The sequence below is a fragment of the Solanum stenotomum genome, chromosome 12, assembly GCF_019186545.1.
Source record: "Solanum stenotomum isolate F172 chromosome 12, ASM1918654v1, whole genome shotgun sequence".
NCBI classification, from domain to species: Eukaryota; Viridiplantae; Streptophyta; class Magnoliopsida; order Solanales; family Solanaceae; genus Solanum; species Solanum stenotomum.
The window spans coordinates 19,496,281-19,568,369 of record NC_064293.1 but is presented as its reverse complement, the minus strand read 5'-3'; the positions used below and the strand labels follow the sequence as shown (position 1 = coordinate 19,568,369).

General features: G+C 32.2%; 6 protein-coding genes and 2 non-coding genes across 8 annotated transcripts in view; 3 read left to right on the top strand and 5 right to left on the bottom strand.

The window, feature by feature from the left end:
• Positions 1–6,545: 6,545 nt before the first annotated feature.
• LOC125848268 (pentatricopeptide repeat-containing protein DOT4, chloroplastic-like) lies at positions 6,546–8,750 on the bottom strand. Its single transcript, XM_049528107.1, has one exon. It carries the CDS (start codon positions 8,624–8,626, stop codon positions 6,707–6,709), a length of 1,920 nt encoding a protein of 639 aa, XP_049384064.1. The 5' UTR covers positions 8,627–8,750; the 3' UTR covers positions 6,546–6,706.
• A 4,785-nt stretch (positions 8,751–13,535) lies between these two features.
• Positions 13,536–19,067, bottom strand: LOC125847208 (uncharacterized). The gene is made up of 3 exons (XM_049526875.1): positions 19,032–19,067; positions 13,722–14,201; positions 13,536–13,598 (listed from the first exon to the last, which is right to left on the bottom strand). The coding sequence occupies exons 1-3, from the start codon at positions 19,065–19,067 to the stop codon at positions 13,536–13,538; spliced, it is 579 nt and encodes a 192-aa protein (XP_049382832.1).
• Positions 19,068–30,541: 11,474 nt separating this feature from the next.
• Positions 30,542–31,382, bottom strand: LOC125848303 (calmodulin-like protein 30). The gene has a single exon (XM_049528158.1). It carries the CDS (start codon positions 31,206–31,208, stop codon positions 30,639–30,641), a length of 570 nt encoding a protein of 189 aa, XP_049384115.1. The 5' UTR covers positions 31,209–31,382; the 3' UTR covers positions 30,542–30,638.
• A 1,556-nt stretch (positions 31,383–32,938) lies between these two features.
• TRNAN-GUU (transfer RNA asparagine (anticodon GUU)) lies at positions 32,939–33,012 on the bottom strand. The gene has a single exon. It is a non-coding gene; the product is annotated as a tRNA-Asn (tRNA).
• A 3,573-nt stretch (positions 33,013–36,585) lies between these two features.
• Positions 36,586–40,373, top strand: LOC125848284 (uncharacterized). The gene is made up of 5 exons (XM_049528127.1): positions 36,586–36,875; positions 37,552–38,150; positions 39,006–39,324; positions 39,624–39,705; positions 40,029–40,373. Exons 2-5 carry the CDS (start codon positions 37,583–37,585, stop codon positions 40,221–40,223), a joined length of 1,164 nt encoding a protein of 387 aa, XP_049384084.1. The 5' UTR covers positions 36,586–36,875; positions 37,552–37,582; the 3' UTR covers positions 40,224–40,373.
• A 1,000-nt stretch (positions 40,374–41,373) lies between these two features.
• Positions 41,374–41,446, top strand: TRNAR-UCU (transfer RNA arginine (anticodon UCU)). The gene has a single exon. It is a non-coding gene; the product is annotated as a tRNA-Arg (tRNA).
• Positions 41,447–50,596: 9,150 nt separating this feature from the next.
• Positions 50,597–51,941, top strand: LOC125848285 (mitogen-activated protein kinase kinase kinase 20-like). Its single transcript, XM_049528129.1, has one exon. The coding sequence runs from the start codon at positions 50,671–50,673 to the stop codon at positions 51,739–51,741; it is 1,071 nt and encodes a 356-aa protein (XP_049384086.1). The 5' UTR covers positions 50,597–50,670; the 3' UTR covers positions 51,742–51,941.
• Positions 51,942–71,533: 19,592 nt separating this feature from the next.
• The window catches only part of LOC125848290 (peroxidase 25), a 1,870-nt gene continuing 1,314 nt past the window's right edge, over positions 71,534–72,089 (bottom strand). Inside the window, exon 4 of the mRNA XM_049528136.1 lies at positions 71,534–72,022. Within this exon, the coding sequence (XP_049384093.1) occupies positions 71,592–72,022 (431 nt within the window). The 3' untranslated portion in view covers positions 71,534–71,591. The remainder of the gene's footprint in view (positions 72,023–72,089) is intronic.

Genomic DNA, 72,089 nt, shown 5'->3' with positions numbered 1-72,089 from the left:
TCAAGTTCTAATTCTAAGTTCAAGGTCAAGTTCAGGTTCAAGTTCAAGTTCAAAGTTCAATTTCAAATTCTAATTTCAAGTTCAAGTTCTAAGTTCAAGTTATAATTTCAAGTTCTAAGCTCAAGTTCAATTTATAATTTCAAGTTCTAATTCTAAGTTCAAGTTCTAATTTCAAGTTCTAAGTTCAAGTTCTAAGTTCAAGTTCAATTTCTAATTTGAATTTCAAGTTCTAATTCTAAGTTCAAGTTTTAATCTCAAGTTCTAAGTTCAAGTTCAATTTCTAATTTCAAGTTCAAGTTCTAATTTTAAGTTCAAGTTCAAATTCCAATTTCAAGTTCAAGTTCTAAGTTCAAGTTCAATTTCTAATTTCAAGTTCAAATTCTAATTCTAAGTTCAAGTTCTAATTTCAAATTTCAAGTTCAAGTTCTAATTCTAAGTTCAAGTTCTAATTTCAAGTTCTAAGTTCAAGTTCAATTTCTAATTTCAAGTTCAAGTTCTAATTCTACGTTCAAGTTTAAATTCTAATTTCAAGTTCAAGTTCTAATTCTATGTTCAAGTTCAAGTTCTAATTTCAACATCAAGTTCTAAGTTTAACTTCAAATTCTAAGTTCAAGTTCAAGTTCTAATTTCAAGTTCAAGTTCTAAGTTCAAGTTCAAATTCTAAGTTCAAGTTCTAAGTTCAAGTTCAAATTCTAATTTCAAGTTCAAGTTCTAATTTCAAGTTCTAAGTTCAATTTCTAATTTCAAGTTCAATTTCTAATTCTAAGTTTAAGTTCAAATTCTAATTTCAAGTTCAAGTTCAATTTCTAATTTCAAGTTCAAGTTCTAATTCTAAGTTCAAGTTCTAATTTCAAGTTCTAAGTTCAAGTTCAATTTCTAATTTCAAGTGCAAGTTCTAATTCTAAGTTCAAGTTCAAGTTCATGTTCTAAGTTCAAGTTATAATTTCACGTTCAAGTTCTAAGTTCAAGTTCAAGTTCAAGTTCAAGTTCTAAGTTCAAGTTCAAGTTCTAAATTCAAGTTCAAGTTCTAATTTCAAGTTCAAGTTCTAAGTTTAACTTCAAATTCTAAGTTCAAGTTCATGTTCAAATTCTAAGTTCAACGTCAATAATAATTCAAACTAGTCTTAAAATCACAAATTCAAACTAGCCTAAAATCCCAAAATCTAACTAGTGCTAAAATCCTAAATTCAAACAACTCCTTAAATACCCTAATTCAATCTAATCTTACAATTCCAAAATCAAACTAATTAACTCAAGAAATACCGAATTTCAAACAAACCCTAAGATACCCTAATTCAAACAAACCCCAACATTAAAATTTTCATTTCACAATCAACAAACACAAACTAACAATCAAATATTCCCTAATTCAAACTAACCATCACAAACCCCTAAATCATCTTACTAACTAACAATCAATAAAAAAACTAATTCAATACACTAATTAACAAATTCAATACTCAAATTTCAAGTTCTAAGTTCATGTTCAATTTCTAAGTTCAAGTTCAAGTTCTAATTCTAAGTTCAAGTTCAAGTTCAAGTTCTAATTTCAACATCAAGTTCTAAGTTTAACTTCGAATTCTAAGTTCAAGTTCAAGTTCAAGTTCAAGTTCTAATTTCAAGCTCAAGTTCTAAATTCAAGTTCAAATTCTAAGTTCAAGTTCTAAGTTCAAGTTCAAATTCTAATTCAAGTTCAAGTTCTAAGTTCAAATTCTAATTTCAAGTTCTAAGTTCAAGTCAATTTCTAATTTCAAGTTCAAGTTCTAATTTCAAGTTCTAAGTTCAAGTTCAATTTCTAATTTCAAGTTCAAGTTCTAATTCTAAGTTCAAGTTCAAGTTCAAGTTTAAGTTCTAAATTCAAGTTCAAGTTCTAATTTCAAGTTCAAGTTCAAGTTCTAAGTTTAAGTTCAAGTTCAAGTTCTAATTTCAAGTTCAAGTTCTAAGTTTAAGTTCAAGTTCAAGTTCTAATTTCAAGTTCAAATTCTAAGTTTAAGTTCAAGTTCTACGTTCAAGTTCTAATTTCAAGTTCAAGCTCTAAGTTTAACTTCAAATTCTAAATTCAAGTTCAAGTTCATATTCAAATTCTAAGTTCAACTTCAATAATAATTCAAACTAGTCCTAAATTCAAAATTCAAACTAGTCTTAAAATCACAAATTCAAACTAGTCCTAAAATCTTAAAATCTAACTAGTGCTAAAATCCTAAATTCAAACAACTCCTTAAATACCCTAATTCAATCTAATCTTACAATTCCAAAATCAAACTAATTAACTCAAGAAATACCGAATTTCAAACAAATCCTAAGATACCCTAATTCAAACAAACCCCAACATTAAAATTTTCATTTCACAATCAACAAACACAAACTAAAAATCAAATAATCCCTAATTCAACCTAACCATCAAAAACCCCTAAATCATTCACCTACTAACTAACAATCAATCAAACTAACAATCAATAAAAAAACTAATTCAATACACTAATTAACAAATTCAATACTCAAATTGAAAGAAATTAAAAATAATATTATGAAACCTTAACCTTCAATTAAAGGAGAAGGGCAGTGGATCGAGGTCGGGGTCAGTTGGCCGGAGATGCTGTTGCTCTCCTCGCCAGCTGTTGATGTTGATTGCTTGGAGCTCGCTGGCCGGAGCAGTTGAGGGAGAGACAGAGCAGCGAACTTTCGCTGATTGGAGAGAGGAGAAAGAGGTGGCGATTTGTCTCGCCATTCTCGCCGGTGAGAAGAGATGAGAAGAGGAGGGCGATGGGAGGAGGCCGCTGGGCTGCTTGAGAGAGAAGAAAAGAATGAGTTTTCAAAATTAGAGGGTTTGGTCTTTTTTTAGGTCAAAAATAGGAATGTTAGGTAGATTTAATTTGAGCCATTGGATTAGTTAAGATGAGCGGCTAGGATTTGATCTAGGATTCACTTAGTATTTCGTGTTAAAATGGAACATAAAAAATGGAGTTCAAGGGTTAAAATGGAACAAGGCTAAGATAAAGTATCAAAATGAAAAATGTGGACAAGTTAGAGGGGTTGTATATGTGTTTGGCCATATATATATATAATTTAACTACACATCAACAAAAGTTTAATTTAATAAATTTAATTTATCGATCAAGTTAATTTTATAAATTTAAATTATATACCTTCTAATTATATAAATTTAATTTTATTGATCAACAATAGTTTNACTCTGATGAAGTATCCTTTACATGTCATCATAATTAGGAGGTGATCACTACACTGACATCCATTCAAGATCGAACGTATATAATAAAACTATCTCGCATTTCATACTGGAATGGATTATATGTTAGCTCTTCACCTCTACTACATCATGACATGAGATATTAAGTTTATGATTAGACGACGGACTGATAGGATTTGTACATTACTCTATAAATATAAGTATAATTATCTCCTAATTCATATCAACGTAGTTTCATACTCTAAATATGGATTATAGATATTTATTTATTTATTTCACGAATTCTAACATTTTATTTGTAAAAGTATACAAAATTGCTACACTTTTTGAACAATTAATCGTAGGTGTAAAATGAAATTTTAATATTATGCACAATAGCAAAATTATGATTAATAGGAATATTTTAAACATACCGACCTCCGGATGTCGCTTTTATTAAAAGTAATTAGATATAATAAAAAATACCGACCTCATGAGGTCGGTATCACATTAAATTTTAAGATAAATAAAAAGTAATCATGTTAATTAAATAATATTGACATCGGGAGGTCGGTATTTTATATTAATTTATTTTTTAACTTATATAAAACCGTCATTCGGAGGACGATTTATTTAAAGTTAATTGAAAATATTAATTTATTACATACTATTTAATTTTACCAACATCTGGAAGTCGGTATTATAATTTTTTTGTGTTTTATTTCACACAAAACCATTCTCCGGAAGAAGATTTAAATAAAATTAAATCAAAATATTTCTCAATTTTGTTTTTTATATGGAGAAATGGGGAAAATTGCGTCTGCTAGTGCAAATATTTTTAAAAAAGTGACGGACAATGTCTCTATGTTCGTCGCTTTTTTAAAAAAATGTTTGACCAACATTTTGACCAAAAAGTGACAGACTAAGAGACATTGTCCGTCGCTTTCTTAAAATATTTGACCAGATATTTTGACCAAGAAGCGACGGACATAAAGATGTTGTCCGTCGCTAATTTAAAAAACAATTAAACAATTAAAATTAATAAAAAGCGACGGACGGCGTGACTTTTTTTAAAATAAATAATTATTTTTAGTAAAAAGCGACGGATTGCGTCACTATCTATATAAAATAATTAATTAGCAAAAATATGCAAAAAAAGCAACGGACTAAGTGATGCCGTCCGTCGCTTTTAAAAAAAATTTAAAAAAAAGTATTTTAATTAAAAAGCGACGGACTAAGAGACGCTGTCCGTCGCTTTTTTAAAATGTTTGACTAGATATTTTGACCAAAAAGCAACGGACTGAGAGATGACGTCCGTCGCTTTTTAAAAAAAATAATTAATAAAATAAAATAAATTAAAACGACGGACAACGTGATTATTGTTTAATTTATAAATAATTATTTTTAATAAAAAGCAACGGACGACGTCTCTATATATATGAAATAAATTATTGTTTGCTTATCCCTGTAATTTCCCCTAAAACAAATTAGCAAAAAATAATAATTTGACTCTCAAAATTTCAACTATGCCATAAAACTGAAACAAAAAAGGAATAATATATATACATAGTTTAAATTGAAAGTTGTGAATTCGGTTCAACCCGCAATCGAGGGCCAGCTCCACCCTGGCTTTTACCACATTTTGCATTCACGTTTTGTAAATAAATGGAAAAGTCAGTGGCGCAGCTTTTTTCTTATACATGTGAGAATCTCCAACTAGTGAGGATCCAATAACTCTTGTTTTGCCTTTTTTTTTTTCTTTTTCTTCTATAAATACTCTATAAAAGAAAGAGGTTAAGAGCATCCCATCAATTTCATTACTCCTATTTCTCTCATTTAATTCATCATTCAATATGTCTCAAACAAAGACTTTCCTTGCTATCTTTGTCCTTGCAATGATCTTCTCTAACATTATTGAGTCTATTGAGGGGAGAAACATCAAATTCGAGGACAAAAATTATTTGATGAAACCTAATGTTCATACAATTATGAAATCAAAAAGACAGAGTAGAAAGCTGACAGAATTCACTGTTCAAAACAATGAGTATCCACCTGCCTCACCATCTCCTGGATATGTAGATGGTCATAGTCCGGGGATCGGTCACTAGCTATTATTTTATTATTGTAAATATTATCTTTGTGCAGGAATCATGCTAATGTTCTGTATTATTCCAACTTTATTGGATGTCCGGCCTTGAAGGCGCATTATATTTTGTGTATGTACATATAAATGTAAGTTATGCATGTATTAATGTAAATTGTTTATGTTCAGGACCTTATTAGACAACAAAAAATGTTCAAAGGAGTAGTTTTCAATTTGTCCCGAGGTGTGACGGGCTTGTACATAGAAGACATAACTATGTTAATAAAAGTTTGGTTTTTTACTAATTATTTCAAGTTCTTAGACGAAATGGCAATACAATCCAACATGAATTTTGTGGTTTTTAACAAGTTATGTTTAATGTTGGAATTAGAGATCAATTACCTATTATAAGAAGAAATACTATATTTTTAAAACAGGCTAAATAGAAAAATACAATATTTAAACTGAAATGGAGAGATTAGTACATAAATCATAGTTACATATCATGCTCCTCTAACATGCCGATCAAACTTAATCCATCTGCAAAACTTTTCAGCACGGTTTCAGAATACAACAAATATATTTTCAGTAAACTAATGTCATCTTAGCTTGATTGTGCATCTCTTAGCTCTACTTTCATGTCACTTCCATGCAAACGAGGGTGGATCTAGGAGCACAAGGTACTTGAACCCTCTCAACAAAAAATTATAGTACTTTTTATATATAAGGGGATTTATTTTATTTATATATATTGATTTTGAATCTATTGAACACAATATTAAAAGTTAGTTCAGTGGTTTAGTGAGTTCAAAATTCATCTATGGTTCCAAGTTCAAATTTCAATCACTACATTAATTTTTATTTTCAAACCTTCTTAGTAAAAATCCTGCACCCTGGCAAATGGGACGGAGCGATTATGGGGCGAATTCCTATGAACCTGTGAAGACTTCAACCCCCGCCCCACATAATTGCACTTTTTTTTTGAAGATATGTGAGTGTTTTATGATTGGAAGTTACAATCTTTTCGAGAACTAGTTTCCCTAAAAATATAACGTTTTCTTGGGTTTAAACTATATATATATTAGAACTGGTGCCACAAACTATTAACCGAAGATATTTTGTTCAATCTCACGTAGTTCAAAGGTATTTTAGGTAAAGAAAAAGATGACATGGTGCAACTATTTATGCACAATGCAGAAGGCAGCAAGCTAAGCTTAGTCAAGTGTTCATGGTAAATATAGTAAACACTTATCAAGGATAGGCAAAATTTTAGCATATATAACTTACCTGAACCTTTAAAATATCAAGGACCTGAAGCAATTTCAACTAGTATGATATCAAAATCTTAAATTTAACTCAAAATGCTAAAACCTAAAATTAGAAATTTTGAATCTGGTGATGATTAAGGTAAAAGATTTACATCTCTTTTTCTCTTCTCAATTTCCATCCACTACCCAGCTACAACCAGAACCCTTTACCAACCCCTTGGTTTCCATTAGTTTTCGCACGGCTAGGGCATCACTTATTCTTCCAGCTTTAGTATACAAATTTGAAAGTGTTACATAGTGTCCTGTATTTTCAGGCTCCAATTCGACTAAATTCTCCGAAGCAAGAACTCCAATGCTCACTTTTTGGTGTGCTAAGGCAGCAGCAAGTAGAGAACCCCATATATGTTTGTTCGGCTGAACAGACATTTTTCCTATAAAATCTGTGGCATCTTCAAGCCGACCAGCTCGTGTTAGTAAATCAACAACACAAGTAAAGTGTTCCATTCTGGGGTTCAGTCCAAATTCCTCCACCATTCTGTGGAAAATATCTAACCCCTCATCAACAAGTCCTGAATGACTGCATGCTGAAAGCACTGAAGTGAATGTCAAAGCGTTTGGTTGAACGCCAGAATGGCTCATTTTTTCCAGGAGATGAAGGGCATCTTGGCCCAAACCATGCATTCCCAACCCACCAATTATTGTATTCCATGACACTATATCTTTATGAGCCAAATGAGAAAATATACATAAAGCGTTTCCAATGCACCCACATTTTGAATACATGTGAATAAGTGCATTCCAAATGGGCGTGACATCCCAAAAACTACTTCGTAATATATAAGCATGAATTTGTTTCCCATATTTGACGTCACCACAAACAGGCAAAACAATTGAAAGTGTGGTGTCGTTAATCTTGATTCCTATAATCAGCATTTCCTTGAAATACTCCACCGCCAAGTCTTTAATCCCTAGTTCAGCAAAACCATGAATCATGGAATTCCAAGAAACAACGTCCGTTCTATCCATCAACTCAAAAACATGTCTTGCATCTTGAATCCTCCCACATTTAGCATACAGAGTCAGTAATGCAGGTCCAGAAGATCTGTGAAAAGCAAAAGGTGATTCTAGTTTAATCCCGTGTGCATGAATCTCCTGGGCACTCCTTAAATCCCCAATAAGCTGGCACGACGCAAGTACACTAGAGAGACAATCTAGGTCAGGCCAAACTTCTCTTCTATATATCATTTCCCTAAAAATATTCAATGCACTACCATGATTTCCAATTCTTGAATAGCCTGATATCAAAGTCGTCCACGATATTATACTTGGTTCTTTGATTAGCGCAAATATTTTCCTTGCCTCATCACATTGACCCATCCGACAATAAGCATCCATTACCGTGTTCAAAGTGACTATATCTGGCTGACAACCTTCCTTACTCATATGCCTCAACATCTCAACAGCCAAATCAAGTAACTCATTACATACATATCCCGAAATAATCAAATTCCATGAAAGCAAATCTTTTTCTTGCATCAAATCAAATACCCGTTTAGCACTCCGAATATCACAACATTTAGAGTACATATCAATTAAAGAATGACTAACTTGGAGATTCCATTCTACACCACACACAATTATATCTCTGTGCACTTGTAACCCAATACCCGAGCTCAAAAACTTAGCACAAACCCTCAGTACTAGAGGAAACACATACCCATCGGGTAAAATGTTGTCCAGTTTCATCTCCTTATAAGTATTTACACATTCTTTAATTAGGCGGTTACGTGAAAAATACGATATCATGGCGGTCCAGGCATACACATTTCTTTGAGACAATTTGACAAACAGGTTCTGGGCAGATTTAATATCGTCGCGTTCCGTATATACTTGTATCAATTTGGTGATGATGAATGGATTGTGGCTTTGACCATGTACGATGATTTGTTGATGGGTTTGTTTGCCTTGGTCTACTGATTTGGAATTGCTGCAGATTTGAAGCAAATTGTTTATTTCGAATGTCAAGAATGGTGTTCCGGTGAATGCTGGCACAGACGAAAAATTCTTGTAGAAGCTCCATACTTTCATCTATATTTGCAAAACAGACCTCGAACAGCTACTGAATTCCTAATATATAGAGAGGAAAAATTTCATAAGTTCATGGAGTTTTTGAAGAAGCTGACTCAGTCGTGATACCAATTATAAAGCAAATAATTAGGCTTGTTTGGTCATTCGATATGGTATCATGATACAAAATCTTATCAAATAAACAAAAATTATAAAAATTATTTCAAAGTTATTTGTTTTCCACTTAAATAATTGTTTCATCTAACTTTAATTTAATTAAAAACAAATTGAACATAAATTATTGTGTACTAGTCTTTAATATAATCCTCCCACATAATACAGACAATTTTCTCAAGTTGAACTTGCACTTCTCGATCATGTGACCGAGAAGACGAACCAACATTGTTACTTTGAGCCATTTGTTGGTAAATATCATCCGCAACTATATTTTCATGCTCATAGACCATAAATATTTCATCACTTTAATAATCGGTTGGTGTGAGTTAAAGTGATTATATGTTGGTGAGAATAATAAATTTTATGTCGGTGAGAATAATAAATTTTAAAAAGTAATGATGTAATTATAAATTTTATTTACATATGAAATAAATGGTTAGTAGATATAAATGTAGGATTGTTTTAACAAAATATAAATTTGTGGATCAATTTTTGTATTAAAAATACCTCAAATCATGATATGGAATTACCATATAATTCCATATCATGTTTTTGGAGAATATGGAATCACATCTCATGATATGAAATCATGAGATGGAATCATAAAATCACATGTCCAATGATTTCATCTCACGATATCATATTGTGATATGGTATCGCATTGCCAAACGTCTACTTAGTGCCTGGATGCACGATTCGACACTTAAACTACTGCTCTAAAGTTTAATAAGCAGACACGCATATTTTTCATGATAAATCTCACACGATTTAACATGAATCCAAACGTCTACTTATGTGATATATGGTATTTGTCAAATAGCATTGAGGCTACTTCTGAATATGTTGTTTTTGTAAGGAAAACATTTCACCATTGTCCATGAAGATGAAATTGGGCTAGGCGTATTTTGCCTTAATGGGCTCAAACTTGAGCACAACTTATCTCCTTTTATATTGGGAAATCCAATTCTCTTGTACACATGGTATGTGCACACGTATAGCCAATTTTAGGAAACTCCTTTAAGATATAGTCAAACTTACAAATTTTGTTGCTTTAAAATCAATTCCACACACATGTGTTTGTTTGGCTTGCGAAGCCCAATTTTTTATTTTAGAATAAAATAAAATAAAATGTGGGGTCACGATTTGAAGCTTATAGGTTCTGAATTCTTATCATTTTAAGTTATTGAGTTCCAAATTGATAATTTGTAAATATACAAAAAAGAAAATAAAAATTGAAGACAAATATAAAGTTAACCAAAACAATTGAATACAATCAAACTTGTAGCAACACTCTCCCTCCGTCCCTACAATCCAATGAATTAGCATCCAAGAGTGTGGCTTAGAGTTGATTTCGTTCCATCTTTCTAAATCTGGACGGATAGAGTTATCCGATACATGTGTTGTCCTGAATACCACAATTAAAAGATATACTTAACAAAATAGAGGGACAAATGAATTAGGTTGGATTTTGAGATGTTCAAACAAGATGACTAAAATATATATGGTCCGTAATATTAGTGATGAAAATGAAAAGAATACACAATGGCAATGGAGAAACATAAAATACTAGTGTGATGAAATTAAAGTAAATTTGTTTATTGCAAAAGGATAAGCAGTTAACCACCGAATAAAAGGAGTCAATGTACAAAGACAAAAGCAGTGGGAGGGGTTTGACCGGCCGCTCCACGCCATGGATATAGGTGTTACTCTAATATTAAATACCATTAATTTCACTTTTGTCCAAAATAGTTCAGATTGGTAAACACTTAACTCCCTCTTTTCATTTTAATTTTACGACACTTCACATATCTATTTAAAATAAATATTTATTAAATGAACTCTATTTATTATGTTATAGAAATTTAAATTTGACAACTACTAATACTTTAGTTATGTAGTTTTGAACACGAGGCAATATAGTTGTGGAAATCTAGTGAGTACAAGAAACCATTAAAATTATGAACATTTATTAGGTCCAGTTTGACTATAGATTTTAAAGTTGAATATTAAAATTGTGAATTTTGGAAATTGTATTTGGACACTCATTTTATAACTTTAGTTTTTTTAAAAAAAAAAAAAAAATTGTGAGTGAAAGAAAAATTTCTCTGTAAAATTGACTCATTGAAAATCCATTTTTCAAAATCATATCAAATTTGTTCCTGATCAAATAAATACTTAGAGAAAAAAAATTCAAAATTTATGTTCAAACGCTAGCTTTGTTGGGTATTTGCCCTAATTTCTTATCATAATTAGATTATTCTTTTCTTAAATGGAAATCACAAAGTTTCCATATTTGGCTAATCTTTTACTCTGTCCGTCCCATTTTATATGTCATCCCTTTCTATAAACAGCTAGACCACAATACTTGTCATTTTATAAAATTTATGCATAAATTACCATATTTTGCCTATTATACCCTTGATAGAATAGTTAATTAATCTTGTCATTAGTAATGGATCCGGCTCCCCTCCATTACCCATTCCTTCCATTTTGTCAAGTGCATGTCTAGATGAGAGACATGCGTCTTATTCAAAGTTTAAAGGTTAAAATTATATTATATTAACAAATATCATAAGTCATAACCATAATTAAGTCAACTAATTTTAGAAAACTACTCTCAAATTTGATAAGAATTACTACATGTTCCATTCAAAATTTGATATTTATTAATATCATTAATTTCATCTTATATTTTACATTTAAATATTAAATTGTATGATATTTAAGGTCAGAATCAACTAAACAATTTTCTATACTAGTAAACTTTGTTCTTGAAATATTATGCTTTGTTGAGAAACAAAAAAAAAAGTGAAGAATTATCAATATTGAAAAAAAATCATAAAATAAAAGAACATGAAATTAAAAAAAAAATAGACAGAAAGATTTTTAGAAATAAACGTGAAATACCAAAATTATTCTAAGGAGAAAATGTGACTATTGTGTTTGAAGGGGAAAAATATATGTTTTTTAAAAAAATATACTTTTATCTTTTTTTTAAAAAAAAAAGTGTTTAATGCAAATGTTTTTGAAGATTATTATTTATCACATTAAATATAAATGTTTCATGTTCTACAATTTTAATATTTAAATATAAAAATATAAGATGAAATTGATGATATTAATAAATATCAAATTTTGTATGGAATATAGTGTAGTTCTTACCAAATTTGAAGAGTAGTTTTCTAAAATTAGTTGACTTAACGATGGTTGTGATATTAGTTAATATAATATAATCTTAACATTTAAACTTTAAATAAGACACATGTCTCTCATCTAGACATGGACTTGACGAAATGGAGGGAAAGGGTAATGGAGGGGAGCCGGATCCTTTATTAATAAAGTTGACTTAAGAAAACATTAAATAAGGGTAAAGTTACATCATTTCTTAATGCAAGTGTAAAGTAAAAATGTGACATATAAAATGGGACGGAGGGAGTATCTTGTAAGAAAATGTTTATGACTTTATAAATAGAGATTTATTCCTTCTAACTTGGTAGCATTCACAATGTAGTCCTATAGACTTTGAGAGTTTTGTGCAAGTAAAGAATTTGTGAGACTAACACTTGTGTAAACCTCTTTTTATTTCAAGTGAATTGTGTGAGATTATTTCTCTCGATAATGTGTACTCTCTTTTATATATAGTAAATAAATTACTCATCTCCTCTTGTGAACATAAATCGATTGACCAAACCACATTAAATATTTATTTAATATATTTCTCATTTGACTTCTTACTTATGCTCTTTTGAAATTTACTTTATTAGTTTCCATATGATACCTAATTATTTTGATCCAAACAAACTTAACCCTTGTTTGTTGAGAGGGATGGGGGAGAGGAATGTTGGAGAATTTGAGATGCTTTGATCCAAAGTATCAGTTTCGTAGCTAGTTCCTTTTTTGCATTAAAAGTAGTGCAATAAATTTGGTTCGCTTTCGTGGTCGTTATGAATTTGCTTCTCCCAATTAATAAATGTGTGTCTGTCAGTGTACAATTCAATCTACCAACGGAGTTTATGTTTTTGGTTCCCCAATGCACCAACTACTCTCTTATCTCTATCTACTCATAAATAAATACTAGTAACTAAGATATTCAATTCATTCTTCACCTAAGCTTTTCACAAACTTTATCAGTTAATGTCTCCACGCTTAAATTTGAAATTATACTACTACTTAAATGGACAATTTGACCTCTTTACAAGAACAACCCTCCTCTGACCAGAGTGAAATTCTTAATAAAAAACTAAGAAAAATGTTAAAAATATCCCTAAACTTTGCGAGAAGTTAAGGATGTATTTCACTCATTTTGCATGATCGTAAGTGTATTTAAGTTGATCAGTTACTCAAATAAAAGATTTTTTTAAGTTTGTCAATAATTTGAAAACGAAACCATTTTCGTGACTAATAATTTACACTAAATTTAAAAGTATTTTCTTTACTTCTCTGTTTTTTAATGGAGGTGCAAAGTTCAAGTTGAACAAATAAAAATGTATAGAGTTGTGTGAAGACAACTTTGAGTAAGAGAAAGAATCAAAAATTGTGGCGTCGAAGGGAAGGACAATATATATAATGGGGGCCGGGGCCAGGGCCCTATACAATGCTGAAGCTCTCAGATGTTGAACGGAATACTATCTCTATTGAAAAAACATAAACAATCTCTCATGACAAAATACAGCAAAAAACTTCTCAATTACTTGTACATTAATAACTAAAATTAGAAGCAAGTATCTACTAATACTGCCACTCGATATTAACGTTAATTAAAACGAAACTCCACATCTCTACTACTGGATCCTCCACCAGCCCCATCATTTGGTTCCTGCAAATAAACAATGAGTACCATAGGAAAATAATTTGGAATGAAATGAACATCAAACATAGGATGATGTATATTAACAAAAAAAAAAAAAATTACTCCTAATTTGGAATGAATAGTAGGTACCTGTGAATTGTTGGTTCGATGAACCATATCTTGATGAGCTACGTTTGACCTCTTTCCTAAGGAGCCTTGATTGTTGTTATCAACTTTTTTGTGAGATTTCTTAAGGCCTAAAAGTCCTTTCCACCTAGTAGAACTTTTAGGGGGCCTAGAGGAAAAAACATCATCATCTTTATCTTCATGAAGAAGTTCATCTCTTAGAGTAGTTTTTTGAGATGAAGTTTCTTTGAAGGGCAACAATCTACCTTTGGAAAAAAGTTGGTCAGCAGTGATCATGGAATAATTAGTGACATTGAATTCAAAGTCAGAGGAAACAGGGGCATCCCTATAGTTCCTCATTATTTGAGATGAATCCACAAAATCATTAGAGAAGGAGATTCGAGGACTCATAGGAGTCCCAAAACCTTTGTGGTCGGCTGAGTTTTGGTTGTACATAATGTCTAAACCATGACATCGAGAGTGAGTGAGTGAGTGAGTGCTCTTCTACACCTACATAAGGTACTTCTGCTGACTGCATTTCCAACTAAATCTTAAATTAGTTTTTTTTTTTTTATCCGAGTATCTCACACCCCAAAACTAGCTCACACGAAGGCTTATAACAAGTCCAAAGATCTCGATCCACACTGATGTGGGACTTTTTCATTGGAGCATTTTCTCTGCCCCCTTTATGTGGGTCTTGGACGGGGATATTCAATCGGTTAGGAGATACATCAATTGGACTTACTCTAATATTATGTCAACTTAGGTTTTGAACTCGTTTTTTTATTTTTCATCTGGTATTTGATATTCAATACTTGCATTAAAGTCTGATTAAATTCAGATTCATGTTGAGAATAAAGGGCTCCCTAATTGTTTGGTAAAAAAGTCTTAATGAACACTTTATGATAAAATGGCTATTATGTTATTTATAATGAAAAATAAAATGAAAAGTATTTTTTCAGAATAGAATAGATAAAATAATTAAAAATTATGTTTTAGAGATTATAAAAGTTACTAGAGGATAAGAGAAAGTTGTTTGGTAAGCATTTTATTTTCAATTTTAAGATTATGAACTCAAATTACTATGAAATCAACAAAGTGAGCGCTTTTACGAAGTGGTAAAATCAATTTTAAAATTATGAATTTAAATTACTAAAAAATCAACAAAATGAATACTTCTACGGAGAGATAAAAAACAATCATATAAGTTAGAAGCGGCAAACTTGAGATTTCGACTGATGGGAGGCTTAAAGGCACGACCACTAAAATCATTGCCTTCGACCCAAAAGTTAAAAGGTTCAAATTTTATGCATTTTTCTTTCAGTTAGTTGAGGTTGTATAAGTTCATAAATTATGATTAATTACTTTCCATCATTAATTTATTTCCCTCTACAATTCTGATATCATCATCTATACCATGTATTTTTCATATATTTTTCTTGTAATTCAACATTTAAATCTCGACTTAGTTTTTCAAAATACTCGATTAGTACATAGGCAATGTGAGATATCCTAAGGTTAAACTTATATCTTCAATCAAATAGAGTATAAATTTAATCTCAAATTCATTTCTGAATATTCCACCTTATTCCATTCAACTTAGTACCATTACTTTATTTCATCTAGTAGGTAGTTCCGAGCTAACACTATTTGCCATCCAATATGTACTTGAGATTAAGATAATGATTTCAGGATCATAAATGAGATTAAGATAATAATTCCGAAATAAATTTTGATGTTAACTTTATCCATATTTGATTTGAGAAATCAGCTGATCTCAAGATTATTTTATTTCATTAGTTATACTAAAATAATGAGATTACTATCTCATATAGAGGATGAAATAAAATAATCTCATAAAATATCCTTATTTATCTCATCCTGACCAACCTCTATCTATCTTTATCTTATTTGATTGATCCAAAAATCAGAGATAAGTTTCTTTTCCCTCATTAGCATACGAATATTATGAAATAAGCTTGCCCTCTTATAAATAAAAATATGGTTTAGCTTTAACCCGAAAATTCCATGAAACAGCCCATGACGGGGCAATAACTTGAAAAAATGAAGTAACTCATTGATAACATATTAAAATACACTCATATTGTAAACACTTTTTTTTTACTATATCAGATCTATTCAAATTTTAATTTTTTTTTCTCTAAAGGTTCTTAATACTAAAATCATTGTACTAGTAAAATAATTAAATTATAATTTGATACTTTATTCAGATGAATCCAATGTATAAAATAAGATACGTATTATTTTTTCTAATACACTTTATCAAAACGAATGACCCCTTAAGTGTTAGCTACTCCTTATTCGTCCAATAAATTCGTAAAGGGACCCCTCCTCTCTACGTACCTCTGTTCGAAACAACTGTATATGTTTGTATTTATATTGTCAGGGGGAGCGGGGAGAGGGTCTTTTTCATTTTTGGTTCAAATAATATTCAAGGATACGTCTTTTGACTATATGTTTGGGTTTCTTATAATAACTTTTTTTACTATTATATTTTGGCGTGACATATAATAGTCTGACGAATAAATCTTTGATAGAATCTGGAAGCCTATTTGTCAATTCATAATGTATTAAATTAATCATAGTCCCATTTGTTGGAATCTTTCATTTTCTTGTCCTTTTGATACCCCTCTTCAAGTTTTATTATAAGATGGACAATATCGTTATATTTTGTGTTTCGTGCATTCCACACCTAAATTCCTTCTTTTTGGCCTATGGTGCTCCCATTTTTTATTTTTTATTTTTTAAAACGCCCATCCAGTGTGTAGTATATACTAGAGCTTCATGGGACAAGGAAATAATTGCATAATATGTAGAAAATCAGTCACATTTTCTTGGAATTTGCTCAGTCAAATTATTGTCTAGTTAGATCTCGACAAAATACATGAATTTTAAAAAAGAATTTAAAAATTAAGCGTAAATTATTAGTTTTATTTTTGAACTATTGACCGCCTTAAAAACACTTCTTTTATTACTAGGCGATTCCTTTTTATTTGTTATAGCATTTATGGACAGAGTTACTTAAACTCAATTGCTTTTGTGGTAGATGATAGATATCTCATTAAATTAATCGAGGTGCGTGCAAACTAATTAGAATTGAACATTATGCGGGTATATGATGATAGACATGAACACAATGCAATGACTACAGAAAATTCACATGGTAACCAAAATCAATTCGTAATGGATTATATAAAAAGTTAAAATGTGGGGTCAGGAAAACCAAAGATTGAAAAATGGAAGAAAGGTAGAAGCAGGGGTAAATTGTCAGTTTGCATTTGGTTGGCAATGAAGAAACCAAAACAATAGTGAGTCATTATATTAAAGGGGATGGGCCATTAGTTTGTAATGTTTTAAATGCTTCAAGCTAAGAGAAATAAAAGAGAGAGGGGGTTACATTCAAAGTGCAGTGAATGCAGCCACGTCGAGCAGAGAAGGTGCAGTAAGTACCACTGGACTTGTATTTGACTTGGATTTGTATGTATTAACACTGAATGAGCTGGCTAATAATGATTTTCTTTTTCCACTCTGTGTTCGGCATCCACATTAGAGCTCAGATTAAATTTGAATCGCATACTGCAGGGCTCATTCGTATATGACGCTTCCAACAAAATTTTCTTTATATTCAAGTTCGAATCCAATAACTATAGTTAAGGGTAAAGTGCTCCTACTAGTGCACCAAAACCCATGTTGGTGGATAATAATGATAATACTCAAGAGGGACCACGTTATCTACAATCTCTAAGTGCAACTCATTTGACCTATTAAACTAGCTCCCCTATATAACAGAGGCGGCATAACAAAGATTCTTTTTTAATATAAACGGTGTTGAGTAGTACTCACTTTGTCCTACTTAACGTGATATTGTTTGAGTTGACATAAAAATATAATTTTTAAAAAAATATATATTTAAAGAAGTGAACTCATAGACAAATCATTATGACAATGTATATTAAAAATTTGAATTCCAGAATTGATGATCCACGGGACTTGAATATGACGATAGGTAATAGGAGGTTCAGTAGATAGAATAAGAATAAGATGTAGAGCACTCCCAAAAGTTACAATAGGAGGAATCGGTGCATTGTATATGTTAAAAAGGTTGTACATTTAATTATTTTTGGTCATGGAAAGTGCTTTTATGCGTTGGTTTTAGTTGATCCTTATTTTTCTAAGATGTGTCATAGGTTTGAATTTTGATTCTTCCATGCATCCTTTTTCTTTTAACAAAGTAGATTTGAACCTAGGGCATGCAGAATTAACGCTTCAATTGCGAATTTGATCAAAGTTAGTAGTTTTGGTCCAAATATTTTACTTTCTTCCTTTTAGTTTGATTGACCTATTTTAGCTTGATACATAGTTTAAGAAAGTAAAAGAAATTTTGAAATGTCATTTAATGATATAGCTTTAAACATGTCATCTGAAAATTTGATATTAAAGAATCCCTAAAAAAAGGAAAAATTCATTTTTTAAAATTGACTAAAAGAAATTAAAAATATGTCAAACAAATTAAAACGGGTGGAGTATTTATATTAAAGTTCCATCGATTATATACAAATTATTAAGAGACTGATTTGACATTTCAAGCACACCTCATCCAATTCTAGGTGTTCAACGATCGTAAATCAATATAAAACCCAACTAAATGAGTTGGGGTTGAATCTCACTGGGAGCGATACGTGTCTCAAATTCAATTAGAAAGTATGAATGTGGTCAAGCACATTAGGAATAGAAATTATCGATTAAAAACATAATCAAGTAAAGGGGTGACACGAATGTCAGATGAGGGGTTTTTGGTTTTAGTTATCAACTAAAAGCAGTCACGAACAATAGGAATTAACAATAATGAGACAGATTCTTGGGATGTGATCGATTATAGGCAAATATAGATATATGGGTAATTGCAACTATTAATAAATAGCTAGATATTAGTGAGTAGACTGGACTATAAGGGAGGTAATTTTCTCTTGAACAATTACCCCGAATCAAGTGATTTCTCTCGAACATCAACAAACATGCAAATTAAGAGCAACCCACACCTTAATCCATTCACTCTTTCGAGATAAATGTGTGGAATTGGGTTTATGATTTACTCTCTCGACCTAAACCCAGATCAACCCAATACCCACAAACCATCAATCAAAAATCTTCGTTCTAAAACCTCTCTCTCAAGCAAGCCAAGAACACAAACATAGAACTGTATTTGCAACTACAATTCTTAAATTTAACCACAATTAATGATTAAACTCACTTTTAAATAGCATTTAAACTAATAATTAGCAATACCCATAAGCTAAATCAGCCCATAATCACATGATCACACCCCAAGAATGTGGGGTCCATCCCCATTATTCAATTATAAGTGTTTTCAACATTTGCTGCACCTTTGACAATTATTGTTTTTCAACAATTGTTGCATGCAATTGTCAATAGTTGGCAACAAATATTGAGAAACATATCGGTGGATGTTGAAAAAATGTTGTTGATTTCTTCTATAAAAGGAGCTTGTTAGCTCATTTGAAATACACCAATTCACAGAGAGAGTAAAATATTTAGAGAGCTGTGAGGTTTCCATAGATTATATAAGAAAATAGTCTATGAAGAAAAATAGAGTGTGAGCGATATTTTAGTAAGGTGAAATCCAAAAGAGTGTTATTCCTTTTGAGTGTGTAGTAGTCACTTTGAGTATTGTATTCGTGACTACACAGTGTAAAATTCCTTACTATAGTGATATCAGTTGCTCCTCTTGGCCCGTGGTTTTTCCCTTATTTAGAAGGGTTTTCACGTAAAATTCTTGGTGTCATTATTTTCCCATTTTATTTCCATTACTTTTACCATATATATTTTTGTGCTTGTCCGTTTTTCTCCAACAAACTGGTATCAGAGCCAAGGTTTTATCTGAGTATGCTCTGTGGTTGCAGCACAGTCTGAACTTCCACATCAGAAAAGATTTACTTTGGTTTGCAATAACTATTTTTTTTGGGGATAAACGATGGAAGCCAACACAAGTAGAATGATTACTTTAAATGGTGTTAATTATGCCATTTGGAAGGGGAAAATGGAAGATCTGCTTTATGTCAAGAATTTTTATCAACCAGTCTTTGCCACTGTAAAGCCTGATAATAAAACAGATGAAGAGTGGAATTTGTTGCATAGACAGGTTTGTGGATTCATTAGGCAATGGGTTGACGATAATGTGTTGAACCATATTTCTGGGGAGACACATGCTCGAACCCTATGGGAGCATCTTGAAAGTTTGTATGCTCGAAAAACTGGCAACAATAAAATGTTCTTAATAAAGCAGATGTTGAGTTTAAAATATCATGATGGTTCTCCGATGACAGACCATCTGAATAATTTTCAGGGGATCATGAACCAGTTATCTGCTATGGGCATTAAATTTGATGAAGAAATTCAAGGCTTGCTTCTACTTGGTTCCCTACCAGACTCTTGGGAAACATTTAGAACTTCATTGTCAAATTCTGCTCCGGATGGTGTGATCTCAATGGATTCTGCCAAGAGTAGTGTCTTGAACGAAGAGATGAGAAGAAAATCTCAAGGTTCTTCTTCGTCGGATGTCCTGATAACTGGCTCCAGGGGGAGAAACAAAACTCGTGGTTCTCAAAATAGAGAACAAAATAGGAGCAAATCCAGAGACAAACTTAAGGATATTGAGTGCTATCATTGTGGCATAAAAGGGCACACAAAGAAGTTCTGCAGGAAGTTGAAGAGGGAGAACAAAAACAAAGAGGAAACTAAAGAAGATGGCAATGAAAATTGCCTAGCCACCGTCACCACCGAAGATCTTGTTACTGTCCTTGATGCAGATATGATAAATATTGCTTGTGATGAGTCAAGCTGGGTTGTGGACACTGGTGCCGCATCTCACATGACATCAAGGAAGGATTTTTTCTCTTCTTATACTCCTGGTGATTTTGGAACCTTGAGTATGGGTAATGAGACTGTTTCTAGGGTGGTTGGTATTGGTACAATTTGTTTGAAAACTAGTGTTGGAACTAAACTAGTTTTGAACAATGTGAAACATGCTCCTGATGTTCGTCTACACTTGATTTCTGTTGGTGTTTTGGATGATGAAGGATATGTTAGTATCAACGGTGATGGAAAATGGAAACTCATTAAGGGTTCCTTGGTTGTGGCTCGTGGTAACAAACGTCGTGGTCTATACTGGACTGCGGCCTCTGCTTGTGTTGATATGGTGAATGTGGTTGAAAGTGATAGCTCTTCAACGTTATGGCACAAAAGGCTTAGCCACATCAGCGAGAAATGACTTAATGTTTTAGCCAAGAAAAAATTATTGTCAAATTTCAAAAGTGCTAAATTAGAAAAGTGTGAGCACTGCTTGGCTGGTAAACAAAATAGAGTTTCTTTTAAGTCCTACCCCCCTTCAAGAAAGACAGAGTTGCTTGAATTGGTGCACTCTGATTTATGCGGTCCGATAAAGACAAAGACATTGAGTGGTGCACTCTACTTTGTCACTTTTATTGACGACTGCTCGAGAAAACTTTGGGTCTATGTCTTGAAGACTAAAGACCAAGTGTTAGGTGTCTTTAAGCAGTTTCTGCAAGCATCAAGGCATTAGACACCAGAAGACTCCTTCTAAGACTCCTCAGCTAAATGGTTTGGCTGAGAGGATGAACAGGACCTTGATGGAAAGAGTTAGATGTTTGCTTTCTGAAGCAAAATTGCCCAGCTCATTTTGGGATGAGGCTTTATTGACCGTTGCACATGTTATTAATCTATCTCCTGCTGTTGCTTTGCAAAGTGATGTACCAAATAGTGTTTGGTATGGAAATGATGTTTCCTATGACCATTTGAGAGTATTTGGTTGCAAAGCTTTTGTACATGTGCTGAAAGATAAAAGGTCAAAGTTAGATGCCAAGACAAGACAGTGCATCTTTGTTGGATATGGCCTTGATGAATTTGGTTACAGGCTATATGATCCAATTGAGAAGAAACTTGTGAGAAGCCGTGATATTATTTTCATGGAGAATCAAACAATTGAAGATATTGACAAAACAGAGAAGCTAGAATCTTCAAGTTTTGATGGCATAGTTCATCTAGATGAAGTTCCTCACACAAGTATGCATGATGTTATTGGGCTTGATGATCATGATTACACCCATAATCATGTATCGAATCAACATGTTGATATTGATAATAACAATGATATTGTTATTGATGATCCTCCTGCTCATGAAGTTGTGGACGAATCAAATATTCCATTTAGGAGGTCCACAAGACAACGGGTTCCTTTCTCTCGTTATTCACCCAATGAGTATGTGTTACTCACTGACAGGGGAGAACCTGAATGTTACGAGGAGGCCATGGAAGATGAGCACAAGGATCAATGGATTGAAGCCATGCAAGATGAGATGAAATCTCTGCATGAGAACCACACTTATGAGTTGGTAAAATTGCCCAAGGACATGAGAGCTTTGAAGAACAAGTGAGTGTTCAAAGTTAAAGTTGAAGAACACAACTTGAAGCCCAGGTACAAAGCTAGATTGGTTGTTAAGGGATTTGGTCAAAGGAAGGGTATTGACTTTGACGAAATATTTTCTCCTATTGTCAAAATGTCCTCGATTCGCACAGTTCTGGGTTTGGCTACTAGTCTTAATTTAGAGATTGAGCAGATGGATGTGAAGACGGTTTTCCTTCACGGTGACCTAGAAGAAGAGATTTATATGGAACAACCTGAGGGCTTCAAAGTAGAAGGTAAAGAAAATTTTGTGTGCAAACTCAAAAAGAGTCTTTATGGCCTAAAGCAAGCTCCTAGACAGTGGTACAAGAAATTTGAATCTGTTATGGGGGAGCAAGGCTATAAGAAGACTTCTTCAGATCATTGTGTATTTGTACAACAATTTTCAGACAATGATTTTATCATCCTCTTGTTGTATGTGGATGATATGTTGATTGTGGGCAAGAATACTTTAAAGATTGACGAGTTGAAGAAATAGTTGCGTAAGTCTTTTTCTATGAAAGACTTGGGTTATGCCAAGCAAATTTTGGACATGAGAATTACTCGTCTCAGAGATGAAATGAAGATTTTTTTGTCACAGGAAAAGTACATTGAACGTGTACTAGAGCGCTTCAATATGAAGAATGCTAAGTCTGTTAGTACACCTCTTGTTGGTCATATGAAGTTGAGCAAGAAAATGTGTCCTACAACTAGGGAGGAAAAAGAGAACATGGCCAAAGTTCCATATTCCTCCGTCGTCGGAAGTCTAATGTATGCAATGGTATGCACTAGACCTGATATTGCTCACGCAGTTGGTGTTGTAAGCAGATTTCTCGACAATCCAGGAAAAGAGCACTGGGAAGCTGTGAAGTGGATACTTAGGTATCTTAGAGGAAGCTCGGATGAAGGCTTGTGTTTTGGAGCATTAGATCCAATCTTGAAGGGCTATACAAATGCTGATATGGCAGGTGACCTTGATAACAGAAAATCAACTACTGGATATTTGTTTACTTTTTCAGGGGGAGCTATATCATGGCAGTCGAAGTTGCAGAAGTGTGTTGCACTATCTACAACTGAAGCTGAGTATATTGCGGCTACTGAAGCCGGCAAGGAGATGATATGGCTAAAGCGATTTCTTCAAGAACTTGAATTGCAACAGATGGAGTATGTTGTCTATTGTGACAGTCAGAGTGCAATAGACTTGAGCAAGAACTCCATGTACCATGCAAGAACAAAACACATTGACGTCAGATATCATTGGATTCGTGATGAAGTGGAGAATGAATCATTTCACGTCAAAAAGATCCACACAAGTGAAAATCCTACAGATATGATGACTAAGATGATACCGAAAGACAAGTTTGAGTTATGCAAAGAACTTGTGGGTATGAGCTCTCTCTAAAGAAGATAAAGATACCTCCTTCCAGTGAATGGGACTGGAGGGGGAGATTTGTGGGGTCTATCCCCATTATTCAATTATAAGTGTTTTCAACATTTGCTGCACCTTTGACAATTATTGTTTTTCAACAATTGCTGCATGCAATTGTCAATAGTTGGCAGCAAATGTTGAGAAACATATCGGTGGATGTTGAAAAAATGTTGTTGATTTTTTCTATAAAAGGAACTTGTTAGCTCATTTGAAATACACCAATTCACAGAGAGAGTAAAATATTTAGAGAGCTGTGAGGTTTCCATAGACTATATAAGAAAGTAGTCTGTGAAGAAAAATAGAGTGTGAGCGATATTTTAGTAAGGTGGAAATCAAAAGAGTGTTATTCCTTTTGAGTAGTAGTCACTTTGAGTATTGTATTCGTGACTACACAGTGTAAAATTCCTTACTATAGTGATATCAGTTGCTCCTCTTGGCCCGTGGTTTTTTCCTTATTTAGAAGGGTTTCCACGTAAAATTCTTGGTGTCATTATTTTCCCATTTTATTTCCATTACTTTTACCATATATATTTTTGTGCTTGTCCGTTTTTCCCCAACAAAGAATTGGGATTTTAGTTAGACATTATAAAAAGGTAAAACAGTTACCAAATTGATTATCCATCAACTGGTAAGAGTGATTTTGTCTTTACAATGCTCCAATTTGATGAATCTCAAAGACCCACTTTCAATTTTTCAAAAGTGAATTTCTTTAATCCTTCAAAGCTAAAGAAAACTCTAGAGAAAATTGTCTCCAGATGATAGAACTTAATAAAAGTGATCTCAAATGTCAAAAAAGATTCTTAAACTAAATATTCAAAAACGTATTTATAGTCGCCAAAAAAAAGCTACAAAAGCCCTTTTGGCGAAGTAAGTCGGGCTCGCCAATCCACTCGGCGAGCCGTCCTTTGGTCTCTTCCATCGCCCTTTCGCCTTGGCGTTCAACATCCTCAAGGTATGTTACTATGGGTGATCTATCTTGGCTTCGCGGAACCACTCAATGATTCACCAACTGCTCCTTTTCGTCGCCGATTTGGTTCTTTCCTTCAGGGATTGGCACACTGGAACTTTAGGTGGTCAGATNTCAGCATCCTCAAGGTATGTTACTATGGGCGATCTATCTTGGCTTCGCGGAACCACTCAATGATTCACCAACTGCTCCTTTTCGTCGCCGATTTGGTTCTTTCCTTCAGGGATTGGCACACTGGAACTTTAGGTGGTCAGATGAGCCACTCAGCGACACGCCCAGTGCTCTTGGTGATCCTCTGGCTCGCCCATCTTTTTGTTCTTTTTTGCCTATTGGTGTCCTTGCTTTGTTCCTCAATTCATATTCCTGAAATCAAGGATCTAACATCAGTTATTGGCATAAAATAAGCATTTGAGGACACTAAATCTATATAAACAAATCCCTAAATGAGTCCAAATCTCGGACTCATCATAGACAATTATTGAAAACATTGTTGAACTTGACATAAATTATTAATTTCGTCTATGAACTATTGACAACTTCAAAACACTATTTTACTTGACTAACTAAACTTAAATACACCCTCGATAAGTGGGATCTCAAACTCTTTGTAGGAACATGAGGCTCTTAATAAAAGGCGAGAGAAATGTTGAAAACACTCCTAAACTTTGGAGAATTTAGAAGTGTATTTTACTCAAGTTGAAAGATTAGGTTGTATTTAAGTTCAATTAGTCAAGTTCATAGATATTTTAAGACTATCAATAATTCGAAAATGAAACTAATAATTTACGCAGAATTTAGGAGTGTTTCTAATACTCCTCTCTTTAATTTAAAACACAACTTTAAAAAACTCGAATCTCAAATTCATATAGTTCAAATTTTACCTCTGCCTTTTTTCGAAACCCCCCAACATTCTAACAAGTAAAAAGTGCGCCCAAACACGTAGACAAACATATTCTTCGAAATCCACAAGGTGTTTATAATACTAATAAGATTTAAGTAACAGCTTTTGCAGAGATACTATGTAGCTTTTTGAACTTAGACATGAGGAGTCAAAAGTAAAGTGGATTGACTAACACCTAAAGCTAATACGACTACGCCTCCATATATTTATATAGATCACTAAAAAGCTACAAAAGTACACGATGGATTTACAACTCATGCAACTTCAGAGTTCCTCGAGCTATTCACCATTTATTCCATTCTCTATTGCAATAAAGTTTCGATGGAAAAATTTTGGTATGTGTGCGAGGTAGAGAGGAGCTAAAGAAATATTGCTCAATTTAGCATACTTTAGTAAGGGAATATTTGACCATTTTTAATGAGATAATTAGATTAATTGAGGGTTCTTGTTAAATTAAGAATATATTTGGATCAATTATTGAACCTAAGAACATATAAGAACTAAATAATTAATAAAGATATATTTGCTCAATTTTAAAGGCATATTTGGACCCTTTTACGAAAGGAAAAAGAGTAGATTGGGGAACTTTTTTTTTTGGTTGAATTGTTGATCCTAGCTTTTATATTTTCTTAGTGGAATTTTTTTTTGGTAACTTAGAGAAATCTCACTAGTTTAGGAGCTAACTATTTAGATTCTTGTTGTTTACATATTATAAATCTTACTAGATTTTGGACTTCGGATACTATGCATTTGACGCGTCCAAATACGTTTAGACAAATGTATCTCAGATACATGGGTCAAAATTAAGTGTAATTTGTTTTAAATACACTATAATATAGTGAATTCATATGTATATGACTCCCTCACTCACCTCTCTCCCATCTCGCTTGTCACTCTCCTCTCTCGCTCGCCTCTCTCCCTGTATGTGATATCCCAGATACATATATTTAGTTACTAGATACATGTATCTAATGTGATTAACATGTATCTGGGGGATTCACATGCATATGAGGATCTCACTCGTCTTTCTCCTTCTCTAGCTTGCCTCTTTCCTTATTTTAGTGTATCAGGTAGCAAAAATACATGTGTGTCTAACTTAAAATCTGATATTAAATTATTAATTAGTAAGATAATATGTTATTATTTCAAACTATATGAAGAATAAGTAAATATGATAGCAATATTTATGTAATTAGATAGTTTTTTCAAAATTTTACTTCCACTTAATGTTTACTAGGAGCGTCAAAATAGACCGACATAGCCCAACCCAATCTCATCGGGTTGGAGAGCTTAACGATCCGGCCTTTCATATTGAAGGGCCAATACAATATTAACCCAAATTAGCCTGCGGCCAACCCTTAAATTTTGTTCTTTCGATAGAATTTATAAGATATTTTATTTTTGTAAATGGAGAAAACCTTGTAAATGATGTATGTGAACGAGGGCTCTACAAAATCAATAGTAAGAATATACAATAGTGGTTGGACGGATGAAGCAGAATTTGCTCGGGCACTTATAATAACTATAAATAATAGAGCAAATTTCACATATAACAAACACAAAATTCATATTTTTATGCTATAGCAAAGTTTGCATAATTGCGCTCCATAACAAACATATATATGTATAATTCGCTATACATTTACAAAAAAAACCGTTGTATAATTCGCTATACATATACAAAGAAAGCAGTTGTATAATTCGCTATACATATACAAAAGAAAGCAGTTGTATACAAAAGATCAATTGTATAATTTGTGTATGTATAAACGAGAAAGAGAGAGACAAAAGAAAACTGGGCAGAGAAATATTTATGTTGTATAATTACAAGTGTATAAGACGAAGATATATGTATTTGTATGCGTATATACAATTTTCTCTCGCTTTATACAAACAGAAGCACTATTTATACATTTCGTTTCTGTTTGTATAAGCGAGAGAGGCGAGGGTGGCGAGCGAGATCTGGGAGAGGGGAGAGAGGGGAACGAAAATATATGTATATATACAATTTTCTCTCGCTTTATACAAACACAAACGCATTTTATACATTTATGTTTGTATAAAAGCGAGAGAGGCGGCGAGACTGCCACCAAACGAGAGTGGCGAGCGAGATTCCACCAGGGAGAGTGGCAAAAATAGCAATAGTTTGCTATAGGGTACAATTAAATCAAAGTATATTTAATTTGAATTAATATTTTGCTATTATATATAATTTTCCCTAAATAATATCATAAAATACAATTAACAACTTTCACATATAGCAAACACAAAATTCATATTTGTATGCTATAGCAAAGTTTGCATAATTGCGTTCCATAGCAAACATGCTATGACTAGGCTATTTCGCTATACATATATACAGAAGAAGCAATTGTATAAGTCGCTAGCTCCTCTTCAGATTTGTATAATTTCGATGGCAGGCCATTTGTATAAATTGTCGTCAGCTTCTCGTTTGTATAAATTGTTGAGAGTATCTCAATTTAATTTTATGTGTTTTTATATCTATATAAAATTTGAATTTGTATACAATTGAATCGAAATAAAACGTTTGTATAGCAAATATCGTTCTCTCTCTCGCTTTATAAAAACATAAATTATACATTGTATTTTGTATAATCTGTGTTTCTATAAAGCGAGAAAGAGATAAAGGCAAAAGAGAACTGGATAGGGGAATATTTGTATTGTATAATTATAAGTGTCTAGGACGAAGATATATGTATTTGCATGTGTACATACAATTTTATCTTGCTTTATACAAACAGAAACACAATTTATACATTTATGTTTGTATAAAGTGAGAGAGGTGAGCGACAGAGGGAGAGTGGCGAGCGAGAGTTTGAGGGAGAGAGACGATTGACAAACAGTTTGCTACAGGGCACAATTAAATCAAAGTGTGGTTATACCATTTAATTTGAATTAATAATTTATCATTATGTACGATTTTCCCTTTTTTAAAAGTATATGTCAAGTCAAATATGAACGGATGAAGCAAAAATCACTCGGGCTGATCATTTCGTTTCATTTAGAGGAGATGTGCAACCCCAATATCTAGGCCCACTTTGAAAGATTTACAGAAATAGGCACTTTCGATGTCACTATTTAAGTTTTGTAATCATTAAGAAAAGTTTGTGAAAAATACATTAGCGACCAACATTAAGTAGCGAAATCCTTAAGAGAGGATTTCAAATTGGTGGCCAAAACTTGTTTTGCTATAAAAATCGTAAGGATTTCTATACGACACTTGGTTATTTCGATCATAAATTTTGATGGAATTCAAATTGATGAGCGACTTATTTTATCATGAGTACTAACAAATTACTAGGATTTGTATATAAACCCATACGATTCGTCCTTAATTTATAAGTGAGTTTGGGTGTGTGTAGTGGTGATTTTAAAGTTTAAATTCATCTACTTATATTAGTACTATTTTTAAGCGTGACATCTATTATACCCTTACAATTACTTTTACTAAAGTAATACTGTAATAGTAAAATCATTATACTATTACACTTACTATTATTAATGCGACAATATCAACCGTCCAAGCTCTCATAGTTAATTGGTAATTGCAATAATTATCAGTTAATGAATTATAATTAGCCACACTTTATTGATGTAAATAACGAAAATAAAGGAGTTCTTGGTTAGGAAATTTTTTACCTTTGATAAGTCTACACGGCCAAGACTCAAGAGGTTTGATTAATTAATAAGTGGATTTCCATACATAAAGAAAAAGGCAACACCATGACAACCAAAGTCCCCTCAATCTTAAGATTGTGGGTTCAAATGAGCAAAGGAGCCAAAAAAAAAAGAAAGAGAAACGCAAAGTCACCCGTACGCACTTTAACTTTGATGGATTTTCATGTGCAAGCGTTGTTGGGCATACTTGACCAGTTTCTCTACTTCTTTCTTGTTATCAATGAATCCTGTATGATCAGAATCAGCATCCTTCATGACTCGACGAGCCTTCCATGAGCTGAACCACATGTGTAGACTCTCAAGTGCTTCTGTTAATTCTTCAGGGCTAATACGCTTGTCATGATCCATGTCGAATTGCTTAATCCACACCTTGAATTCTTGTACTGACATATCCCTATCGGGTTGCTGCACTGGAACCTCGAAACAACTCATTATAGCCATTTGTTTAGTTAGTTAACAAAGAGAAAATTGAACTTGTAGAGAATGTGTATGTTAGGCAGTTAAATTTGCACTACCTTTACAAGTGCTAGAGAATCTTTCTAGCATTATAAAATTTGATGGGCATCTTTTACTTTTGGACTTTTGTTCAAAACGAATTGATTCATTAATTCACACTAATAATATAATATGAATTGTTTTTTTCATTTGTGGATTTGAAATGAAGCAATTTTATTCCATTTCCAATAGTAAGAAGTAAAATAAAAATGAAAATGACACAAAGATTCTTGAATAGAATCCCATTTTACCACAATTAGTGCAGCATCTTAGAATCAAGCTGGAAAGATTGTTGATCAATTCATTTCCTCGACTAACGAGGATGGGACTCTAGCATCCAATGCACACCAAGAGTGGACATTTGGAGTGTAGCAGCATAATACATGGGGGTCCGTCATTGGGTAATACACAGATTGGTCATGTGAAGAAATGAACTTCAACCAAACTCAACCCTAAAGGTTAGATCATGGCTCTTCTCACTGGCATGACACTCATGTACAGTGGCTCATGGTTGCATATCTGTTTCATATATATAATGAATACAAAGGGGATATTGGTAATTAAGGGGAATAGGTAAGGTAACCTAGTACAACACAAATTAAGACCTACAAGTACATGGACTATGAGTCCTAATAATTCATAATCTATGTAATACTTTAATTTGGTACACCCTCAACCAGAATCACTGTGTTTTTGGTTGCTCACAAGCCTAATGTACTGGAAAATGAGTTTATCGCGTTTCTGTCTCAGAACAAAATCGAAATATTACATAAGTTATTATATCTAGTGCTACAATTGTAACACGAAGTGTTTTTTTTTTTTTGAAATTTAATCAGCATAACAAACTCAAATATAGAAAATAGGATACTTTATTGCAGTAAGAAAACGGATCGAGACTATATATATCTGCAGCTATTGTATGACATTGTTTTCGTGTACTTGGACAACTCTCATACAAGCTTCATGGTACGCGTCATCATCGTCACAAATTCATCCATGTCTATAAGTCCATCCCCATTAGCATCAACACTTCTGACCATTTTCTTGCAACTCTCTAAGCTACATTTTTCTCCCAACATTCGCTGAACTTGCAACAATTCCTCTGCACTAATTTTCCCATCACCATCCAAATCAAACGCCTTGAAAGCGCTTTTAATATCAGTCGAATTCACACCACCTTCGAGACTCTGCACTCTCATGAACTCCTCAAAGTTAATGAATCCATCCCCATTAGTATCTGCAGCCTGAAATGCATCATCAACTTCATAAGATTTCGTATTCCCCCCACCGCTGCTCATCATCTTCATCGCTGATTTATATTCCTCTTTAGAAATTTTTCCATCTTTGTTTGTGTCAAATTTGTCAAACACTCTTTTCATTTCCTCCAATTTTGGACTGAAATGAACCAAAGACGTTGTGCTTGGCGTTTGCTTTACCTTTGAGAGGTGAAGTGATCGCTTAGATTTCGACATCGACTTTCTAAAACTTTCGTAACGAAAATAGAGAAAACTATTCGACATGTTATATGGTGAATTAATGTTGATGTTAAAATTTGTAAGACTAACTGTGAATATATATAGCTCTAAAAATTAGATACATTAACTTTCTTTGTGCAATACAAGAGCGCACTCAGATATATCTATGGGCCAGAAAGCTTTTGATGTTCTTTAATTTATTCCCAATTCACCATACAATATGACCAAAATCCTCTTTTCATTAAGAAACAACACGTAACTGTTCATAAAAAGTGAGATTAGTAATCTGAAAAATATAAGACAACTACTAAAAGTGAATATATAGTACTAGTGTACTATATAGCTTGGGCATAAATTCTACTACTAGCAAACTTCAATTTTACTACTTCTAATTAAGACGAATCTAAGGGCATTTAAAGAATAAAAAGATAACACCACTCCTTTCCTTGATGCCAATATCCACTAAACTTCCAATTTCCAAATTATCCTTTTTATCAGCCGGCCATAAAGTATTTCACAGGCAAAAGATGCATTTCTGAATTAAGGCGTAATTGATATAAGGACATGTCCCCCCTTAAAGTTGGAGCTATGTCATGTCCTGTCTAATCAACTTCCCTAAATACTTTTTCGATTTACTTCTACCTCTCCTAAAACCATCCATGTATTGCGGTATCCATACATGTCCTCTTTACATATCCGAAGTATCTTAACCTCGTTTCCATATCTTGTGCTCCACTAAAGTTACTCCCACATTATCTCAGATGTTCTCAGATTTCAAATATTGTCTTTCCTAGCTAATATGCTCACACATTCACCGCGACATCCTCATTTCTGCAACTTTCATCTTTTGAAAGTGAGAGTTTTTGATTAGCCAATACTCCGCCTCATATAATTACAACGAATTGGTCTAACCATCACTCTATAGAACTTTCCTTTAATTTCTGGTGGCACCTTTCTATCACATAAGACTCCGGATGTGAGCTTCTATTTCACCAACCTAATTGCACCGGTAAGAAAGGTCAGTGGCGGAGCCAAAAATTTCACAAAGGGTGTCCAGAAATAGCACAACAAAAACTATTTTCAAAAAGTAGAACTAGTGAGATTCAAACACATGGGCACTTCCTCATTCTAAGGAGGTGAAACCACTGGGCTATAATAGCTTGTTATGTTAAGGGTGTCTAAAATATGTTACTTAATCATTTCGTGTATCATTTTACCTGTATATACATTATTTTTTTCCAATAAAGGGTGTCCAATTGGACATCCTGACCACCACATGTGGTTACGCCATTGAGATAGGCGACATCCCCTTCAATCTCTCATAGATCCAAGTTACTTGAAACTTTCTTCCTTTTGGATGTCGTGTGTATCAAGTCTCACTTTCACGTTAGCCACATGTATGTTATGAAACCTACAATCTTATATATGGTTGCTACATTTTAAGTGTTGGAAATCATTTTTAAGTGCTAAAATTAATTTTATAAATAAACAGTTATGTGTTTAGATAAAAAGCTAAAACGAAAAATAAGTAGAAAATGTATTTAATCAAAAGTGTTGATAAATTGTTCTTTTGTTAAAATGACTAACAATATCTATTAAAAAAAAAATTATCCAAAAATATTATTTTGAAATAAAGGAGGAACGATGGATATAATTTTTTATTTTGTTTTTGGAAAGAGTGCTTTGAGAATTAAAATTAAAATAAATATTAAAGATAAAATAGTTTTTTTTTTTAAAAAAAGAAATTGGTCGAAACAAAAAGGGTAAAAATAGCACGCTAGAAGGAGGGCTTGAACCTCCGACCTTGTGGTTAACAGCCACACGCTCTAACCAACTGAGCTATTCCAGCTGTTGACCTAAATATACATTATAACTAATAAGTCTAATTCTTTTTTGAGGCCACCAAATCAGGAGCGAAACATTATCTCCAACTTTAATCTAATATCAAAATTATATTTTCTGGGGAAAAAATTGGTTATTAATGTTTGAAGGTAGGGTTTAAATACTTTATGAAATATTGTCCAAAGCATTTTTTTTTCTTTTATCATTTATATTTATAAAAAAATTAAGAACGTCTAGATTCCATCAAATATTTAATAAATTTTGACAAAGAATGAAAGTGCCTATTTGGAAAAACTTAAAAAGATAAAAAAAAATGTTCAAGTACTCACTATCCCTAATTACTTGTCCATTTTTTAATTGACACGTCTTTTAAGAAAATAATTATTGACATAATGAATTGTCCATTTTATGTCTATTAATTATGAAGTGGATAAATTAAAAACTTAGATTTTCAAGAAGTTCTATCTTTTTCAAAGTAATTAATTGAGGGTATAATAGGTTAAAAAATTGTCATTTCTTGATTTATCAAAATGGACAAGTAATTAGGACAACTAAAAAAAGCGAAGTGAACAAGTAATTAGGGACAGAGAGAGTAGTACTATTTAGTGGGCTATTAAGGAACCTTTTTTTTTCATTTTCTTTTTTCTTCTAGACAAATTAAATGTTTGCTATTTCATTCACGATTTTATTTACAATCAATTTTTTGGTTTAATGTACATTTGTTATAACGACATTTCACTATAGTGATCTGATTTTTCATATTATATTTTAGTTTTTTTTATAACAACATTCTACCGCTACAATAAAAATATCTTTTAGCGGCAATAAATATACAAATTAACAAAGAATGATAAGACTTTTACCGGCATTAGTTAATTGTCATTGAATTCAGTATCGTTTTGGTTTTATCAATATTTATAAAGAGTGCTAAATGTTGTTAAAAATATGTTTTTAGCGTCAATTAAGTCATTATCGTTAATTAATTGCAGCTAACAACAATGACATTCATTATAATATTAGACTCTTATAAAATTACCCTTCTAGAACAGTCATTACACAATATTTTATAAGAAATATATCGAATGTAAAATAAAATATTAAAATATTTATAACAATCATTATTAATGTCATGTAAAAAAATTAAAAATAAGTAAAAATTATATTCAAATGATGCACATCACCATAAGTTATGCTTATAACTTTACGAAGAAACACTACCAATATTTGCTTTTTTACCCTCATACTATTTTCATCCTTGAAGCTTACATTGATCAAGAGATTAATGCATGAATCAGTGTTAACATAAAGAAAGCTACATGTTTACTATAAAAAGGTTTGACCGTATATGTATTGATCTATAAATTAAAAGATGTTTACTTCATGAATTGGCTATTTAAAAGATATGTCATTCATCCATTTTTATTTGTTCACTATATAAAAAATAGTTGTTCAACATTACTAGTCCAATTTAGAAAATAAAAGATATTTTATGATTATTTTATCCTTGCTATTAATTAAATACTATTCAATATGCAATACATTTCTCAAAGCATTAATTATTGGGTTCGAAAGGGTGATTAGGGCGTCATGCGGAAGCTTACAATTGCAAATCATATGAGGATAAATTAGACGACACATAAAACTATACTAAAAAGACATAATATTATTATATGATATGACCAATTGACCTACATAATTAAAAACTAATAAAAAGCATAAAAATTGTAGAGAGAAAATCTCCCCATAAACAAAACTCTTTAAATGTCTACATTGTGGATACTATTATGTTATGCTATGAGAATAGAGATCTTCAATTTATAGATTTCCAAACTATTCCTCTAAGGAAAGAATAAACCAAATATAAGAAAATTATATTTTCCTTTCAGAAAAAGTTCAAGCATTTATGGTAATACTTTGACTTTTCTTTAAGGAAAAAAATAAACTTCAAATAAGGTAAGAAAATCAGGGCAAAACCCTAACATTAATTTGATATATTCGAAGGGTAATGTATATTGCCCTTATTGCTTAAGGTGTGCAGCCAAGTCAATAGTGGACAACTATTGTTGTACATAGAGAATAATTGTGAATAACCCTATTCGAAATTCCCTCCATTTTAATTTGTTTGACTGATTTTGATTTGATACGAAATTTAACTAAATAGTTTTATTAGTCTTGTGATCTTATTTTAAATATATGTAGAATGTATCAAATTGTCTTTTCATATTATAATTTTAAACATATCATGTGGAGATTATGAAAGACTATGAAGACGGAAAATGTTATTTAAGGTTTATACTATAAATTTACATCTTCCCCTCACTTGTAAAGCATAATTTTCATCATAATGGATGTATTATTCTCATAGTTGTAATAACTCATACTCTCAAACTCGCAAATTCTTACTTTTTCGACAACGTTATCCGACAATTATGCCATAAAATACTCAATACGAATTACTTTTTTCCTTTGTACTTTAAATTATCGTCCTTATATATAAATTTTATCATTCTCTTTAGTAGGCTATACAACAACAACTCAACAAGAATATACTTTCTCCGTTTCAAATTAAGTAAATTTTTAAGATATTTTTCATAGTTTAAATTAACTTAATTGTTCAATCTTCAAGATTATTTTTAGAATTTTGTACTACGTTCCCTTCATTTGGATTTTCTATGTTATGAATTCAAGACTTGCTTTGAAGTATTGAGAGTAGTTATTATAATTAATGTTTATTCATTCTAAAGAAAAATTTGACAATACTTAAAAAAGATAAAAATAGTAATTACATCTAAAAGAAGAGTAATGTCTTAATATTCTTTTCTTAAAAAGTGTGCAATATTTTAATAATTCACTTATTTTGAAATGAAGAAAATAATATTTATATATAATAAATTCATGAGTCATTTCCTAATACAAATTTAATTGTTATTCTGAATGACCAATTTAGGATAAGCATATATTATACTAATTTTTAGTTCTTAAAAATTAAATTATTTAGCTAATATAAAATATAAATGTAAAATAAGTATTTATGATACAATCTATATTACTAATTAAAAAAAAAGAGAAGGGGCAAGGGGTAGCTAAGGAGGGAAAAAAAATACATGGACTTAGGAGCAATGGTCCAAAAAAGAAGTGTACGCCGTAGTTTGAGGTCGCATAAATCACATGGGTTTGCCCATTCGTTTTGGACAAACTTCACCCCCTTCTTGTCTCTTTCTTTTTTATTCCCTCCGTTTCAAAATAAATATCGTTTGAATTAATATAATTTTTTTAATTATCAAAAAATATTTAATAGATTATATTTTTTATTTTCCTCAATAAGTGTAAAATAAATTTAATGTACTTAAATCAAGAATTTATCAAAATATCTTTACAAAATAATGATATGATTTGTGTATACTGTATTTTCTAGATCCGAGATATTACGATTCACGGCTATGTTGTTGTGGTAGTAAGTGTGAAATGAGACCTTAGGACAAAAGGAGCAGTAATCTGACAGGTCAAAAACAAAATCCAATTAAAAGCTTAGCAGTAACTTTCTTACGTTTCTAAACTGACTCACAAAAATGTCTGAACAGTTACTCTTCTTCACTGTCAAGGAGAAATACAGTGACATTTTCTAGTCAAAACGTCGGCTATCATCATTGAACCCGCCTGCCCCTTACATTTACATTTCTTGATTTCTTTCACACCTGCAGAATCTTTCTTTTATTTATTTTCTTCTTCTTTCCCTTTCTGGGAAATTCAACAATTAGTTTTGTATTCATTAGTTACAACTTCATTTCCTAATTTGCTTTTTTCCAATTCAGAGACTAGAAGTTGGCATAAACAATAGATCAACTCTCTCCATTGACCAAAGTCCCAAGGGTGAGTTTCGCTTTTGCTAAAAGTATTACGCTTTTTGTCCTTTTACTGCTTTGGCCCCCTTTATTTTTCCTCTCGATTTTAATTTGATTAGTTCACCAATATATTCCTTGCACTTGTGCTTTTGAGCCGAGGGTATATTAGAAACAAACTTCGATTTGAAAGATTACACTGGTTATGTTGTTGTTGTTGCTGCTTTCGGATGAGGGGGTTGGGTTTAAGTGGGGATGAATTTGAATAAAGTTTTGTGTATTTCAGGGGAATGCAATGATAAATTTTGATCCGGTACTATTAGCAATTATTGGTCTTCATTACCCTTTGAGTGGTCCTGAACATGGACTACAGAAAAAATGACCACAACTTCAAGATTACATGAGTTTGGCTTAATTAATATCTTCATTTTCATATCATTGCTTTAGTTTTTGCAATTATTAAAAAAGGGCTATGCCTATGGTCTAATAGTAGGTTAAAAAATATAGTAGTATTAAATTGTGGGTATATAGGTGTAACACTATGGCTATGCCTTAATGTTGGGAAGCTACAACATTTGAATTTTTTCAAACTAGTTAGGTTTAGTAGTTTATTATCTGAATATTTTATGGGAGTCTAGAACTTTTTCAAAATAGTTTTAGGTGATGTTTAGTTTCTCATATTTGAAATTATCTCATCCATTTGGCAGGGGAGCTCTAATGTGGCCATAATTAAACATCATGAGGAAACACAATACTTCATTGAGGAATTCAGGTACATATACTAGCCCGTCGACACCAGAATATGGAGATGATCATTTTGAAGGATTTCAGAAAGGATGGAGTTCCGAGCGAGTTCCCTTGCCAACTAATAGTAGTAGGAGACACATTACTGCTACTGCATTGATGCCGTTTAATAGTGGAAGGGCATTGCCTTCTAAATGGGACGATGCGGAAAGGTGGATTACAAGTCCAGTATCAGGTTATGCCACTCCCAAGGCTTCTTCAAATGTGCAATTGCAAAAACAGCCTAAGTCAAAAAGTGGACCACTTGAGAATCCTGGTCTTATGTTCATGCCAAACTATTCACCCTCTGTACTAGTCCATGAAGGTGGAAATAGAAGTACTTTTGTAGCAAATTCGCCGTTTACAACAGGTGTACTGGTGCCTGATGGATTATCCATTCATTATGGTGTTGGTTCCGGCTCAACCTCTAGTGCTTTGTATGCTGAGAATAACATGGTTCGAGCAAGCACTGCTCCTGGTCTGTCAGATTTTTTCGCTGAATCTTCATTACCAAGCTCCCAAGGTATAATTTTCTTCCTCTTTGAAGAAATTCTGTTTTGGTTTCTTCCGGTTTGGCAGACTAGTTATTGCATACTAAACCTATGCAATTGGATTCATCGTCAATTATATGTTAATCATTGGTTGTTTTCTCATAATTTTACCATTTACACTCTTTGATCTTCAATTGCTTATCAACTTGCACTATCAATAATCAATGTCTTCTTTTAGTATTATTAGCATAGAAACCTCAACAGTCCTATGGTAGCTACCTTATTTAAATACTAATCATTTGAAGGTTGTTAGTGAACCTTGCATCTGGTCTTTAGATCAAATCTTGACCGGAGGAATTAGTCATCTCTGGACTAACTAATCAGTGACCTGTGGATCCTGAAACCTCCCTTGCTTTGATATAAAAATGTAACTGATATGCACCAGGTTGCTCAAAGAAGGAACTCATGTGCAAGAGATAAGGTCTCATTTGAAAGAAAAGTATAAGCATGAGAATTTGTAAGACGTGTGTTAAAAATTGTATGAAATCACAGATTAATATTGCTAAACCACTTATGTGAGCAGTCAACCTACAGGCCATGTCGAACTCTTATCTTCCAAGACATTTAGACACAATAATATGGCTATCGTAGTTGTCAGCCTTTTATCGAAATATGACCTTACAGTAGTTAATCATTCTTCTTAACATCGCACACACAACCCTCCTGATTTCTTGAATTAGACATTTTAAGCATTCTTCTTTTGACGAGTAAGCTTTCATTATTCTTTTCAAAATGTGTTGTGCAATCACCTAGACCAAAGTATAAGAAGAAAAATGTTTTCATGGCAAAGTATATTATTGCATTAATCTCTTGCACGCAATGAACAGATGATAAGGCTGATGGCGGCAAAGAACCAGATTCTATTTCCCCTGTAGTTTCATGTAGAGATATGGCAACTCAGATGAGCCCCGACAACAGTACACATTCCTCTCCCAAAGGAAGGTCCCCTTCAATCCGTTCTATAGAGGAGCCGAATGATAAGCATTCAGCTAAAGTTGAGATTAGAGATGTACAGGTAGACAGAGGACCTCCCATATCCGGAGAATTACAGAGAAAAGGGGTAAGGAAAACAAGGAAAGACTTACAAAATGCAAGTGACTCAAATGTACCCTGGGATGTTGCAGATGCAGAAAGGAGCATGCCAAAGTACGTCTTCATTTCATGCTTTTGATACTTATAATAGTGTAAAAAGTACCTATGCTGTCCTTCAGTAAAGACAACCAACACATCCTTAATGTTAACCTTTTCTGTTCTGCAAGTTTATCGATTGAACGACTTAGAGAGCTGGCCTACTTAACCTTGACTTCACCAGTAGAGATGGGAATTCTCTGGATTCCCGCATAGACCCATATTTCAAAGAATCCAAACATTGAAACAAGTAAAATTTAAATCATGGATCTGCCTCCAGAAGCAAAGCACTGATTTTTCCTTCCGTTTTATTGTAGGCTGCAAAGAGAGGAAGCCAGGATTAATGCTTGGGAGAACTTGCAGAAGGCTAAAGCTGAAGCAGCAATCCAGAAGCTCGAGGTCGCATAAATTTTCCACAGATTACTTTCTACTCCTCCGTTTTAATTTGTTTGTCTTACTTTCCTTTTTAGTCCGTTTCTAAAAGAATTTTTCTTTCTTTTTTAGCAACTCTTTAATTTCAACTTTTCACGTGACATGTTTAGGACACAAGATTGCAAGTACATTTTGGTACATTCCGCATATCACCTCAAGATTCAAAAGTGTTTTTTGCTTTCGAACATCCGTGTCAAATCAAAATCAGACAAACATATTATTGAAACAAAGGGAGTAATTGTTTTGAAATAGTACAAAACTGATTCAAACTTGTCTTTTTTGGATATCAGGTGAAACTATCAAAGAAGAGGTCAGCATCTATGGATAAGATTCTGAACAAGCTTAAACTTTCTCAGTTGAAGGCTCAAAAGCTGAGAGGTTCACTCTCAGAAGGTCATCCAACAACTTCAAAAACACTCTTCCCTTTTCAGAAGTACTTCAAGATCACTTCATTCAGCAGTTGCTTTTACTGTGGTGTCGAATAGTTGGCGATACCTTTCTTGAAAATGCAACGAGGTTGGATCAGTATATGATTCTCGTCATAGTTTGGAGTATATTTCATTCTTGGTGATCAAAGGATGTCATAGAAGACTGATTAAATTCAGTTTTGTCCACGGTGTTGCTAAATATTCAAAACAGTAACACCATCTCTGTGAAAACTCTTTTGTAAAACTGTTTTTGTATATGGTTATAGAAGAGGTAGCAGTGAGGAACCAAATTCTATGAGTACATACCCAAAAAAGGTCACAGTTGAGGTATTGTACCAATTTAGCAACTATATTGATAAATTGAGATACACATCTGAATACTCATAATGGTAGTTTGGTAGCTAGTAAAGAAACAACTTATTCATATATTTATTTCTACATCAGTTATACAAAGTTCGGTAGCTAATTATGAAGTAAGTTATTCATATAAATTTTTTTATGTATTATCTTATGCTGGGAGTAGAATTTGAAATAGCTAATACCTTGCATAGCACACCAACTCCTGGGGTCTAGCTCTATTCAAGCAATAAATAAGCTAAAGAACAACATAAAAACATTTAAAGAGACAATAGCTAATTATGCGAGGGAGAGGATTAGAAACTAAAAAAGAAGGTATTCCCTTTGTCCCAATTTATGTGACACATTTCAGATTTCAAGATTCAAACTAGTACTGTAGATTTTTCATATATCTTTTAAATATTTTTGATTGTCAATTATTGTGACTTATACTATTTTTTATGTAATTTACAAATATATAAATTTCATTTTAAGAAAACAGAAGATTATATATGCAAATTCTCTGTCAAAATTAAACGATTTGACTGTCGAAAAAAGAAATGTGTCTTGGACTATGTTTCAAATAATGCCGAAGAGGCAGTAGCAACTGGTGCCCGCTGAGGAGTTTATTATGTATAGCACGACTAATAACAAATTATAGTATTAGCAATATAATAAACCAGAATAATTGGATAAACTTAAACCGCAGTATTATGAAGAAATTATAGAAAAGCTTTACATTGTAATGTTATTTACGGTCTATATGAAACATTTGGTTGCAAGCATATAACAGAATAGGATTATATAGCCTCCCAAACATGATGTATTTCCGTACAATTATATTTTAACGAATAGAGGATAAATATTAATAGCGCCCATGGCCTAATGGATAAGGCGCTTGACTTCTAATCAAGCGATTGTGGGTTCGAGTCCCACTGGGCGTGTTGTTTTTTTCTTTTGCATTAGGTTAGACGGATCAAGCTAGAAAAGGCATCGTCGGCCCATATACATTAGGGCCCTAAAAACAAAGAACCCAAGGTCGCTTGAATGCCTAAACAGAACATTCCCCAAATTACGCGTATAAGCAAATATATATTAGTTAATTACTTAACATAGCTATAGTTTGTCTTAGTTACAATTCGCGACCTACTTTTAGCTATAATTATGCGGCTCAGCATTTTGGTTTTGTATAATTCATACGTTTGTATAATTCAAAATTTGTATAATATAATTTGTATTCGAAATTTGTATAACTGTTTACACTTATGATGTTTGTATTTGTATAAATTTGTTATTTCGAGTTTATACAAAAATAACTGAATTATACAAATGTACCTGCGAATTATACAAACGAGATAGCTTAAACTGTAGTTACAGCCCGTAAATAAGCAAATTATAGTTATGGAGCATAATTAAGTTTATTATAATGGTTATTTGTGAAAGTTACTCCTTTCTCTAAACAGCCCAATACCAACTTGGACCATGAAGTCTCATTATGGAGCACTCTAATACAATAAACTTTAGTGAAAATACAATCTCATCAGATTTAGGTGCGTGGAATCATATATATGCTCTAGACCAAATACAAATCTATAATTGTAAAATACTGTAGAGATATGAGACAAAGGGGAAACCAACCAAAATACATGGATATATTATCTTATACTAATATAATGTGAGATAAATAAATGATAGAAACGATTTGTCAATTCTTTCAGTAAAAAACGTGTTCAAGATAGACCTACTAAAAGCTTCAACTGGAGTAATGTTTGGTGGATATTTTGTTTTGAATAATTTTTGTCCTAATTTGATTATATGATCATGCACAGTACGCTAGCTAGCTATTTGGAAAGTTCATGATGGGTCCTTAATTGAGAGTTAGGTCTGTTGATGCACAACTAATTTCCAAATTCAGTGCTTTCCACGCACTTTCTTTTCCTACACCACTTTTATGTGCACAATTATAATTCATAAATAACATTTTTTCACTCTTTATAACTCATTCAAATATACTTGTCCTCATGTACCCTTAAATTCCATCGGTCTAGGAGTAGGACAAATAGCGAAGTTTCACCTGTAGAATATTAAACGGGATGATAATATATACTTCATGTCTAGTTCAATATAAATAAATCATTGACTCTTTTTATAGTCTAAATATGTGATTTTTCAAAGTTCAAGAAATGTGTTAAGTGTTGTTTTTTTACTAAAATTATCCTTCTTTTTAATGAGATTTTTAACTACTTAAATATTTCAGATAATAACTATCTCTACTTTTATAAGGAGAGTTTGGAAAGAATCAAAAGATAATATTCATAAATTACTCTTTTATTAATGTCTTTAAATATCATTTTTAAAGTGTGTCACACCCTAACAATTTAGTACTTAGTAGGCACTATTATTTCTTCCAATTTACCCGTAGGAATTATATGTTTTTACTTTTATCATTTTTAGTGCAGAAAAATATTAAGATTTTTACACTAACATTGTAGTTTAATTAAATTGTAATAACTGATCAGTTATAATATTTATCAAGTTGTCAATCAATATTTATTATATATAAAATAGAGCAACTTTCACATATAGCAAACATAAAAATTATATTTGTATGTTATAATTATAGTTTGCATAATTGTACTCCATAGCAAATTTTATGTTTGCTATGGAGCTTTTGTTTTGTATAATTCGCTAGATACATCCAATTTTATACAAATTGTTCAGTTTTGTATAAATTCATTTATACATTGTAATTTGTATAATAAGATCTGTATTTGTATAATTATAAGTGTATAGGACGAAAATATATGTATTTATATTTGTATATACACTTTTCTCTCACTTTATACAAACACAAACACATTTTATACATTTGTATGCCGAATGGGTAATTGTATACCGAAAATGGCTAATTGTATACCGAACCAGACGGAAAAAAAATGGGATGTTTGTTGCGAATTACAAATAAAATAAACTATGGCTATAGCATTTAATTTAAATTAATAATTTGTTATTTCATACAATTTTCCCTATACCTATAGTTAATTTATCTTAAATATAATTTTAATTGTATACATATTTTTACACCATCGTTATATATATATATATTATAATATTTTCTTATGTATGACCTACCTAGCTACATGTCCCTATTTAAACAATTGGACATGTGAAATTTCACTTGGAAGGAGGCATGTATCTTTAATTTGTCAACATTGAATCGAATACAAAGGATTCACATGTTGCCTCTACTATTTTAGTTTTGACCAGCACCAACCCAAATTTTATCAGACTCGGATGTAAATTTTTTCCCAGTGGGTGGTTAATTGATTTTTCATTTTAAACCATGTCATGCAGGGACTTCTTCAAATGTTTATCACGTAAAAATTCCACTAAAAGGGAGGGTATTAGTTAAGTGTTAGGACGAATTCAGTAATTTTGTAGTTGTATTAGAAAATTGTTAGAATGTATGCGTTCATTGTACATTAACGGACCAGGTCCCTTGACTCAGCAAAAACCGTAACTAAAATAAATAAGTTAAAAATTTGAGTAATATTTCACATCTCTCGTGTATATTAAATGTATAGAACATCTTCAGCTATAAAAAATGTGTTGGTGTATTTACACCAACAATATGATAAAAAAAATTCATGCTCCATTAAAGTGTATATATATAAAATAAACTGAAATTTCAACGTACCACAGTAGAAGATTGAGACTTGAGAGATGATGAAATCTGAACAGTTTGAACATAAAAGAATCAAATAAAATAAGACATTAAAACGCCTCCCTTTTTGTATAATATAGGCGCGGCGTTTATGCACATGATGCGTTTTAACTTGTTTTCTTTTCAGATAATTAGTGAAGGGAGTAAATAATATAAAATGAAATAAATTTATAGACTGGTAGAACCTCCACATAGATTATATATGTAATTGACAATTTACTATGATTTAGATGTATTTTTAGGTCTTATCTCTAATTTATATAATGCGTGGGATGAGGAGAAAGAAGTCATAAACTAAAAAGGGGCATAAATATGGGCACGTTCATCTTAAAATTGACACACTTCAACGTTGAGGTAAGCAGACAGGCACACCTCTAGATGGATCTTCTTGGAGACATTAGTAGCACAAGGAAAATTGTATACAAGGGACATATTGGTTAGGTGGGGCATGATTGAAGACAAGAGTTGTCCAGTTTGCCTACAGACAGAGAAAACAATTGAATATCTCTTTTTTCTTGTAATGACACAACACAAGTATGGGACGCAATGGGGAATCTTAGTAGCTCAGTTGGTTGGCTATATGAACTCCCACCTTGTTGGTGAGGGTACTTTGATTCCCCGCATTGTAATATCCTCCCCATTTCCCCTACGCCCAATTTCTTTTATATAAAAAAGTATGGGACACAAAGAAGAGTTTATAAGCGAAGACACTTTCAGTCGAATGTAGGTAGTCTTCTTAATTTTAGGGTCAATCGAATCGATAGAAGATCTAGCACATCGGTTGGAGAGAATGAGGCACAAGTTCGTAACCGAATAGAATAGTATTTTGTAATCCCGGCTGGGAAAACTATCATAGTGATTTCACTAGTTACTAGACTTGAAAGGAAATAAAACAAACTGGAATAAAGCTTTAACCAAGTAGCGTAGTTGACAGAGTATGACTCTTTATTTGAAGTTTGTTGGGTTTCTAGTTTACTATAACTGACTAAATAGAATATGGTATTTTAGCTAGTCTTAGCAAGGCTATAGTGTAATTTACAAGATGATTTTAGTTGTAATAGACTAATAGTCTATTTCACTATTCCATGCATGTGTATATATGTAGATTATTTTGATAAAATAATTTTAACTATTATTTGTATATATATGTGTATGTATTTATTGTGATGGAACAAAAGGGTCTCCATCGACCAAATTAAAACTGAGAAAAAGAAAAGAGAAAGCGATGGATCATGAGAATCTTCAGAAATGCAAATTGCAAAGTTCTTAATGCAAGTTGATGAGCAATCCCATACCTACAAGCAAGTTCTATTTGTTGCCCTCATGCAAAATTTGGGAATTAAGAACATGTGCACATGTAATTGCCCTAGGTGCATTGCATTGACCATATAATATATAGTGTAATATTTATGCTACCAAATTTTTGGGTCAGTCACTAGCTAGTAGCATGTATCTTACTTGCATGATCCTTGTCCATGACTATTGGTGGCCCTACTCTTATTTCATGCCCATCTAGTATTTAATTAATTTGCATGGAAATGGAAAAATCTAAGCCCACTACGTTTGGATAATAATATTTCATTAAAATTGAAAAACGATTTTGTGAAATTTAAATTGAAAGAAGTACGTAACTCTAAAGATCGATTAACTCGTGATTGTTTAAAGTTGATAGATTTGTATTAACTTATAATGAACTCAAGTTGATATACACTACTAAATGAATTTGTTACTCAATTTTTTTATAGATACATGCATATAACATGTACTGATATTTAATGCATATACATATAGGAACATAGTTTGGACAAAAATTATCAAATTAGCTTGAACTTTTAATTTCTAAACTAGGTCCGCCCTTGAGTATTTGTAAGTTGGACAAAGGTCTTTAATCACACATGGGGTGGACTAAATCTAATCCCTGTATTTGAGAACAAAACGATAAAATACAAGGTCATTTTCGTTTTGTGTCGAAAAAAACATCCTCCAAATTAATTGATTTTGTCAAAAAAACTAAGAAACTATATTCTTAGATATTGTCAATTTTTATCATAATTTCCATCATGATTTTTTAATATTAAATCACATTAAAAATAAAAGAAAAAAAACTATCAAATTAAAAGATTTTGCATAATGCTAAACTCAATTGCCGAAAAAATTCAGGATAATATTTTTGGCATATTTCAGAGTAATAAATAAGAAGGGGGTGATTTGATTCTTGTGGGGCCATGTTAGTTTTTTGACAAATACAATACAAGTAGAAGGATGAAAATTATTAGCTTTTAAATACTTGAAAAATATTTTTTAGTACGAATGATATTTTAAAGATGTAATCTAAATTTAAAGTATAATTTAAGGATGATTTTGACCAACAACTCAAGGTACACTAGAAGAGATATAATTAGAAATGGAGATATTCGAGATAAGGTAAGAGTAGCTTTGATAGAGGACAAAATGCAAGAAACGAGGTTTAGAGGGATCGATTATGCATGAGAAAATGAGATGTGCGGATAACGTAGTGACAGAGGTTTGCTATAGATGATTTCAATAAGAGGTAGAGATAGACCGAATAAATAGAAAGGAAAAAGAGTTAGTCAAGTAACAATTACAGCCTATCAAAGGCATGACCTTATATAAGAGGTAATGAATAACAGATTAAAATAGAATATTAGTAAATAGTAGAACACGTTAACAGAAGAAAGGAGTTTTGGTGAAAGCATCAAACAAACAGTATCGCTGCTTCTGCAGTTGCGCCGCAAAGCGAGGAATCTCACAGAGTACCCTTTTCTATTTTTCTGGTCATATCATATATACCTTTAATAAATACTATTTTTTTTTGTTTCATTTATTTCCCTACATAATTTTTTGTAAGCGCTTTAAGAAAATATTATTATTAACAAGAAGAGTAATTAACTAATACTTGAAGCTAAATTGAATTTAATCAATTTAAAATTTTAAGTTACAATTCTCCTCGTATTTTTTTTATCCCTTTTAAAAGTTTTCACCTTTTACCACATAAATTGAAACAGAAAAATTACAGTTACATTTGGAAAGATAAGAAAAAATGAGTGGCTCCTAAGGGAGGGAAAGGGTGGATTAATTTGCATGTGAGGATCGGAGCTAAGAAAATAGTATGGGGTCCTTAATTGTTGGTAGATAGTGATAAGTAAGTCCATATGAATTATGATTCAAATATAGCTGTGTCCTCTCTTCTCCAGTTGTGTGGGGTTCCTTGCTTTTATTTTCATTCAACATATATATCACAACATATTACTTTTCTCTCACACAATTCAATCTTTCTTCCTTTTATTGTTTTCCTTCTCCATGCTCTTGCCATACAAATTAGTAATAATTAAAATGCAAATTCTTTTCTATATCATACTTAAATAGTACTCCCTATTACTTTATCAGTCTATTTAAAATAAACACATTATTAAGGAGAATGCAAAATGTAAACTGAACAAGTAAAAGGGAATAATAAAATTGTAATTTATTCCCTAGTGATAATTAAAATATGATTGTTTCTTTCTTTAAAATAAACAATTACATATTCTCTTCTTTATTTTAAAATTAGGATCGCTATCTCTATAAATCAGCTTATGAAGAAAGGAATAATATTGACAATTTTTTCCATTACATTATGAGTCATGGGAAATAGGATTCTTTATTTTTTTTCAGATTACAATAGATTCAAGTCAAGTAATATTTAAGTTATCATTTCTTCATAATTTGGTTAAACTTAGCTCATCCAGCTTAGAAGCCCTTTAATTAATTTTTCTGATCCTTTTCTTTTTGTTTTTTTAATATATAGCTTCAACCCTTCAATAATATTGCAAGAGATCTGAGAATACAATATTACAACTAGCACTATCATAACAATAAAAAAAAGAGAATTATATTTGTCATTATTCATAGTAAAACTATTGCACGTTAAACTTATTCCAGTGGAATTTTTTTGACTATTTCTTAAAGATAAAAGGCTAGCATATTTGATTATATATAATTCTGACAGTAAGTAGTATACATTCACCCAAATTATTAATGAAGCTAATCTTATATATGTGAATCAAATCCAATAATACATCTAACATCCCTCTCTGGACAAGTATCGATTTTTTAATACAACTATAGATTATGGACTAATAAATCGAGTTATTTAAATAATATTGCAATATCGTGCACCATGTTTCTCATTTTTAAAACGATAAGTTTTAGGAATTTGTTGGCACGTTTTAGTATTTTAAAACCATGGAATCTCTTCTTGATGAGGTTTTTTTGTTATTTTTCTTTTCAAAAAAAAAAATATTGAGATATCTAAAACAATTATATGGTAAACGCAGCCAGTGGTTACGTTGTATAATGACCAGCATTAATTAAGCTGGGAAAAATATATAAAAATAACTATAGGTTATATAGATAACCCTTATAAATAGGAATCGACTCTGGATTGCTTTGAAAAAATATGATTTATAATGAAGTAGTAATATTATTAAGATTCTAGAATTTATATAAAGATGACATCTCATTACTATTCCATATTATTTTCACGGTTAAATATAATTGAGTGCATTATTATTAATTTCTTCTATCTACCATTTATAACCATCACTACAGTCAATCAACATCATTATTAGCCATCATTTACAATTATCACCATCAATCATATAGAACCACTAGTTAATTAACACAGCTAGCCGACACTACCATTAGCCAAAATTAACAATCATTATCATCATCACAACACAACCAACGATTGCTAACAACAAATATTGTCATCAGCCATCACGATATCTTGTCAACTACCTTTATCATTTACCGTAACCATTGACTATCATTATCGCTCATCACAATTATTAATTGTTACCATCAACTGCCATTGTTAATCATTACTGTTAGCTATAATTACCATCATCACCCACACAACACAAATCCAAAATCGAGACCTACAACCACACCTATTAGTTATCACCAATCCCAACTGTCATATCATTTGTAAAAATATTCTATTTCTATGGTATTAATTTAGTATTTTTTTTAGATTTTAAATTTATGAGTAATTTTTAACTAAAGACAAATTTATGTATCTCGATCATGTTGAAAACACAAACTTATACTAATTGTTTAGCCAAATATATCGATATATTCCTTAATTTGTAAGTAAATTTTATTAAGATATTTGAACTATGACATATTCAGATTGAGTATATGAACATGTGATAAAATATTTCTATTAAATATTTTTGATTAAAAATTAAGTATCTGTCAATATATTCAACCTAATCATGTAGTATTCAAATCTTCTATATATTCAGACATAAATTTAAATTCAGACATCTAAAATTTTATATACATCTTTAACATTCAGAATTAGATGTCCTTATTTTAATAAAAATAAATGAGGTGCATTAATCCAACCCAAATTTTGCAAGTGAAGTTGATGTGGAGTAAGAAGTAAAGAGAAGGAAAGTTTCAAAATACCAAATTGAAAGAGCAACAAATGCTACGACATTTGGCCTAACCCTATTAGCCACATGAAACGCATACCCCGTTTATTAATAGTTTAATTTTATATATTTGAAAATTTTAAATAAACTTTACAGTATGGGAATATTTAAAAGATAATATTATATTAATACAAGTCATAAGTAAACTAATTACACTTGAAAAAATATGGCATACAACCTACAAGCTATAACACATCAAATTATAACTTATATCATTAGTATATATATATAAGCTAAAATCTTATTTAAAGTACATTTATTATTTTAGTAAGTAACATTTACTCTTTAAAAAGTACATTGTAATACCAAATCTCAATTTTTAAAAAATTAAAACTTTTTCCTTCAAGAAAAGAATTAGCTAAATATCTCTTTTTTCTTCCAGAAAAGGAAATATATCAATTATGGTAAGTGTATTTGCCCTTTCTTGAAGTAAAAGTAAAAAAATCAAATACCGTGTTTTTTAAAATTATTTTAAGATTAGACAACACTAAACATGTTGTTTAGGTACTATAATTAATGGTATCGTAATGTCGTTAATGAAGTTGTCCGCGTGGTCCTTGAAGGATCTTTAATATTTCATGTTTTTCGTTTTATTAAATGCTTTCCCACCTTAACAAACCACGTTTTTTAAATTAACTTTTCGGTACGCTGTCTCTGTTTCAACCAAATTAGGAAGAAATATATTTCCAAAAACACGTGCTCTTTTTTTTTCTTTTTCTTTTTTATCCTACTTTATTTCTCCCATATTATTATTATGGTAAAAAAAAAAAAATCATATAACCACTTCACACAAAAAGGAAAACTGTCCAAAGAAAAAAACCTATATATATATTTAGCGTGTGTAAAACAGAGTTCGTTGTGACTTACAGACTCCTCTGTTTTCTCTCTCATTCTTTACCTAAAAAAAATCCCTAAAATTGACGAAATTTTGTAAAGATTCTTCATGGATTGGGTTCGTGGTGAAGCTGTTGGCCATGGAAGCTTTGGAAAAGTTAATCTTGCAATACCCAGAAAACAGAGTACCCAATTTCTTCCATTAATGGTAATGAAATCATCTGGGGTTTCTCACTCTGTTTCGCTCGTGAACGAGAAAAAAATCTTGGATGAACTCAATGGGTGTTCAGAAATCATACGATGTTTTGGTGAGAGTTATTCGTTTGAAAATGGTGAAAGTTTGTATAATTTGTTGCTGGAGTATGCTACTGGAGGTTCGTTAGCGGAAAAGCTCAAGAAATCGGAGAATTATAAGTTGTCGGAATTTGAAGTTAGTGGATACACAAAAGGTATACTCAAAGGGCTTCAGTATGTACATGAAGTTGGGTATGCTCATTGTGATATTAAGCTTCAAAATATTCTTCTTGGTGAAGATGGTAAAGTGAAAATTGCTGATTTTGGATTGGCAAAGAGAGTTGGAATCAAGAAAGATGATGAATTGCGATGTGAATTGAGGGGTAGCCCATTGTACATGTCGCCGGAGATGGTCACCGGCGGCGAACAGGGTACTCCGGCGGATATATGGGCACTTGGGTGTGTGGTAGCTGAAATGGTTGCCGGAGTTCCAGCTTATAGATTCTCCAATGTTACAGAATTGTTAATGGCAATTGGGGTTAAAAATCAGTTGCCTCAAATCCCTGAAGAACTATCAGAAGAAGGAAAGGATTTCTTAAGCAAATGCTTTGTTCAAGATCCAAGAAAGAGATGGACGGCTGAGATGCTTCTAAAACATCCTTTTGTGGCTGATCATGATACCGTTACATTATTAAATGAAGAAATCAAGAATGGGGTTCCATCAATATCTCCTAAATGTCCATTTGATTTCCCAGATTGGGTATCTGATGAATGTGCTCAATCATCAGTAACATGTTCAATTACTTTTCTACCCTCGCCGGAAAATCTGAATTCGAGCTGTGGGTGTTGGTCTACTTCGCCGGCGGAGAGGCTCATGGGGCTAGTGAGTGAATTTAGTACAGAATCTGAATGGTGTTCTGATGATGACTGGGTTACTGTTAGGTGATTTCAACAACCAGAGCCAAAAGCAGATTTTCCAGATTTTTGAGGATGTCTTTTAGGGGTCTCTGGTTTATTATTTTAGTGACTAGGTACTTAGGCTATAGTCCAATTTTTATTGTACATAACATTGGTTACCACATTTAATACAATACAATAGGTTCTGAATTTTAATCAAGACAGCTTATTTACACTCAGCAAAGTGTACATTGTTGGATAGAATTTAATAGTAGTGATTAATTTCTTGTTAATGGGAATAGCAGAATGACAATATTTTTGATATATGTAAAGTGTAACGGAAATCTTAATCTAGATTCGGTGCTTCACAAAATTCGTGATCTAACAATGTTTAGAACTCGTGACCAAACAATGTTTAGTTCGTAACATGAATAAAACGGTAATAGTGTGTTACCTCCTTGAACTAGAACCAAACACTTCAGGAGGGCAATCATAAACTATGGGATACACAATGATTTGGTTTATCTTGTTGCAATTTTTGCCCATTAAATCATGGCTTAAAAAGCCCAAACGAGGAGAAAGTGCTTCATTTAACAGGGAAAAAAAATAAAGGAATAAAAACCTTTCGGCAAAAGTGGCAGTTATATATGGTTATAAATGTTGGAAAACTATATATACAACGGAAGCATACCAGAATTTTACTGCTTACATGAATAATAGATAACCAACACCGTTTATGCTAGAACACATAAACTTGCTGAAATTTAATTCGATAAATACCTCTTGAAGCGTGAGCAGATACCTTCAAGCGAATCTCCAAGTTAGAGACAAATCTTATTCAAGCAAATCCATAAGATAGACAACAACTATGATCTTCTACAGTGATCCCAAGTTCACATCCGAACTCTCTCAATACTTGGATGGACCAAGTATCGAATAGAAAACTAATCACTTTCTAGGTTAGGAGAATCCAACTTATAGAGATTTCTTCCCAGTCCAAAAAGGAGAAGAAAACCCGATTTTCCTTTAAAACAAGAAAAACCACACATTGGTTTTATTGAACCAAAAACTAACGCTTTCTTCTTCCTTTTCCTTAGAAATAGGATTCTGAGTTCTAGTTAAATATGGGCGCTGTAGAGATCACGTAATCTTTTTATTATGGAAATAATTCCAAATAATTAATTTGAATTATTCTTACCATAATAAACTACAAATCATTCCACTAGAAATTTGTAATTGCACTCCTCTATTTATATTTCATAATTCCCCATTAAACACTTGTGTAATTCCCCATATTAAAATTACAGATACTAATCAATAAATTAAATTACTGACGAATTTAATTCAATGATTAACTTCCTTTAGAGCACTACTTAACTTATTTCATGTGTCGGATTCATAAATCCACTTGCAAGGTTTGACACAATGAAAACTTATAAGTTTCTCAAAAAGGCATATCAATCAATCTCTATAACGAGATATGAATTCCGTCAACTAACTTATTATTTCACCAATATATATTATTATCATCCAATCTATCAGGCATATTGACCCATCTCAGAATCTCACCTTTTAATAAATCAAAACGATAATTAATATATACAGATCATAATAGTTATATCAGAATTGAGAATATAAGTATATTTAATAGTTTAGAGAATATGTTTTTGTCAGTCAGTCTAAACCAACTCTCTCTACTCGGTCCGCTCAATACATACAAAATGCACTAGCACAAGAAGTTGGAACTATACCATTCCAATAATCAAGATAAATTACTTATAATCTTGTGCAACAATCGTACCGATGACATGTCCAATTTCCATTATAGATTATGAACAAAAAACTTTATACTTATATTGAAAAAAATGACTACTCATGCAACATACATATGCATGTGGTGTTGGATATTCACTTCAACAAATTTAGAACAAAAGCTAACTCAGATGGAGAGTATATGTTAATTTGAGTCAAGTGAATATCATTATCCCTAGATCTATTGATCCAATCAAATATTACTCAGTTTAAGAGAGTCAATACAGGTAATCAAAACTAGAGATTAAACTTTAATGACTTGTATTAATTTCATCCGATATATATGAAGGAAGGTCTAAGCCAACACATGAACTTAATACTTCACTAAAATTTAGTCATGAATGCCATAGAGAACAATCTTTATCACCATTATATTATAGTCGATTAATTTTCATTAAAATTAATTTTCAAGATGAAATATCTAAAAACATTATCTAAACGACCTCAAATTGCCAAATCACTTCATAACAATGAGTATTTTTAATTTGATCGTTTCTGATGAACATATCGAATTTCAAATCAATTAGAGTTCAAAAATAATAATTATCTCCAAAGCTATGATCAAATTCAGATTCAAATGATTTAAGAAAAAATAATCAGATCTACATCTTTATCATATATCAATTCATGTTAACTCATCACATGTAATCATGTACCACATATAACATAAATAAAACTGATATAAAGGATGTCATTCATACTAAATCACATTTTAATTCCAAAGAACTACTTTAAAATCATTTTAACGACCTCAAAGAATCATAACCACATAACAATGAGTACTTCTTACTAGGCCATTATCAATGAACTTACCAAATTTCAGGTCAATTGGAGCATATAAAGAATCTTTATTTCCAAAGCTATGATCAAATTCAAATTTAAGTAATTTAAGTATCTTTAGGAATTAAAACAATATGACATATATTCTTATCACATATCAATTCATGTTAAATAACCATGTGTAATCATGTTCCAAATTTAACATAAACATAATTAACATAAAGAATAATCTTATCATATTCAAATCAAATTTTAATCCGACAAACTACCTAAATTCATCTAAACGATTTTCGTTGGAACCATCAAATTTCAAGTCAAATTTTAATCAGATATCATAAAATTCATGACCACCTTAGTTATGACCAAATTTTAAAAAATAATCGTTTCAAGCATAGTTTAAGATTCAAATAACTTGATTCACATTTTTATTCTCTTTTTAATAATTATCTCATGAGCACAAAACATATTTGTGTCCTGTCTTTCGGCTAAGGCACACAACTAACCTCTTTACAACATATTGTTCTCTCAATTAATACACTTGAAAATTCAAGATATTATATTTCTCCCTTTAAACCGGTGAAAATCTTTAATATCTCTTCTCATGAATTAATTGAAGTATTACTAGTATCTAAAGGTAAATCTCCTTCTGAGTAAACAAACCTTTACTAGTATACATTTATGAAGAACAATTCATACATGATACATTGATGATATTCTAACAACTCAAATAAATAGACCATTTTCGTAGATCCTATTTATTTATCATAATTCTCAATTCACATATTATAATCTTAAATATATATATAATACTAAGAATTTCTAATAATTCCAAATAAACAAACCACTTAATGGTAACCATTCATGAATTATAATGTTCAGCTCACATAATTATTTGGCAAAAAAGAAGAAACCAATATTTCCTAAGTAATTAATAGTGGTTGTCACCACCCTTTAATCACGTGAAACAAGTTTGAATAAATTATTTTTTTCAAACAATCCACTGATAATTAAACCAAACATCAAAACATGCATTTAATTGTAGTATCAATTATTTGGCAAAAAATATTAAATTAAATTAAACATTCACTTTGCCAAAAGATATTACTACGAAAACAGGTTATGCCCTACGATACCATTGTAGCCGCCGACACATGCAATAAAACAAACAGTCACCGGCCAATCAACAAATATTGCTCCTTAATTGATAAAATATTTAGTATGATTCATGAATCACTTTTTAAAAATAAAATGATGCATGTATGACCAATCATAAAAAAATATATATAATTAGCACCTTCAAGACAATGTCTTTACAGCCACTTACATGTGAACCTAAAAAAAAAAGAACATTTTGACGTGCTTATAAGCAAAACCTATTTTGTTAACCTTATATTTCATAAATCACAAAATACATATTATTCATAGCCGCCAAACATCCACGTCAACAAAAACCAACTTTTCACATGATTTTTCAACGAAGCATATGTATAATTTAACCTTATACATATCATATGAGTTATCTATTTAGATGAAAGCTTGGGTCTTGATGCCAATTGTTGGAAAATTATATGTACAGCGAAAGCATATCAGAATTTTATTGCTTACATGAATAATAGATAACCAATATATTTTATACTAGAACACATAAATTTGCTGAAATATAATTTGATAAATACGATACATTCAAGCGAATCTCCAAGTTAGACAGATCTTATTCAAGCAAATCCATAAGTTAGACAACAACTATGATTTTCTACAGTGATCCCAAGTTCACATCTGAACTCTCTCAATACTTGGGTGGGCAAGTATCGAATAAGAAACTAATCACTTTCTAGGTTAGGAGAAACCCTACTTATAGAGATTTCTTCCCAGTCCAAAAAGGAGAAGAAAACCCGATTTTCCTTTAAAACAAGAAAAACCACACGTTGGTTTTATCGAACCAAAAACTATCTTCTTCCTTTTCCTTAGAAATGAGATTCTGAGTTCTAGTTAAATATGAGCACTGTAAAGACCACATAATCTTCCTATTATGGAAATAATTCCAAATAATTAATTTGAATTATTCTTACCATAATAAATTACAAATCATTCCACTAGAAATTCGTAATTGCACTCCTCTATTTATATTTCGTAATTCCCCATTAAACACTTATGTAATTCCCCATTTAAGATTACATATACTAATCAACAAATTAAATTACTGATGAATTTAATTCAATGATTAACTTCCTTTAGAGCACTACTTAACTTATTTCATGTGTCGGATTCATAAATCCACTTGCAAGGTTTGACACGATGAAAACTTATAAGTTTCTCAAAAAGGCATATCAATCAATCTCTATAACGAGACATGGATTCCATCAACTAACTAATTATTTCACCAATATTTATTATTATCATCCAATCTACCAGGCATATTGACCCATCTCAGAATCTCACATTTTAATAAATCAAAACGATAATTAATATATATAGATCATAATAGCTACATCAGGATTGAGAATATAAGTATATTTAATAGTTTAGAGAATATGTTTTTGTCAGTCAGTCTAAAACAACTATCTCTACTCGGTCCTGTTCAATAGATACAAAATGCACTGGCACAAAAAGTTGGAACTATACCGCTCCAATAATCAAGATAAATTACTTATAATCTTGTGCTACAATCGTACCGATGACATGTCTAATTTTCATCCTAGATTGTGAACAAAAAACTTTATACTTATAAGAACCTGTCACACTCCAACCCTAGGTGAGGCGGACAAGTACCATATGAACACATGTTTTATAAGTGACCTATGATGAAGTAAACTACTATGCAAATAGATTTACTAATGAGAAGTTTCGTATACAATACATGTCGACTAGCTAAACCGATACATGTGACAAGTGAAACTATGAATACAGATGATAGCTTTACAATGTCTACAAAGCCTCTATTGGAATCCATGACTGTACAACTAGGAAAATACGCATAGTAAAGACTCGGCAAAGCCCTGAATTAACATGGAGCTCACCAGCAACCGTTGAGTATCATGTGCTTCTATTGGGAGATCTATTAGTTGAGTACTTGTACCTGCAGCATGAAATGCAATGTCCCCATAAGGGGCATCAGTACGAAAGAATGTACTGAATATGTAAGGCATAATACAACCATATGTAAAATGAAAGCTCAAGTGAAACCAAATACCAATAGATAAGGATTAGAGACCACCTTTGCTTATACTTGTGGAATCGTGTATGTTATATTCTTTTCTTTACTTTACTATACGTTAAAATCTTGATAAGACATATGATACAAATGACCAGCTGATCAGTGGTAGAAGAGGATGACCCATGCTAGGCATTTTAACCTCTGGGATGTTGTCTTCATAATTCCACAAATTGGGATCGACCCATGCTAGGCTTTCGCCTTAAGCTGCCACCCTTCTTTACCAATTGGGATCGGCCCATGCTAGGTTTTTGCCCCTGAGCTGCCACCTTTCTATACCAATTGGGATCGACCTATGCTAGGCATTTGCCCCTGGGCTACCACCCACAATTATATAGATTGCTTCACTTAGATTCTTTAATCTTTGAGGTTGTTGTTTTGATGTTCATAACACTTTAGATATTGTTCTTTTGATGATCATAACTCTTTTGAGATTGCTGTTTTGGTGGTCATAATCGTTGTTGAGATTTGGAACTATGGACCAATAGTAGAAGACATACGAATATGGACTTCCGATAATGACATTGACGTGGGAAGCAAATCTGACACCAACGTAATACTTAGGAGCTTATATGAATCAGTGAGCGTTTTGACATCTCAAATTGAAGCACAACTCACTAACTAATATCAAATACAAGGTATACATGAACGTAGATCCAAGGGAGAATGTGGACAGATTCAACTTAAGGACGGATACATATTCCAAGTAATTACATATAAAATGTACAATAGAGCAAGTAGGGATCTTGTGAAGTAACATTATAGTCTAACACAATGGGACCAATAAAGGAAACATATGAACATGTGAAAAGATGACATATATGATGGAATAGACAATTGAAGCAAGTTGGCAAGATATGGGCAGATTGTATATCCAACATATAAACATATGTATCATGTGTAATCTAGGATCATTTTGACTTATATAAGGGAAATACGTGCCAAGGATACTTTGATGATGAAATAAGTTTAAATCTTGCATGCTAATACTTGGTAGAGTAAGCACATACATTTAGTAATAAACTCATATTAGAGTACTCACTTTAATTCTCTAGGGAGTAGGAACTACAACTATGGATCAATCACAATCGAGGGTACTTAGAAAGCTTACTTTGTAATACAAATGTTGGATTCATGCCAAAGAAATAAAAAATCGAATAGTCTTGCATACCTGCTGCACAACATTGGATATTACAATGAGTTAATCGTCTTCCTTTCAGATTATTTATCTACAATGGAGTAAATAATAAAACTAGCATTAGTAGTTGATCAATAAGTTTGGGCTACTTCATAAGACAAGAACAGTAATTGACAGTATATCTATAATTCATCCCATCAAGAGTGTTCCTCTTATCCATTCTCCTCTAAAAAAAATTAATATACTATACAACCTTCTTATAAGGTCCTCTGAAATTCCTCGGGCTTCATCACGTCTAGAAAACAATATTAAAGGAATGACAGGAAGTAATCTCATGCAACATTCAATTAAGTGGTCCTCTAACCAGTTCCCATGACTTCTCTGCATATGTCCAGCCAGACCCCCTTATTTTATGATACACAAAACAGTCCCTAAGCATCACAATGTAGAAGTAACAATATGAACTCACGGCTTTTGAACTCACGGCTTTTGATCACTTCATAAAATGGAGAAATAATATGGTCCTTTACTTTAAGCAAGCAGGTGCATTACCTCCTCAAGTTCTGCCACAAGTTTTTAAGTAGGTGCATCACCTTCTTTCCTTTTTCACTTAAAATGCAGTCCACTTATTCCAAGTAGGTGCATCACCTACTTGCTCTTTTCACTTAAAATGCAGTCCACTTATTCTAAGTAGGTGCATCACCTACTTGCCCCTTTTAATTAAAATTCAGTCCATTAATTCTAAGTAGGTGCATCACCCACTTGCCCCTTTTAACTTAAAATTCAGTCCACTAATTCTAAGTAGGTGCATCACCTACTTGTCACCTACTATCATAGTTTAGTCAAGCAAGCACCTCATTTATTTTTACACCATTTTCTCAATCTTAGTTTCTTTACAAGACTGTAGCACTAATACACACTTGACCACTTTGACTTTTACATCGAATACCACATTTCCCGAGTTTGAATTGTTTTTGAGTTCACTTAGTCGTATATGTGTTGGAAGGCATGGAGTATTACAACTTTAAACCTATTCTATTGTCACTAGTCGCATAGGAAACCGAATCCATAACTATACCACAAGGCAATTTATAAGCATCATATACATAGAACTAGTACACGTAGAATATGAGGTGTTACAGAACCGATGATTTAATATTTGTGTATAAGTTAAAACTCTACACACTAAATCATCTACTATATAAGTAAACAGACACCATAAACAAATATATGATCTATTAAAATTGAGCAAATATTTATTATAGTATAAATATTATTTCTTAACATATGGTTAATAGTATATATCCCAACAATCTCCCACTTAGACTTTTAACCATCACAATTGTTATAATGTACTATATCTAAATGCATGGTTAATAGTATATATTCTAACAATCTCCCACTTAGATAATTAATCTTGAAAATTGTTAGAATACTATGTCTAAACACATGATAAATAGTATATACTGAAAGAATAACTATCTTGAATGAATTACGTTAACCAATTACACGAGGTATTTATAATATGTAACTATGATACAAAAGACTAAACTATCCTTCTAGCTATACCTATATATTTATCATTCCCCCTCAAGCGATGTTGGGTCTCGACTAATGTTGAGCTTGTCACGCAAGAATGAAAATTGAGCATAGGGAAGAGACTTCGTCAGTAAATCTGCAAGTTGATTCGCACTTGGCACGTAGCGAACCTGTAGAACACCAGAAGCAACCTTCTCACGAACAAAGTGAATGTCAATCTCAATGTGTTTAGTGCGAGCATGATGAACATGATTGTGAGCTAAGTATATACTACTGATGTTATCACAGTAGATTGTTGAAGGAGAGGATAGCTGAATATGTAGATCACCAAGAAGAGAGAGCAACCAAGATATCTCAGCAGTACCATAGGCAACAGAACGATATTCTGCCTCAACACTCGAGCGCGATACAACACTTTGCTTCTTAGATGACCAAGAAATAAGATTATTACAAAGAAAGATGCAATTCGTTGAGGTAGACCTGCGGGTGGTAGGACAACCTGCCCAATCTGCATCAGTATAACATGTTAATGAACCAATTGAGCCACCTAGAATGAATAGACCATGATTTATGGAACCACGCAGGTAGCGTAAAATACGTTTCACTATAGTAAAATGAATGTCCAAGGGAGAATTCATGAACTGAGCAACTTGACTAATAGAGAAGGCAATGTCGGGTCGAGTAAAAGTTAAGTATTGAAGTCCACCAACAAGACTATGATATAAAGACAGATCAGAAAATGGAGGAGATGTATCAGAAGCAATAAGAGATTTCAGAGAAAGAGGAGTATTAACTAGTTTAGATAAGAAAAGACCTGTCCGATTAAGAAGATCATGAATGTACTTAGATTGGTTAAGAAAATAACCACCCTTACATGTGGAGACAGAGATTCCAAGAAAAAAAATTGACTAGATCGAGATCTCTCATGGAGAATTCAGACATAAGAGTCTTGACTGTAGACTTCAGTAAAGAACTCAAAGACGAAGTGATAAGAATATCATCCACATATAGAAGAAGAATGATTATGTCCGAAGCAGATTTGTAAATAAAGAGAGAATTATCAGAAAAGCTATGTTTTAAAACCATGTTTGACAAGAAATGAGGTGAACCGATGAAACCATGCTCGTGGAGCATGTTTTAAGCCATAAAGGGCTTTGTTCAATCGGCAAACATGATGTGGAAATTGCGGATGAACAAAACCAGTAGGCTGTTTCATATATACCAGTTCATTAAGAGTGCCATGTAAAAAGGCATTCTTAATGTCTAATTGATGAATTTCCTAACCTTTGGAAGCCGTTAAAGCAAAAACAGTTTGAATGGTAACTGGTTTCACCACAGGACTAAACCTTTGATCGTAGTCTAATCCATGTTTTTTATTATAACCTTGAGCAACTAGACGAGCTTTATAGTGGTCAAGCGAGCCATCAGATTTTTGTTTCACTTTATAAACCCATCGGCAACCAATGACATTTGCATTAGTAGAGGGCAACACTAAGTCCCAGGTGTTGTTGGCGATAAGGGAGTTGTATTCATCTGCCATTGCCCTTTTCCAGTTTGGATTTTTATTGGCCTTAGAAAATGAATTGGGTTCAGGAGGAAGAGAAGGTTGAGATGAAATATGAGATATGTGAGATAATAAAGAAGGAAGAATTTTAGGTTTGAGCTTTCCAGATTGTGCTCAGGTGATCATCAGATGTACATTAGAATCAAGAGATGAAACGTTTTGCGTTTGATATACAGAGGGAACTGTCCGTGGATGGAGTCCTTGTAAATTAGGGGAAGTAGTTACTGAAGATAGAGAAGATTGAGTCCTAGATTGAGAACGAAAAGTTGGCAGCGGTGAGGATGTTACATTAGGATAAGTACTAGATGGACATATTGGAGTAGGTGAGAAAGACAAGGAATGTGTCGGCAGGGGACTAAAGCGTTCCAGATTAGGAGAAGTATGCAAATTGAAAACTCTATTTGGAGATAAAGTAGGAGAAATATTTGGAGACGGGAGAGAAGGAAATAATAGTGATGATGGACTCTTAAAGGAAGATAAGGAAGTGTTTGGAGATATACACTGAGAAATTAAGGAAGGATATGGAAAAGAGTCCTCTTTAAAAATAACATGACAGAAAATAAAAACTTTATTTTCGAAAGGATCAAATCACCTAAAACCTTTATAATTTGAAGGATAGCCAAGAAAAATACAATGTTTAGATCGAGGACTCAACTTATGTGGTACATAATCACGAAGATTAGGAAAATAAGAACAACCAAATACACGTAAATGATGATACGAGGGTTGTTTACCAAAAAGAAGTTCATAGGGAGTTTTAAACTTGAGCTTGGAAGAACGTAGAATATTTAAGAGATGGACAACAGTATTAAGGGCTTCAACCCAAAATTGAGATGGAAGAAAATATTGAAAAAGTAAAGACCGAAGCATATTTAGTATAGTGCGATGCATTCGTTCGGCTTTACCATTTTGCTGGTGAGTATGTAGACATGAAATGCAAAGACAAACACCATTTGAATTTAAAAACTCACGAAAAGAAGCAAGTTTGACGTATACGGCAGCTCCATCACATTGTAGTGATTTAATTTTGACCGAAAATTGAGTTAAAACATAAGAGTAAAAGGCTTTGAACATAAGAAATGCTTCTGATTTACGTCGAATTGGAAACACCTATGTAAATTTAGTAAAATCATCATGAAATAAAATATAGTAACGAAAACCAGTAAAAGAGGGAATTGGAGAGGTCCAAATATCACTGTGAATCAATTCAAATGAAGAAGTAGAAGAAGATATAGATTCCTTAAATGGTAGTTTTGTGTGTTTGCCAAGTTGACAGGCATTACAAAGAAAATCTAAACGCTTCGAAAAAGAACATTGCAAATTATTATTTCTAACTAGACTAGAAAGAACACCTATACTAGGGTGGCCTAGACGACGATGCCAGAGAGTTGGAGAAGCATGGGAAGAAACAAAAGCATAATGAGCAGCAACCGGAGGAGTTGATGGAGAGAAAGAGTAAAGGGGACCCGAACTATTGCACCTGAGAAGAATTCTCCTCGTCTGGAAGTCATTAATTGAAAAACCAAAAGCATCAAAGTCAATTGAACATTTATTATCAAAAGTAAATTTACGAACACTTAATAAATTGCAAGAAAGAGTTGGAACAACTAAAACATTTTTTAGAGAGAAAGTGGAAGAATAAGTAGAGAATGTATTATTACCGATATAAGATATGGGGAGTTGATTACCATTACCTACCATAACACGATCATTACCATTATAGGGTTGAGCAGAAGAGAGATGCGAAAGATTAGGTGTCATGTGTGAAGAGGCTCCTGTGTCAACATACGAAGGAGTGTGACCTGCCGGATCATAAGAATGCGCAGACGAGAAAGATTGAAGATCAGAAAAGAGTGCTTTAGAACCAAGAGATGGACAATCTCTTGCAGTATGAGTAGGTTGAAAACATAATTGACATTGAAAAGGAGAAGGCGCTGCTGGATAACTAGGATAGAACAGAGAAGTACTAGTGTGTGGAACTGGACCTAGAATGGAAGAAGCATTTGGATGTGGAGCAAATTGGAGAGGAGTAGTGGAATAGTTTCTATGGTAGCCATTGTTGTTGTTGTTGTGGCCTCTACCACGACCACCATTGGCATGACGACCACCATTAGAATTTCTTCCACGTCCACGTCCTTTAGAAGATGAATTATGTTTAGCTAGTAAAGTAGTAGAAGAATCTGATGCGGCAGAGAAAAGACCATTTAATTGAGTCTCATGAAGAAATAAAAGAGATATGGTCTCAAGAAAAGAAGGAAGTGGAATTCTGGTGGAGATTGAAGTGCTAACAGAGAGATATTCGGAAGGTAGGCCAGAAAGAACTTGGAGAACAAGATCTGAATCAAAGATAGGATTACCAATTGATATCAAGGCATCGACAATGGATTTGAGGCGGTGCACGTAATCAGAGATAGAAAGAGAACCTTTCTTTAGATTATGAAATTGAACCTTAAGTTGGAGAGTTCGGGAACTAGCATGATCACGGAAAAGACGTTCAATCTGTAACCATGCCTCGCGAGCAGTAAGATTGCTATTAGGACGAATAATAGCCTGAAGTATCTCTTGAGAGATTGTAGCTTGTATCCATGACAAAACAATGGAGTCAAGTTGGACCCATTGTTGAAAAACAGGATTAATAGTCGAAGCTCCCTTCTCCATGGTAAGAGTAGGTTTTGGACATGGATGACTTCCATCGATGAAGCCATAGACACCATGTCCTTTAAACACGAGAAGAAATAACTCTCTCCAAAGCATGTAGTTTGTATAATCAAGAGTGGTAGGAATCAGATGTTTTATGTTGGAAACAGAAACAGCGAAATTCGGAATAGGAGGTGCAACTGGAATAGTAGCCATAGAAGTGGCAGAAGAGGTTTGAGTACCGAGCGAGGTAGATGAAACCATGATGATACGTAGGAGAAAAAGAGTTAGAGAGAGCCTGGGTAACTGATACCATGAAAGAATAACTATCTTGAATGAATTACATTAACCGATTACACGAGGTATTTATAATATGTAAATATGATACAAAAGACTAAACTATCCTTCTAGCTATACATATATATTTAGCATATACCCTAACAATAAATCACTTATACGGATTCTTGATCGAACCCGTAAGTTATATTCTAACTCAACCTCTGCTCCTACATTTCAATGGCGAAGACACTCTTTAAGGAGCTTGCTAGAAAATAATACAACATGAAAGATCAATTAGGAATATGAATTAATGCATCAAGCCCAATAGTCCTACGTTCTAAAATTAATTACAAATAAAATTGTGATAATAGATCGAAATCACTTGCATAAAAATTCTGAACACGTTATTGGATGATCCGCCACACCTACTAAGATTCTTGGATTCATTGTTTGCCAATTTGAAATACGTTTCCCATATTTGTGCAAAATAAGTTTGAGTAATACATGGATATTGATGAATTATAGAGTAATGGAATAGTAGACTGAGTATTCAAGATAGAAAGAAGAAGAAAAAGAAGAAGAGATGGAGATTGATCCTTGATTGTATTATTCAAGTTGCTTCAATAATGAACAAGAGATCCTTTATATAGTAAACTAACTAACTGACTTAACAACTAACCTACTAACAAAATTAGTAACTAACTTACTATATACATGTCTAATAGAATATTCTAGATCATTGTATATCCTCAACACTCCCCCTCAAACTTGGTACTGCAAAGAGATTAGCCAGTCCAAGTTTGGATATCAAATAGACATGTTGAACTTTGTTTAGACTCTTAGTTAGAACATCAACAGGTTGATCATGTGTAGATATATACTGAGTCTTCATGAGACCTTGTTGAATCTTTTCCCTAATGAAATGACAGCTTATTTCTATGTGATTGGTTCGTTCATGGTACACTGGATTAGCAGCCATTTGAATGGCTACTTTGCTGTCACTAAATATTGTAACTGGTTGAACTTGAACTTCAAGATCTGTAATGAGGCCTACAATCCAAGTTAACTCAGCTACTGTGGAAGCTAGACTCCTACATTCTGATTCAGCTGAACTTCTAGATACAATGGACTGTTTCTTTGACCTCCATGAGATCAATGAGTCCCCAAGCTGAATAGTGAATCTTGAAACAGATTTTCTGGAAAAGGTACAAGCAGCCCAGTCTGTATCACAACTGTGAAAATATCTTTCTTATTGCTAGATAGTAACAACCCTTTGTTGACAACGAATTTTGGCTCTCCACATTTGTTTAACTAAAGTTTTAATAATAATAATAATAATATTCCTTTTTCCAAAAAATCGGACGCTCCAAGCTCCTCTCCATCACCTCCCCCACGTGCTCCTCCATCCCCTTCGTCAGAACGGCTCTGGTCACCGAAAAAACGCCTTATCAGTCACTCAATGCTTTCCAATCCGCTTGAAAAGGCGATTTTTGGGGGATTTTTTCTCCCCCTTCATCATTAGTCCTCCTGTTTTGGCTTTTCAAGAATTCAAAATTTGAATTCTTGAAGCCAATAGAGGTTGCGATTTTGGCTATAAAAAGGAGCCATTTGGTTCCTTCTAAGAATAGAAAAAAAAAGATCCGGAAATCAGTTAAAAAGCATCCAAGAATCGACGGAAAAAATCCATCAACAAACTGAAAACATCCGGAAAATCATAGAGTTTCAGAAATAAACAAAAGGGTAACACAAAGCTTTTAGAGTTTGAAAGTTCTATTCTGAATTCGAGTTTTGAGGAAGTTCGGAGTCAAAATCTCTTGAAGTCAAAGCTCTTGTTTGCTGCTCCAAAAGAGGTACATTTTTGTTACTCTTTCGCTTTTATCTTATTTGTTACGAATCAAACTGATCTGAGTTGTTGTATGTGAAATAGTGAACTGTTAATTTGAAGTAGTGTCTTATTTTCGCCATGACTTATCTTATTCTGAAAACTAGCTGAATCACTATTTCGTTTTTATTCAAAATAGTTTGAATGTTCATTGTTATAGAACCTCATTATGTTAGACAAATCTTTGTCCTATTATTCTTGCGCTTATTTTCGAGTACAAATCAATAGTTGTTGCCTGGGTTTGTAGAGTTTAATTTGTTATGATTGTCTTGCAGAATGAATGATTCTTTCGTTTCTATTCATTTGGTTTTCCCTTTTGTTATTAGAGGTTTTCTAGGTTTAGTTTGGTTGTGTTGTTTTCCAGGAATTATTGGTACTGTTTGTTGTTTGCTATCAGATAGTATTATGACATGAACATGCCTCGTCTAAGTTATATTTGTCTAAACACATACAGTTAAGACCATTAGAGTCATCCTAATTTGTCTTGTTACGCCAATTTTTTTAGCTTTAGTTGATTGGTTCACCTTTTAGCTAAAAATATTTAAGTTAAAAAGTTTGGAATGTGTTCGCTGCCCAAATATTTGCATGCTAAACATTTTTTACATGGATTGATGAATATTTGCACATTAAAATCTTTCTCCCTGTATCAATCAAGTTTTGGGATGGTAAATATTTCCCCTGTTTTCAGTTTTAAAATGGTGGCATGATACTTTGTTATCGTTCTGCTCTAAATTGGTCTTAATATGAATTAACACTCAAATGACTAAGCTGCCGCTCGACTTCTGCCCCCTATTTGTTTTAGACTTTTGGTCTTAAAGTAAGTAATGAAGAAAAGAAATTTTAATTTTGCTCAAAACATGTGAAGTAACTTATTACCCGTAACTTTTCTCTGCCCATTTGGTGTGTTTTTAGTTGGTATTAGTTGTTGTCTCTCTCCTCATGATATCTGGACGTACAATAGAACATGAACAAATATGTGAATACAAATGCCTCTTTCTATTTACTAAAATGCACTACTTATTTGCTGAAAGTTGGCAAAATTCAAATTGTACATTGTTGTTGTCTCATCTTATTGTGAAGTACATAAGATTAATTTTTGGTCTGCTAGCTCATCCTAAGATTTTGCATTTTAGCTAGTTGTCTATAAAATATGGAAACCCGCGGCCGCTTGTTTGTTAATATAAACTCGAGTTAGAATCGGCCTATAAAGCGCAAGACATGTCTATATTTCTGCCTTTGAGTTTTACAGCGATTTCGTGATATGATTTGTGTTGCTCTCTGCTTTTAAGTGGCATCCACGTTTAGGCCGATGTTTTGCATTTTAAAATTTCATAAGTAATTTCATTGTTTCGAAAGTCAAATTCCATTTAAAGTTCGAGGGGCCTCGATTCTAAACTTTGTTTACACCTTTCAAGGGTAGCCAAGCTTTGTCTAAATAATTTTTTTTATGTGGGAATGAACCATTTTCTGGCTTTAAAGATCAGTTTTTTCACCTGTTGTTGGTTCATCCTATACTATATAAAAAATGTTTTCTTCTTCTTATGTTTCATGGTGTATAGGGGATGCCACTGTGAAAGGTTATTATTCATTTGTTTATCTCCATTAATGGATTTCATGTTCATTAGTAAATATCTTTTATTTTGTTTTCTTTTCCTTCATAAGCATGACATTGCTCCTTTGAGCTTATGCTTCTTAATTTGCTTTTTTTTTTCGTAGTCTTTTAAATTCCAAGTATGTAAGAATGTGATCATGTTTTGTCCTTGGTTTAGGCCATATCATAATTATTCCTTCTAAATAATATTATTCTAGTCATTTTTGTAGTAGTCGTAACTTGCTTGAATTCTAATTTGGTTATATTCCACTGATTTGAAGTTTCTAATCTTTTCCTTTTTCCTTTTTTTATTTCACATGTACATTCGGGAGCTCATTTGGAGTTGTGATACGACTCCATTCATCTGTCCCAAATCAGATTTGTGCTCATCGATACATTATAAGCTCGTGTCTAGCAGCCTTTATCGCGTCAATAGTGTCCAATTCTTCCTTCTCGCTTCAAAGTTTCATGTGCCTTATATACATATATGTGTTGCTATTTTTGACTAACATTTTCCATATTTTCGTATTTATGTTTATGCTTGCTTTTATTTTGTTTGGTTTGGAACAACTAAGAGCGATGGTAAAGTATAGTCGTTCATCCCCATATCCCTTTAGATATTAGGTTTATTATAGTTATTTAGTTTAGAATGACATTTTTCAACTAAATTTTATTTGTTACTTGACACATTTTGATGGTTATGAAAACATATCTTTTAAAGAAGTTCACACGGGAATAATATTTTCAACTGTTGTGAATTTATTTTCAGATTTTTCTCTTTATAAACAAGTATTTAAAGTACAAGTTTTAGCAACTTAAAGTTTGATATTTTGGGTCTCAAAAGTGCAGATTTTGGTGGTTCAAAGTGCAGATTTCAAGGTTAACTATATCACCTTTCTTGAGAGTTTAAGAGTGGTATATTGAGTCCCAAAAATGCAGCGTTTTGAGCTCAAAAAGTGCAGTGTTTTGAGCCCAAAAAGTACAGCGTTTTGAGCTCAAAAGAGTGCTGAATTTGAGCTCAAAATGTGCATGATTTGAGCACAAAAAATGCAGATTTTTAGCTTAAAAAACTGCACCTTTAACAAGCTTTACAAAGCAGATTTTTTTAAGTTTAAAAAATTATTTTGCTTAAAAAATTATTTTGCATAACTTAAATTATAGATTTTTTTGAACTAACTTTCTTTTACGGCATGATATTTAGAGTGTAGTATAAAAAAAAATTATTAATGTAATTTAGAATATAACACTACGATAATTGTTATCGTATATAGAAATAGAATTGCTTTCATGATTATATTTATTTTTGTGGAGTTAGAAATCAATTTTTTAACAAATACTTTCAATATTTAGAGTATAACACTATGATAATTGTTATTGTATATAGAAATAAAGTTGTTTTGATGATTGTTTTTATTGTTGTGGAAGTTAGAAATCAATTTTTTAATAAATACTTTCAATATTAAAATCAAAATAAATAGAAGTATTTCTATTATCAAAGACAATAATAAAATGTATCCCAAAATTCATCGACAAAGCAAACTACAAACACATTATACTTAAGTTGAAGTAGTAGAGATTTGAAAGGCTTTGAATTCGATCTTTACGAATTGATTGATCAATGATTAGTATTTTATCAGATGCAAAGCTTATGGTGCAAATATTACAAAAAGAAGATGACAACATTGTAGAAAATAGATACCACTTGCAAAAATATATGAAGATAGATGAACTTTTTTAAAAATATCAACATTTTATATATTCCTTGAACAAGAAATGTTTGAACTCATAATCTAACGCAATTCTATATTTCCTTGCTGCATAGAATTTTTTGGAATGCAACTTTCTCAATTTGAGTTGTAAACGATGCATTTATGTCGTATGAACATTTGAAAAAGATTATTAAGTAATATATATATATATTGAAGTTGTTTACTAAAAAAAATAGTATAAAGTATAGAAATTTTATATATTTGGAGGCTAATTACATCCAATCCCAGAAGTTTCCTCAATTACAAAAATCTCGAATTTTTCATTGCTCTCGAATACATTCCTTGGTTGTCCGATACATTGCAAATGATATATATTACTTCATGGGAGGGATGTATCCAAGAGGGGATAGGTATGTATCCGAGAGGGGAATGTATCTGAGAGGCAATAAGAATATATTCGAGAGGGGATTATGATATCTTAAGTTGTGAATTTATGTAATTTTTCCAACAAAATATGTGAAATTATATTGGGCCCGTATCACGGCCTTAAATTATCTAGTTATAAAAAATAAAAAGAAAAAGGATCATTACTAAAAATTTAAAAAAATGAGACATTTGACAAGGAATGGGCTGGACCTTGAGCTGGGCTTGGCAGTTCTTATGTTAGCGAACTTCAACTTAATGCTTTCTTTCCCTCTTAATTTCCAATCAATTCTTGAAGGAAGTAATTAATACAAAGTTACAAACGTAGTAGCTCAATTAGTTAGCTAGCTATTTAAATTTAAATTTTATTGGTGAAAGTTTGATTTTCTATCTTATAATTCACTCTTCCATTTTTCGTACCCTAACTTCTTTTTCTTTTTTCCAAAAAAAAAAATAAAGTATGACTGCTTCAAAAAATTGAAAGGAAATGTAGCATGGCATATTATGGGCAAATAATTGGCACAAAATGACCTAACTTTTTAAATTTATGTCAGGCCTGGACGTGATTTTTGAAATTAGATTGATATGCCGTGGAAACTTTGCTTGCACATTTAATTAAGATTTGTTGAGTTGTATTTTTTCATAAACAAAAAAGCATTATAAGTTGTGAAAACTATTAAAATTTTCCCAATTCTTATGCAATCTTATCAAATGGACGAATCATATTTCATAAATAAGATATCAGAATATTTTAACACACCACATTGATATATAAATTGCATATCTCCATGTTCCTTTTATAAATAGATGTTTGTGATTACGCATAATCTTATAACAATCCACTAGTCAACAATAGTAGTAACTAGTTATTGTCCAATATAATTCTTTACGTACAATATCTTTGTGCAGAGTACGAATTTTTTTTTTTTGTAAAATTTAAAAAGATGGATTTTTTTTCAAAAAAAATAAAATTATGGGTCAAGTTTTATATTTTTAAAAAATTGAAATTATTAATTTGAAATTCCAAATCATGCATTTTATTTTAAGATATGAAATCATGATCTCAAATTACATGTCTAAACATTGATTTGAAATCATGATTCCCTATCAATCGCATGTCCACATGTGCCTTGATATATATCGGGTAGCTCAACATTATTTACAATTAGCATTGTATTCCATACCGCATGCCCATTATTATTTGATATCACATGTTACTAGATTTATCTCTTAGTCTGTTTCTTGAATACATAAATAAAACCTCATTGAACCCAATTTATTCATGTTAACATACTCAGTTACAGGCTGACATATAACACAGTTAGCATAGCTTTTTAATAATAGTGATTGAACCTGGAACATACTTTTCTAATCTCCCCATCAGTGCCACTCTTAACTTCAATGCTACTCATTTTAATCATAGCTTGTTTAAAGTTATAATTGAATCTTAATCCCAACAATCCCCTTATACTCCCTGCATATTTGTCCACTACATCTTTTGTTGAAGAGTCACCCAACAGCCTCTGATCTGACTCAAGAATCCCATTTCCATTTCTAACATTCTTGAAAAAACTCACATCAAAATTCAACTGACTGTCTTTGTCTAAATCAACCTTCTTCAATCCGTCGCCATCTTTGGGACATATAGTCTTAAGTTGTGTCAAGAATTGTTGGTCTATGCTTGGATCTGCATTTCCTGTTTTTGTAAAGTTGTATAGTCGATAACTAAAGAATCTGCAATCCGTTTGTCCAATTGTATGTGCCCCTACATGTACACATTTTCAACAAACTTTTATTTTATTCACTGATTCATTAAGGGTAAAATGGGAAGG

Coding starts and splice junctions, on each gene's coding strand:
- LOC125848284 (XM_049528127.1), top strand. CDS start 37,583: ATGAGGAAACACAATACTTCATTGAGGAATTCAGGTACATATACTAGC. Junction 38,151..39,005: donor TTCATTACCAAGCTCCCAAG/GTATAATTTTCT, acceptor CGCAATGAACAG/ATGATAAGGCTGATGGCGGC. Junction 39,706..40,028: donor CAGCAATCCAGAAGCTCGAG/GTCGCATAAATT, acceptor TTTGGATATCAG/GTGAAACTATCAAAGAAGAG.
- LOC125848303 (XM_049528158.1), bottom strand. CDS start 31,208: ATGTCGAATAGTTTTCTCTATTTTCGTTACGAAAGTTTTAGAAAGTCG.
- LOC125848268 (XM_049528107.1), bottom strand. CDS start 8,626: ATGAAAGTATGGAGCTTCTACAAGAATTTTTCGTCTGTGCCAGCATTC.
- LOC125848285 (XM_049528129.1), top strand. CDS start 50,671: ATGGATTGGGTTCGTGGTGAAGCTGTTGGCCATGGAAGCTTTGGAAAA.
- LOC125847208 (XM_049526875.1), bottom strand. CDS start 19,067: ATGGGGATGGACCCCACATTCTTGGGGTGTGATCAT. Junction 14,202..19,031: donor CATTCTTGGGGTGTGATCAT/GTGATTATGGGC, acceptor ATGTAGGTGTAG/AAGAGCACTCACTCACTCAC. Junction 13,599..13,721: donor ATCGAACCAACAATTCACAG/GTACCTACTATT, acceptor GTTTATTTGCAG/GAACCAAATGATGGGGCTGG.